Below are 56,073 nucleotides of genomic sequence, written 5' to 3'. Positions count from 1 at the left end.
GCAGGGCGTGGGTCCGGGGCGGTGTTGGGCACCCGGGCAATGCCAGCATCCTGGGGCAGAGTCACCGTGGGGCAGTAACTGTGGGCGGTGTCACCTGGGACTGTCCCCAGCCACCACAGGGCAGCGGCAGGGACTGGGTAGGGGCAGAGCTGGTTTAGGGGCAGGAACAGGGGCAGGGGCTGTATTAGGGAGAGGGCAATGACGGGGCAGGGGCAGGAGTAGAGACTGAGCAGGGGGAAGAGCAGGAGTAGGGGCAGGGGAGGAGCAGGTACGGGGCTGCGGCAAGGGCTGAATTAGGGAGAGGGCAGTGGAGGGGCTGGGGCAGGAGCAGGGGCTAGAGGAGGAGTTGGGGCAGGGAAGGAACAGGTTTAGAGACAGGAAAAGGAGCAGCGACTGGGTCTGGGACGGGAAGGGACGGGGCAGGGGCAGGAAGTCGGGGGGCCGGACAGAGTCGGGGGGGTGGCGGGTTGGGCTGAGCGCTCCAGCTCGGCTCCGGCTGCCGCCGCCCCTGAGTCAGCCCTGCCGCTCCCCCGCCCTGTCCCAGCCGTCCCTCGGTCCGTCCGTCCGGACACAGGTAAGGACTTCGCCTTCTCTGAGGGGTGTGTTCTGGGAGTGGGTGGCCCGGGACTTGGAGGGGGGAAGCAGGGTCCCCGTGCAGGGGCGCCGATGGGTGTGGTGGCGGCAACATCGGGGCTAGGCGGCTCCCAGTGCGCCATCACTCTGGGGAGCGGAGGGCGTGCACCCACAGACCCTGTCCCCGTGTTCCCCCCGTCTCCAGGAGGTGCCCCCGTGTGCTGCCATCTTCCCGGATGGGTAGCTCTGCGAGGCTGCTGGGAGTTTTCGGTCCCTGGTTCCCAGCCTTGGGAGGCTCCCGGGCTCTGCTGAAACAATCCCAAAGTGCTGTCCCCGCTTGGGCATAAGTGGGGGTCCCCAAGGGGAACTGCTTTCCGATGCCTCTCCCACTCGCTAGTGCAGGGAGAAGCGTGCATAGGGATGGGTGACGGCGGGGATGCTGCATGACTTTGGGTGGGAATATCCCGAGGGGTCCCACGGTCTGTTTCTGAGCCCTGGCTGCTGGTTTTTGGTGCCAGCACCCATAGCATCTCATGGTGTCTCATGGTCATACTGACGACCAGACACTGGCTGGTCACCAGTGTCTGGCTGGTGGTGACTTATGAGCTCGTGCTCCAGGTGTGGTGGTTACTAAGTGGTGCAAATGCAGCCTTAGCATCAGTACTGGGGGGAGAAAAGGGGTCCCAGGCCTCAAAACTTCCACTGTACCTGGGTCGATATCTCCTGGGAACCCATTTCCCCAGGCTGGACTTTTCTGTCCTTCCTCTGAAGTCATAATCATCATAGAATCACAGAATTATTTGGGTTGAAAAGGACCTTAGAGACCGTCTAATTGTAGCTCCGTACCACAGGCAGGGCTGTCACCCACTCGGTCACTGAGCTGGTTCTTCAGCATGTGCCTTGAGGGACACAAGGAAGCAGTGGGTGCCCTGCACTGGGGTTTTCCCCACTGGAGCCACCACCTCTCATCACACAGAGCAGGCTCAGGAGGGGTCAGTTTATTCAGCTCTGGCTCCTGGGGCAGTGTTTTTTGCCCACTTCCTTTCAGCAGGTCTTCCCGGGGTCTGGGTGACACCCATTCTGGGGAGGGATTTGTGCAGCAACCTGGCCAGTGCAGCATTCTCCGGCATGCACTGTGCTGCAGGGATCCCCACCCCACGCAGATGCTGCATGGCTCCCCGGGAATCACTGCAGGGATTCCCCCAGTCCTGCAGGCCGGCAGGGCAGATGGGGCAGCTTAGAGCCGTGGTGCCCCTTGTGCTGGGGGTGTTGGGGAACGCCTGCTGCTGTGGCCCAGACTGGGTGTTCCAGGCTTTCCAGGCCTGGGAGGTTCATGCTGCCCATCCCTAGGAGAGCCGAGAGCTTTGGTGCGTCATGGGGGATGCAGTACAAGGGAGCGGGTGGTTCTGGTGGGAGGCGCACGGTGCTGCACCCAGGGTCTGGGTGAGCTGGCAGGGGCACAGGGATCCCCCATCGTTGAGGGCATGCTCAGCAGTCCCCGCTGCAGACTGTAAGGAAGGAAACTGGGGATGGAGACCCCTGGGGAAAGTGAAGAAGCCACTCAAAATCTCCGTGACCTAATCCATGCTTTCAAGGAGCATTTGCATAGCAGCCTATGGGAGAATGCGAGAGGGAAATCTCTGTCGGAGATTGATTGCCCAAATGCCTTGGGCAGGTCCATGCAGATACCAAAACACTGCCAGACTGCTGGGGTGGGTCGAGTGATGCTTGGGTTTATGGGGTGGTAGCAGGAGGCTCCAGCCCAGCTTGGTGGGTATCAATGTAACCCCCAGCACCTTTCCCTTCTCTTTTTGATGACCCCAGGAGAGGCTGGGCTTGTTTTGGGGCTCTGTACAGCAAGGCTGCAGTGCAGCAGCCACTTCCAGGTGGACTATTCACTCCCAGCCCTGGACAAGGAGTATCATCCTCCATCTTCTTGCCCTGTCCCAGCTCAGTGATGCTCGTACCCACTGCCATGGCCACAGTTTGAAGCTCCCACCTTTCCACACTGCAGGAATAGGTCCATTGTCATCAGGTGAGTAGGAAAGCAGGGTGCTGCTTCCTCTCTGCCTGCCTGCAGGGAGGAAAACCTCCTTCTAACACACAAAATCCCACTTGTCCCCAAGGGGCACTTTTCTGTCAAGGAGGGAATATGGGATTCTCCAGCAGGCTAGTTCCCCCTATTTTGGGGAAAGCTCATTAAGTCTTGGCACACCAAAAATGAGGATCCCATCAGAGCTATGGATGGTTGGTGGGTTCCTAAATGAAACAAGGACTCAGGACTGCAGATATCAAGAGCCTTCCCCTCAAAGCAGTGGAAATTGAGAGCTTTAAATTTTCCACCTTATTTTTTTGAGTTGTGTTTTCACTTTGGTGGACCCCAAACATTGTCCTGTTTGCTGGACAGGCTTTGTGGTGGGACATGTGGAAGAGAAATGATGTTCCCCATTTGGGGGGCCTGTGTTTCCAAGCCCATTTGGTCTGGCAGCAGCCCATCACTGGAGTCTCATGGCATGTCCCCCCCTGCCCTTGCCAAGGCAGTGTTGGTACCTGGTGGGTGCACACAGGGAAAACCCAGCGCTGAGCAGAGGAGGAGAAAGGGTCTGCCTGGCAGGGCAGCCAGCCAGCTTCTGCCAGGAATGGGTTAATCCTGGAACTCCAGCTCTGGTATCCTATTGCTGGCTACTTCGGATAAAAGCTTTTTTGGCTCTGTTTCAAGGGCATCAGGCTGGAGGATGACTCATGCATCCCTGCCACCAAGGAGCAAACCCTCTTGTCGCTACTTTCCCAGCACAAGGTGATGATTTCCTGAAAATCCAAGTGCCCAGATGCCTCTGATCATGCCTTATAGGACTCTGCTCAGCTGGGCTGGGGAAAGCTGCATCTAGGACTTGCTTGTCTTGAGAGAATTGTGGTGATGACATCTCTGGCATGGGTTCAAACGCTTGTGTCCCCAGGATGGGGACCTGCTGTGGGGGGCAAATTGTTTGGAGGATGTTCTTGCTCCATAACTGACTCTCATCCCTTTATTCCGCAGGGAAGGAGCCACCCATCCAGCTGCAGCACCACCCTTCCAACACTGCCAAATGTGCCTCCAGGTTGTTCTGTGCCTGCAGCCCACTCCAGAGGTGAGGAGGCAGGAACAGCCCCACCCCAGGCCTGGTGCTGTTCAGGGGACCCTTGGGGTGATGGTGACATGTTCCCCCCGGCACAGGTCATGCAGGCTGGTGGTCATTCGAGGCTGGACACTGCTGTGAGAATGGGGTCACAACCATGGGTATGGGGACATCACCACTGTGGGCACCACTATGGAGTGGTCCCCTTTTATCCAGGTGATGATCAGTGATGAGGTCCCTGCTGTACAGTCTGCTCTGAAAAGGATAAACATGAGGCCTTTGGGCAATGGCAGTGACTGAGGGCATCCAGGGAACATCTCCTTGTGTGCAGGCAGAAAATGGAGGGCTTGGAAAAAGTTTTGAGGTTTCAGGGTAGAGTCATTTCATAGCAGGCAGCCTAATCCATCTCTGAAGTAACCCTGCTCAGGGTTGGAGCTGGGCCAGAGACCTCCAGAGATGCTCACTCACTCTGTGCCTCTAAACTTTCCTTAAAATACAGAAACAATTCCCTATTTAAAGGCTTTTAAATTGGACTGATAACATGAAGGCAGGGCATGACGACATGAGCCCAGGGTATCTGGGAAATGAAGCCCTTCCCTGGCGCTGTGTGGCTTCATGGGACAGGGAAGCCTGTCCATGGTTGTTTCCTCTGTGACTCAGTTTCCCCATCTGAAAAACAGGTTTTTCTGGGGTTCCCTCAAGAAAATTTTGGGATTTTCCCCAAATCTCCCCTCCAGGGCATGGGGATGGATTTGTGGGGGACTTGAAATTGCCTGTTTTGACTGCATAGCTTGAGTGGCCATGATCCCCAGGGACACACCAATGGCTTACCCTCTGTCCCAGGCCATTCCTTTGGATGTGTAGTGGCACCCAGAGAGGTGGCACTGATGCTGTGCCACACTTGTGTGTATCACACCTCATCAGGGCTTCCCCAGGCTCTACTGGCCATTCATGATCCTCCATCTGAGGTGCAGGGTGCAATCCAAACCCAGATGCCACAGATCCCAGCCTGTACCTTTTCCATCATCTCCCTGGGCTGCAGCCTCCTCCTTCCAAGCATTTCTGAGAGCTGTTGTGCCTGTCCTCATCAGCACTCCCGCCTTGGAGTTTTCTGAGTAGGGCTCACAATATCTGGCAAGACGTTTGTCCCTTGCAAGCACACAGGAGGAGTTTTCCAGCCCTTAGGCAAGGGAGGAGGGGCACAAGAAAGAAAAGAACACAAACCAGAAGAATGAAGGGTGGCACAAAATTTGCTGACCTTACTTTCTGGGGCCTCGGGAGCAGAAGGAAGATGAGTTGGAGAGGGTTGGCGCTTGTGGATGGCTCTGGGAGCGGGACCAGGCTGTGTGTCCTTGGGCTGACCTGTGGTTTGGGGTCTTTGGGGCAGAAACACCTTTCTGAAGGGCATGGGGTGAACATGGCTGTATGTGGTGTCCGTGGTGGGATCTGTTGTGGGGCTTTGACATTGGCACATTGTCATTCCCAGTCCTTCTAGGGATATCTGTGTTTTGGAGAGAGCGTGTTTCGCTCTCTAGATCTCATCCTGTGAACCTGGACTAACCCTCTCCAGTGGACTTAATCCTCCTCCAACAGTGAGGAAGGACCAGGGATTCCACTGTGGGTAATGCACCTCATCCCAGTGGCTGCTCCTCCGGCTTTCCACACCCACCAAGCACCTTTCAGTCTTGAAGAAGCCTCAGCCTGTCATGGCTGGAGAGCATTTTGGAAGTTTTAAGAGCTCACCAGATGTGGTTTTCCACAGAGAGACACCAGCTGCTGCACCTCTCTGCACAGGGCATGTAAGGCATAGCTTGCTGTGACCTGAATGTCTGCTTGTCCCCAGACTGGGTCTCCACTAGCTACCCAAACTCCTGGTGCCTCCTCTGCCCTCGGGAGTGCTGTGATCCCTCTGGGTATGCTGGGTGCTGCTGGGTTTGCCAGAGGAGGGAGGAAAAGGTAGAATGTTGAGCTTCCCCCTGCCTTGCCAACCGATTTGTCCTCTAGGGGATTAGTCCCTTCCCTGGCTTACAGGGGGATTTGGGGCTGCTCCATCTGCTCGAGCCCAGCAGGTGAGTGGGTTCCAGCAAGGAGCAGCCTAAACCCAGCTGCTGTTTGCATTCCCAGGCATCCCAGGGAAAGGGTTGCACCCTTCTTTTGGGCATTTCTGGCTATATTTGTTGGAAAGGAGCAAAAATCCCTGGAGCCAGGCAGGTGAAAGTCATGCTTGTAATGGGGTTTAGACCTGAGACTTTTGCTGGTGGAGGTGGTTAAAACCATGTGAAGTAATGTCAGTGTTTTTTAGCTGCTTTTTAGGCTGGTGAAAAGCCTTGAGGATGCTCCAGGATACTTGTAGAGAGGTGTTTTCTCTGTAAATCCACTTGGCCTTTAGGAAAGCGGGCAGGCAGGTGGGGAGAAGAGCATTTCACTGTGGGATCTGGGGGGGAATGGGGCTGTTTGCTGGCTCACAAGTACTTTTAGATCCAGGTTTTCCTGAGGGGAAAGCTGGGAGGCGATTGGAGTGATACAGGGCTCTCCCTTCTCCTGCTCCATCGCTCCTGTCTTGTTACTAGTGGAAGGTGGTGGGTAGGGAAGAGGCTGGAGGTGAGTCGGGGAAGAGCTTGTGACAAATGGGCTTAGGGAGGCTGGATTTATGGGGACTGGCAGAACTAGGTTTGTTCAAGCGTGGAGAGGCTGCTGGGTGACACCGGGGGCTGAGGCATTGCTGAGTGCCATCATACTCCTGGGATGTGGAGACCACAGGTTACAAGGAGCCTGTGGTCAGATGCCAGCCTAGAGCAGGTATGGTGTGCTGCTAGACCCAGGAATGTGCTCCCTGCCATGCTGCTGCCTTTTCCTGAGGTATGGGGTGACATGGGACCCTGCCAGACCACACCACCCCCGGCTCCCATAAGGCACCAATTTCTCTTTTAAGGTGGCAGAAAAACACAAGCAGGGGAGATTTGGACAGCATGGATGAGCTGCTGACATGTCAACCCCACGGCCTTCGAGCTTACCCACCCCTGTGGAGCCGAGGGGCGACCGCTGTTCTCCTTCCCCTGCTGTGTGGTCAGGAACACCAATGGAGGCCTCCAGGTTTCAGCTCAGAAATCTTTTAACTTTTCCTCATCTCCAAGAATGGACAGTGTCTCCGCTCATTAGGTACCCACCAGGGGGCTGATGTCAGCTCTGCTCATGGCTTTTCGCAGCTCATCTTTGCCCAGGCTCCTGACAGCTCTGCAGCGCTCAGGTTCCATCACGTCACGGGGCTCTGCCTGTGGGGCTGCCCCTCTGCCAGCTGAGTGGCACCTCCCCTCTGACCCCCGTCCCAGGCTCGCTGCCTCCCCCTCCTCATGGGTAAAGTTTGCAAGGATTTTTAGTTAAAAGGCTGGAAAATCGCAGGCACTGGTGACACAGTGTCTGTCTGTGTATGTGTGTGTTTCTGTGTGTGTCTGTGTGTGCTTGAAGCTGGAGTTGGTTTTCCTCACCCAGGCAGCGCATGGGAGGAGAAGGCAGCTCTGAAGGCTGCCCTTTGAGGCTGATGCATCCCGACAGCTTGTTCACTGGGACATCAAAATCATTGCCTCTGTCTGCGTGGAACACCCGAGCAGGCGGGTGATGGGAACACAGGTCAGGGGAGGATCCCTCTCTCCCTGCACAGGGAGCGGCGCCCAGAACCCCAGAGCAAAGCAGATCCCAGCAATGTGGGGGCTGCTGCATCCCCAGGGGAGGGAAGGGAAGTTCCCTCCAGCACAGAGGGGGCTGGCAGCTTGGGGGTCAATGCAGGTGGAGCCATCTCACTGGTATTCCTGTCTTTGGGGTGTAGTATGGATCAGGGTTTGGTGGTATGGTGGGAGAACATCCCATCCCATCCCATCCCGTCCCGTCCCGTCCCATCCCAATCTCCATTCCCATCTCATCTCATTCCATCCCATCCTATCCTGCCCCTTCCCATCCATCTCATCCCATCATATCCTGTCTCATCCCCATACAATCCATCCCATCACAGCCATTCCTATCCCCATTCCATCCCTCCCTCACCATTGCACAGCATGCCTTCCAAAAGACCTTAAATTTTCCCTGGAGGGTCACAGCAAAGCTATAGGACCTCTCCAAGCTCTCCACTCTCTCTTCAGCGCTTGGATCTTACACTTATGCCCCATGGTCCCAAACATCCCAGGGAAGGTTCCTGATGATCACAAAAAGCCAGGGACTCACCAGTGAGGGGAAGCTGAAGTCCTGAGTTTGCAGGAGAGGCAGGGTGGGTGTCACAGCAGGCTTTGGTATTTTTGGGAAAGGGGAGTGGTGTGGAGTAGGGGATGTGGTATTAAGGGTGGTAGGAAAGCAGGGAGTTTTCACAGCCCTGTGGGACCAGGCACGGGAGCTGCTCCCACATGGAAGTACCACCAGCTCACCTTGGAAGCTGGGTATGAGCAAGGAGCCACCCTTGGCTCCTTTCCCTTGGCATTCTGCTGATGGCCCAAGATTTGTCCATATGTTTGTGTTTCCTCCATTCCCATCCCAGACTAAATTTTGAGCCCCCTGGGATGGGGTGGCCGAGGGCTCCAGTGCAGGTGTGGTCATCAAGCTGCAGGTGCTGCCCAGCCCCTGGGTCCCTGTGGCTTCACTGGGATGAGTTAAGGGCAATGAAATCCTGTAATCTCCAGAGGCTGATTTTTGGGATTGATCATATCGGTGGATTGGAATTCCTTGCATCCTCAGGTGCTTTTATCTGGGAGCAGTAGGTGGGGTTTTGCGGGGATTTGGGCTCTCTGCTGTTCAGAAATTACTCCTTCAGCATCCTGAATGATGCTTTTGAACATTCCTGACCAAATTTCCTGATGAGATGTAGTCCTTGAGAGCTAGCAGGCGAGCTGGCCATGCAGGGATGGAGCCGTGCTCTTCACTGCCATGGATCAGCAGGTGGAAAGTTTTTGGTGGGAGAAGCCTACTGCTGCCTCTCCTGGCAATGCATGCTTCATTGGAGAGAGCAACAAGGAAAAAAAATTCAATTGGTTCCTTTGCTTTTACTGTCAGGGCAGCCACAAGGTGCAGGGCCTTTAGCCATGCTGGAGAGAGGATTTGGGAGATGATGGCAAGGGTGATAGTCCCCCAGCAGCCCAAATGTTGCTTATCCATCTCATGATACCTTTTAAGACAATTCCTGAGTGCCTTGGACTGGTCAGTGATGTGCCCAGCAGAATGTTGTGGAAACAGCTTCACTGGAGTTGTCAGATGGTGCTTAAAGCAGACAAGATGTCCTTTGCAGTGCTGAGGTTTCTACCTGGAGGCTGCTTTTGAGTTGCTTGAGGTTCACTCTTACCTGTGCTGGAACTGAGGTTGTCTCAGCCCAGCAAACCAAACCTCCTGTGTGCCTGGAGTGACCTGCACCCTGGTGGCAGAGAACACCTCCTGCGTGTGCACTGGTGCCTGCTGCAGGAGCACAGGGTCATGGCTGGGATCTCATCTGCAGCTTGGTGGGTGGAAGGGGTGAGACATAACAAGGAGCAGAGCTGCCGAAAGATGGACCCATTTTTGATTAAGAAAACTGCTAAAAAATTCCTTAATGCTGTGGTTGCTGGATGCTAAGCCTTGCCTTGGAATAAACCTAGGACCCCGAAGATGTGTACAAGTCTCTTCCCCCATGAATTTATGGGATGCAGGTTGATTTGTGCCCACACTGGCTCTGGGAAGAAGGATTGGGGTTTCCTTGCAACCCCTTGTTTTTCCAGCATCCCTAAATGCTTGCCTGAGCTCCCTTTTCATGGGTATGTAGATGAGACTGGTGCCATGATGGGGATTTTCCCTTCTTGTTAACAATCCTGGAATCAGTGACCAGCAATTGGTACTGATGAGGATAAAACAATTACCAAGGACTCCTCTGATTTGGCCCTGGGCTTCCCTGTTCCCTGTGTTGCCCTTGGCCACGGCAGCAGGGCTGGGAGGATGCTCTGTGGATTCCAGGTGGGGGGGCTGCCTGGGCTCCTCAGGGTGCTGAGATGTGCTGTCTTCCAGATCCTTCCCTGCCTCCTGCACTGCTGACCACCAACTCCACGGGATCCCTGACCTGGCCCTGCGTGTCCTCCAATGGTGAGTCACACTTTGAGGTTTCCATCCTTTCCAGGCTTTTAGTTTTGGCCAGAGCTCATGGGACTGGATGTTGTGATTGCAGCAGTTACTGTGATTTAAAATTTATCTGGCTGGTGTAGGCTCAGTGGAGAGCAGGGAAGTCCTTCAGAGTCCATCCTGGCACCTGTGCTGCTTGCAGGTGACACCAGTTAGGGATGTAGCCACTACCTTGGAGGACATGGAGAGAACTGTTGAGAGAAAAACCATAAATTCTGAGGACAGCTGGTTGCTGAGAGAGGCTGTGTATACTCCAGCCTTGGAGGTTTTCAGCCCCAAAGGGATAAAGCCCTGGGCAACCTGCTCTGACCTTAGTGCTGATGATGTTGTGAGCATCAGCAGGGCTGAAGACTGATCTCAGGAGGTCCCATGGGCTCCCCTTCCACTGACAAGCTCCTTCCCATGGCAGAGAACTGCCGAGGTCACTGGGGATGAGCATGGAGGTTGCTGAGTCACCGGGAGAGAGCAGGTTTTCCTTGTTAACACATAAGGTGCCCCAGCACACCAAGAGCAGCACCAAGTTCAAGCAGGGGATCTGCAGCTCACCCACCCTGCTGCCTGGGGAATATTCTGGGCAGTGGAGAGGTTTTCCAGCCCTCTGGCACTCGGTTTATTAGTGGCTGAGGCTGCTCCATTGATTGTATTGACGGGTAGTGCATGCCCCAGTTAACTTATTGGGAGCAGCAGCAAAAATCCAGCTGGCACTCGGAACCCATGGTGCTGAAATGTGCCGGATCCTTTCCACCACCGCTGTATTTCTGCAGGAAGCAGGCCCCTGGCTCCACAGCTGGGCACAACCACAGGCAGGTGACCACAGAGGAAGTCTGCTGGGCTATGAGCACTGTGAAGTCTCTCTGGCATTCCAGGGATCTCCTCCACAGGATGATTTCCTGTGGTTGGTGGATGCTGAGGATCTGCCCAAACCTGTTTGCAATTAGAAAAAAAAAAAAAAGAAGTTCTGCTTGCCTACCTAAACACAACCTGGAGGTGATGCTCTTGATCATTCTCCCCTGGCCCCCAACCCAGTTTGTGTTTTATTTCTCTCTCAAGTTCACATTAAGCAGCTTTGGTCTTTCCTCTGTGCCATGCTTTAACCTCTGCCGTGTCCTGGTCTGCAGGCTCGTGCCGTGGACTGCTGGGTTCCCCCCCATGCTCAGCATGCCCTTTTCTGGACCTTTCCAGGTATCACTCTGGAGCTCGAGGCCATCCTGTAGGGTAAGGTAAGGTCCTTTCCACATCATCCAATCCCAGAATGGCTCAGATTGGAAGGGGCCTTAAAGCTCGTTTTGTTCCATGGGGACACTTCCACAGGCCCTGTCCAACCTGGCCCAGAACACTTCCAGGGATGGGGCAGCAACAGCTTCTCTGGGCAAATCTTGGGAGGAGGGATCTTTGCAGGTCCCTCAGGCTGTAAAACCACATGCAGGGAGGGTGTTGGGGCCTCTCTCCTGCATCTGTGCAGGTCTCTCAACCCTCCGTCTCCTCCCTCGCTGCCTGCTTTCCGCCACGCTGGCCATTCCATTAAAACCAGTGAAAGAGCTAAGCTGGGAAGTGCAGAGATGGGGTGATTTTCATCAGCCACCCTGCTTTTGTGACTAAAATAGATCTGGAGTATCCCTAGGCCATCGTGCTGTCCCAGGCATTGACTGGCACGAATGGATGGTAGGGCAACATTTCCATTAGTGGAGGGGAGGATGCGTGTCTCCAAGGGAGAAGATAGCTCCATAAAGCAGAAATGTACTGACAGACAAACCCATTTCTCTTTTCTCCCATTCCTCTTATGAGTGTCACTTATCCCTATTTTCTGCCCGGAAAACATCGGGAGAGACTGGCCAGAGCAAACAGCCTGCACCTGCAACACAAGGGTGTGTTTTGGACAGGGGGATGGAGGTTTCCCAGCGGAACCGCACGTGACCCAGTAAGGTGCAGCAAGGATAGAACTTGCCAAAAAAACCTGTGAGGAAGTTTATCCATGGCCTCTGGTGATGTGGTGGGTACTGGTTGTGTCTGGTCTGAGGTTTCCGCCATCACCTGTCCAGCAAGTGTGTTTTATTCTCTGGCTTTAGTGAATACACTTTCCTACAAGATAAGGCTAAATTTTGGTGAACACCACAGCATCTCATAGTTCCCATCTCCCTCTGGTAACGGCTCTGACATAATTTTTCTGCCTTCTCATGCTCTCTGTCCACCATCCCATCTCTTCTCCCAGGTCTGTGTCCCCAGCCTCTCTCCCACATCCACAGGAGGGAGAGGAGCCTGATGCTTGTCTCTGCCCAAGCCCTCCCCAAGGCTGTGTCTTGGACCTCTTGCCCCATGGGATTCCATCGTCGGAACTCAAGGCTGGTCCTGTGTGTGTGGTACTGTGACATTTTTTATAGCAAAACTACATCTGGGAGAGACACCTGGAAGAGCACAAGGTGGGATTGTGGTCATTGTCCTGTGCAGGGTCAGGAGCTGGCCTCGATGATACTTGTGGATCCTTTCCAACTCAGGATATTCTGGGACTTTACATGAAAAAACTGCTGCTCCATCTCCCATCCAGGTGATGGGATGAGTGGTCACTGCTGTTGCTGGAAGATGGAGACTCTATGGGGTTAGCAATGTGCTCAGGTGGGAATGCTAATCTGGAGATGCTGTGGGGTGGGAATTGTCCATTCCAGCAAGGCAAACAGCTGTGACATGAGGCTGCAGGGTGGTGATGGGAACGTGCCCGCCAGTGCCAAACCATTTCCCAGTTTGACCCTTCTGCTCAATCTGAACTTGAAGGTGAATCACCCATTGATCCAAGCTGGGCTGATTAGCACCATGCCCTGCGGAGAGCTCAGCCTCCAGCACCACCTCCCTCTCTCCCCATTTTGTTCCTGCCTCCCCTTCACGCCTTTCCAAAGCCATCAGTCAGAGCATAGCACCCTGGGCTGCTGACCTTGCTGGGGGCTAGGGGTACAACATATAGGTCCCTGTAGAGAGCTGTCCCACCATCTGATGGGCTTCTCCCGGTTGCCACTGCCACCTCTGCACTGTCGGTAAGCCTGGCAAGCGCCTGCCATCAGCTCGGGGGTGTGGGGAGGCATGGGACAAGGCAAAGGGGTTGATGCCCATCGTGCCAGAAGCCACCTTTTTCGTAGGCAGTGACGTTATCTGCCAAGCCATGCACTAGTTCTCCTGAGTTAAGGGCTCTGATGGCGTCACATGGGCAAAATACAATTTGAGGCATCTCTTAATCTTTAGCTAAAATGTCAAATGAACTGGGAAAGTGTATTTGCTTACCTATTGGGAAGCAAAACCTGATTTGAGGTTGGAAACTTAGAACTTGGCTTGGCTAATACGTAAAAAGGTCAGGTTTTGGGAGGAAAGAAGATGATGCGCCTTTGCTTCGCATCTTCTGTGCTTTAGCCACAGATATTTTCCTGCAGCTGAAAATAACAAACCATTTTAATCTAAGTATTGCTTGTTCTGATCTTTTAATCCAGCTTGCTTTCTGTTGGCACAGTGGCCTGAAATGATTTATCCGCCTCCCTCTCTATTATATAATTATTGGGAAGATTACTGGGGAGCTAGCTTTAGCTTTGCTGGGGAAGGAGGAGGGGGCTGAAAGATGGGGTGGGGGTTCATGGAATCACAGAATCATGGAATGCTTTGGGTTGGAAGGGACCTTACAGGTCATCTCATTCCAAACCCTTGTTGTGTGCAGGGACACCTTCCACTATCCCAGGGTGCTCAGATTTCTTTTCTGTGGCCATCAGAAAACATGGGAGGGGCAAGCAATGAGCTGGATGCTTTGGGTTGTGGCCATAGTTTGCATCTGAAAATTTTAGTGTGGGAAGTTTCTCCCTCAGTGTCTATTTATTGGAATTGAGTGTCCCGTGATCTGGCTGGAGCGTGACCCTCCAAGCGAGAGAAGATTTGGGTGAAACCCTGCGCTTTTCGGCACTGTTTGTGGCCTTTTATGGCTGTACATGTGGTTTTGGGAACAGCATGGTGAGACAGTCTGGCCTTGGGAAGAATCTGGAATTAGGGACTGTGCTTCTGATGCTTCCCGTCTCTGTGCAGAGCTGTGGAAGGGGGGCATCTACAAGGAAGAATCAGCATTTGGAACATGGTGGTGATGCCAAGAAGGGCTGGAGGTGGCCATGGCTTCTTCACCAAGCTCAGCTGGTCCTCCCAGGAGCCTTAGGTGCCACCCCGTGATAAAAGGTCTTGATCCCTTGGGTGTTGGGGTGGCTGGGCACAGCTGCTCTGCAGAAGGGCTCTACCAAGGGCAGATGCCCAAGGTAGATTTGGCCTTAGCTTTCAGGTGAACAGGTGTATCCCTGGCATGGAAAGATGGCACAGCCAAGGGTTGGCACAGCCCAGTGGAGACTTGGGTTGCCAGAAAAATGCCTCTTTTGGCTGGTCCGACTGGCTTGAGCTCTGATGGACAAAACATGAGGGTATCTGAGGGCTCCAAAAATTCCTTTTCCCTCTCCAAGACAGAATGTCTGGACACCAAAGGGCTGGTACCTGTCCTGACTACAGAGGGAAGGACAGGAGATGCTTGGCCTGTGGACCACAGCCAGCTGGGATGTGGTGGCTCACAGCTGGGACGAGGGGACACCCCGAGCACCAGTCAAAATCAGAAACTGAGAGCAGTGGCTTGGCTCTCCTTGCTCCACATGGTCTTGGGGATCTTTTTGGGATGCCCAGAATTGTGCTGCATTTTGGGCTGGGTGAGTGTCTGTAGGGGGGACACTAAAACACCTTTTGGGCCTGGCATGGCCAAGGGATGGTGGGAGCGGGCAGTGCCCACCTGGACTGTGCCACGCTCCCTCCACTGCTCTTGGTCCAGCTTCCCAGAAAGCTGTTCCAGCAGCCTCCAAAGGAGGAGATTGTCATCTTTTGCAGTAGTTGTTTGGTGCATCAGCCAGGAGGGCAGAAGAGGATGGGAACAGCTGAGGAGGGATCAAGAGCAACATTGGGGCACGAGATCATCTGGTTTGGGTGATGGAGCAGTTGTAACATATCCGCTTCCTGCAGGGAGCCAGCTGCACTCTGGGATGTGCAAGGCAGGGCTTCAGCCTGCTTCTTCCCACCGTGCTGCTGCCTCGGAGATGGAGGGTTTAACACAGCCCTCCTGTCCCTCCTGGAGGCTCTGGCCCTGTGCTGGGTGGCCAGACACCCTCTAAAACATGCCTAAATTTCCCCCTGCACACAAGCAGTGCACCAGAGCTCATTTGATACTGAGATCCTTTCTCCTTCATGTTGGAAGCGTTGGCTGGTTCGCCCTCATCGCCTCGGGGCATCCAGATTTGCTCAGTGGCCTTAAAAAAAAAAAAAAAAAAAAAAAAAAAAAAAAATTGAAGTGCATGAAATGGCAAGAGCATCAACAGTGGGTGCATCCCCCTTTCCAGCAAACCCAGGGATTTGGGAGAAAATAGGTCACGTGCCCTTCATCCCATGCCACGTGGTGGATCTCCCAGGGCCAATGAGATTGGGAGCCCTTCCGTGCTGAACAGCGGAATAAGAAAAAAAATTACTGGGATTTTTTTTCCCCCTGTAGCATTTTTCATCCTTTCCAAACGTGAAAAGACTGGCCATCTGTCTGGATCCCCCTCCCGCCAAAGCGGCACGAAAGCAGTTCTTTGGGAAAGGTAAGGAGATTTCATAGATTGTCTTGGTGGAAGACCACCTGCCGCGGGCAACTTTTCCCACCGGTGTAAGTCAGGGAAGAGTCCTGGAATGAGCCGGGTCCTGGGCTCTGGTGTGGGTTGGAAGAGCTTTGAATGCTTAGGAGCAGTTTTAAGGGAATCTCTCCTGGAGGAAATTTACATCTGTGGCAGTGTGAGGTGGGATTATGGGGGACATCGGCACACGAGCAATGGGATTCCCTCAGTTAGCAGCTGCTCCCCAAATCTCTCCTGGGAGAAATTTCCAGAATATTTTTGGGATATTATTTTACCAAATATCTTTTTGGTTTTGTTTTTGCAAAAAAAATACCAAAATTTCCAAATATTTTTTGTGAGTTAAATTTGCCAAATCTTGCTGCAACTTTGTTTTGCAAAATCTTAGTTCTCGAAGTGTGTGCTTTAGTTAAATTACTTATTAAATAGTTAAATTAGTTATTTTAATTAAATTCCGTTTTACCCATGCCCGGCAGCCAGTGCCACCATGGGTAGGGAGGCATCCATCTCTTCCTTAACCAGAATATCCAGCTGTTTCTAAATTCCATGATTTGCAGCTCAGGCTTTGGACAGTAAGTTGTGTGTGCTCTTGGGTGGGAATGGCACAAATGGAATTTCCTTCAAGGAGTGGACACTAAAATAACAGAACAGGGATGTGAATCATGTCTTAGTGTGGTAACATAATAAAACCCCCAGCCCTGATTCATTTGATTTTTATCTTCTGTTATTTTGTTTTATTTGGTTTTAGGTATTTCTACTTTTTAGTTCCAGTATATTTCCAAACTTTTAATATTTTTATTTCCATGGAAACTAGAATTCCATTCTATTTCCAGTATTTAAAAAAATATTTCTAATTCCATTCTACATCCATTAATTTTTAATGCTATAAATATTCTTATTATTTAATTCTATCCAATTTTCATTCATTTTCTTTCCCTTTGCTGTGGAAATTTGATTTAGAGAGAGGAATCTCTTTTATTATGATGCTCGCTTTGTTTTCTGTTTGTCCTCAGATACCCATTTTTCTCAAAAAGGGTGTAAAAATTCTTCCTGATACCATCATGTTTCTGCTGCATTTTGCTTGGTTTTATGATCACTTTATTAGTAGAAAAGTGAAATATTAGTGGCAAATGTTGTAGAGTACTTAAAAGCTGAATCAACCCCAAATTATCATCTTCATACTATAAAGGAAAAATATTCTCAGATATGTTTTTCTCATAATTGGAGATTTCTGGGATAATGTGATTTGAATGTGAACCATCTTTAAAAAAATCTGATTTTATTAATTGGAAGTCACGTCCAGCTTAAGAATAAACAAGAAAAAAACAGTAGCTCAAGGACGTTGTGTTTAAGTTTCCATAAAATGATTGACCTTTGTTTTGACAGATGCAAGGACAGATGCTAGTCTGCATTTTGATACAGAAACCCAACCCTGAATTAAAAAAAAAACCAACAGGCATTCTTTCCTAATAGCTGGGGTTTTGCTCTTAATACAGAATTCTAGAATAACTCAGTAATATTTCCAAAGCTCTTAATCTCAGACTTCCCCCTTTCTTTTAGGGATTCGTTTGTATAAATATTTTCAGCATTCTCAGACACAAAAGCAAATTTTTCTTCTTGGGAAATAACTGCAGGAAATGTTCTTTTAATCTTGCTGAATTAAGAGGATGCTTATTCCTTCAAAGAGAAATGGTCATTTTGAAGTGGGGACAAAAGGCTGCTGGGGCAAATCTCTTTATAAGTGCCTCCAACGTTATTTCAGCACTTTCAAAATAGCATTGGAGAAGCTGTGGGAATGTAGCGTGGGATGCGTGGAGAGGAATGCTGTTTGGATTGCTGGCAGATGGAGCATATCCCTCAGTGGTGGCCAGGTCCCTTTGGGGGTGGACCAGGGGCCACAGCGAGCTGCTCACCACCCACCTTGAGGGATACTCCCCTTGTATCCAGGTATACCAGCCCGCCATGCTGCTTTGGTGGTCCCAGGATTGCTTTTCCCAGGGGATCAGTTGCTTTTTCCAGGTCCCCTGTTGAAAAATAGGTGTTTGCTGTGGAGCAGGTGGAGAGGGCACCTTGCTGTCGGCATGGCTCTCCCTGGTGGGGGGGAACATGCCTGGCACACTGGGATGAGCTTGGTCCCGGTGGTGGTGGAGCACTGGGAGCCCTGACTGTGTGCCTTTGGAGAGCAGGAGAAGGTCCCCAGACCTGCAGGATGGCACCTCTGCCCTTGAGCCCCCCAGTCCTGCAGCATGAGGGTGGGTGACAGCCCCTGTGATGGGAGTTTGATGGTTCTCTGCAGCTGCTTTATGGCCAGCTGAGTTGGAAAGGGAATTTGAAAGCTTCCCCAGTCAGTGAGGGCTGTTTCCATCCGCTGAGCTTTTTCCCAGCTTTCTGCTGAACGCATCCATCCTGGTGCTGTGATAGCATGCACACACACATGGATCTGGTTTAATTTATTTATTTAATTTGGGGATTGCTAAGTGAGCTGGCAGCAGGCAGTGGGGGCACCCTACTGCCACCAAACCCCCTCCATTCCATGGATGCAACTTTGGAGCTGGATACCACCCATGGGAGAGGCAGGTTGTGGTATTGGTGATATCGGTGACGCATCCCCCACAGATATTGACAGAGATCCACAGCCCTTCAGGAATGCAATCACTGCAGTGGCTGTGCCCTCACTTCCAGGGCCAGGTTTGGGGACAGGGGCAGTCATGACCCCATCTCTGACAGCCCCAATTCCCAGCAGAGCTAGTTCACCCATTCTCTGGCTGGGGTTTGGCTCAGCATTGAGACCTGAGGTAGGAGAGGACCTACCACAGGGAGAAGGGGAAAGGAGAGGCGGCTCTCCTTGATTGTAATCGGGGTTGAGGTTTAGCTGAAGTGAAAACAGATCGGGAGTGACAGTTTTGGAGCCTGCTGTCAGGGTCTGAGCGCAGCATGCTGGCGATCCACCCCCAAATGCCGAGGGGCCCCATCCTCCTCCTTGCCAGCTGGAGCGGGAAGAGCCAGCACCGTGCAGGATGGGGACAGTGCAGCCCAGCAGAACCACCACACAGCCCTGTCACACATGACCCTGCAGCCCCTTCCTTTGGGCTGGGGACAGTGTCGGGTGGGACACGGCCCTGTGGTGGCTGTCGGTGTGGGATCCCCTGCTCCTGACTCCTCTGGCCCTGCATCAGTGGGGGCTTGGCAAGGGAGAGATGGGGTCAGTCTGCATGCAGACCAAGCCCCTTGGGATGCTGGGTCACTACTCCAGGGAAGGCAGAAACAAGAGTCCCATTTCCCACTGATCAGTCTCCTGTTCCCAAAGAACATCCATGGCCAGGGTGAAAATTATGGATTTGAGATTGCGGACAAAGAGCACTGGATTCAACCGGGATTGATGGGACCAGGGTGTTTGTAACTCCCCCCATCACCCTTGATTGATCCCCACATGTTTTCTGTGGTGCACCTAATCTGTCCCTTACATCCCCAGCATGGCAGCTGGGGGGAGTGGGAAGACCTGTTCCCCCATCCCTGGATCAGGAAGGGCTCGGACCTGCCACAGGTGCTTTGAGAAGTTGGGTGGCATTCATGAGAGTAGCCCCAGCCCCCCATGTTTCTGTCCAGCAGTACCTGGACAGACTGCTCCGGGGCAGCCCATGTGCTCCAAACCTCATCCCTATTTCCAGGGATTAGAGAAATGGAGAGGGGATGAGATGAAGCAGTAGATTGCTTTGCTCTCAGGGTGAAGGGATTTGTGGACTGCCCCCAGATCAGTGGATTGAAAATGAAGGGAAGTAGATTGAAAATGGAGGAAATTATTGGGATGATGCTGCCTGTGGGATTAAAGCCAGGGCAGCCGGCAGGCTCTGGAGGAGGAGGTGAATGAGGGGGGTTGTGGGATGGCTGCTGCTGGGCACTGTGGAGAGATGCTCCTGGTTGCATCCTTATCTGTTTTGGAGGATGCCCTGGAAGGTGGGCACTTTCTGCTTTCCCAGGTCCATGGAGGAGTTCTCCTCTCAGCTGTCCCCCAGCTGCAAGGATGTTGGGAATGTGCCTGGAGCTTTTTGCAGTGCTGTGCCTCTCATTTCCAGAATGCTGGGGAACAAGCTGCTTGTCTCTGGAGGTCCACACACCTCCTTGTGCTCTCTCCTTTGCTAGCATCCAGCATGGATCTGTGGCCATGAGCATCCTTTTTGGGGAGTCTTTTGGGTTCCCCTGAAAAATGACATCTAAAATCTGGCACTTAGGGGGCTGATACTTGACTGTCTCATCCCTTGGGGTATGTTTCCAACTCTGCTGGCTCCTTTGGGGCAAGATATGGATCCTTTGGGGCTGATGCACAACCCTGGCAGAGCATCCCTGGGGCATCTGTGGAGGCATCTCCTGCTGCAAGGTGGCACCTCCTGGCTTCTGTTCCTTGGCCTTTGGCTGGGAGGAAATAACCCTGAATTGTGTGCATTTGGCTTGGTGTCAGGGTTGTAAATGTGGTTGTTTAACAGAGATGAGCTTTATTTGCCAACACGTGAATGTTTGGAAGATTTAAAGAGGGATAACTGGTGGCGTGGCGTGGCTGTGGGGAAGCTCCTTTCTTGGATCTTCTTCAGTGCAGCTTAAGCCCCTCGCTCAAAGCCCTGTGTCCCTCCACCCTCCTGCGCTGCAGAGCCCTGGTTCTTCCAGCCCTTCCCTGTGGGTCTGTGTTTGCTGGCCCCAGGGGTGTGGGGTTGCTCTCTGCTGCCTGGATCTCCTTTGAAGAGCCAGTTCACCATTCCTGGTTTCCTTCTCCTGGTCTTGCAAGTCAGCTTGTCACTCTCAGCCACTATCAGGTGGATGGGGAGCATTTCCTTTGTGCACTTAATTGTACAGAGTTAAGTTGCAAAATTCTGTCTTATTTTCTTCACATTGCCACACTCATTTTGGCTTCTTGCTCTGCTCGCCAAGAGCTTCTCCCACCTGGGTTGTCATCTAGCATTTTAACAGGAGTGTCCCTGATCAATGTTTTGAGGGGTTTTAGAGCATTTCCCAGCCATTTTCCAGTGGTTTCACCCACCCCAGCTCCCTGCACATCCCACAGTTACTCCGCTCGCCAGCAGGCTTGGTCTGGCTGCCCTCTGCAGCACTGCTTGTGGTGCTTCCCAAGTCCCACTGGCAGTCAGGGATGTGGATGTGGAGCGTGGCACTGAAGCAGTCCCTTTCCTGGTCTCTGCAGTGCCGAGCGATGACGTTTGGGATTCTTTTCCCTGGCTCGGCTTCTGCAGCAGAGCCCACCCCACTCTGCAGTGCCGAGCCCCACGGCAGGTCCAGGCTGGGGGGGCAGTGCGGCGCTGCTGGCTCTGCCTCCCTCAGCCCACTGGGGCACCTGGCATCAGCCAAGACCCAGCCAATGCTTGATCCTCTCTGGACCATCAGCAGCTCCCATGGATGCTCCCAGCCTCTCCAAAATAATGGCTTGATCTTGGAGGGGCAGCTGGTATTTCAGGAAAAAACTGTAATTGCTTTTATATATCTTTTAATCTGCTGGCAGACCAAAGGAGAAAGAGTTGATGTTCCTTATCCCAGGAAATGTTATTTCCTTGGCACTCAGGGTCTTGTCAAAGGCTTACAGACATCTGCCAGTGCTTCTGGTCACTGAGTCATGGTGGACCCAGCTGCAATGAGCATTGGCTTTCATCACCTCATAGGGGGAAGTTTCTGATGCACTTACACAGTGTGACATTCACTGAAAATACTATTTTCATTGGCATGTTGTTCCAGAAGTAACTAAAAGAGTGATTTGGAAGTGGCTGAATTATAGCACAATGTTCCCATCCCCTCCCTGCTAACCCCAACCTTCCAAAATCAGCTTTAATTAAACAAATTAAGTGAGGACCCATTATTCTTTGAATAACTCCTAATAATTCTAATAACCTTGTTGAGGTGGTGGTTAAACAGGTTCAAGCCACTGGTTTTGCTCAAGGTCTCACAATCAAAAAGCCCCGAAAACAGCCCAAACAAGGTTTTCTGGCTTTCCTAAAGACATCTGACATCCTCCTGCTACTACATTGCATTTCCCTCACTCTGTGTCTGACCTCTGCTTGCAACACTGCAGCAACTTGTGTGAGCAAATGGGAATTCTGCATCCTGTAGATCTCTGCATATGCATCTCTAAGGTACCTGAATTTCATCTAAACCTGCTATTAACACAAACCTCAAGGTTTTGTCTCCCACAAATGTATCAGGGCACAGAGATAGGTACTCTCATCCTGCTGTCCTGTTGCAGTAGGGAAAATTATGTTCCAAACCATCATCCTGGGGAGGCTGGCAGGGAAAGGCTACAGTTTGATCCAGTGATCTTGACACAAAAGATTGCAGTAATGGTTCTGCCATCACAACAAAACGAGCCGTTCTCCCTGGACTGAGCTTGTTTTGGTGGAGGCTAGTGCCTGAGCCCCTAAGTGGGGTTCACCAGATAAAGGAGAAAACCAGGAAATTGGCTAGGAATTTCCTGGAGGAGAGGGCAGGTGTTTGGCTGGGATGTGGCTGTGCCCACTGCAGCATGACTGCGCTGGAGCTCTGCATCATTGTATCAGCACAGACATTCAGAACAAGAGGAAATGACCTCAGGATGTGCCCTGGGAGGTTTAAATTGGATATTAGGAAAAATGTCTTCATGGGAAGGGTGGTCAGGCACTGGCACAGGCTGTCCAGGGCAGTGAAGGAATCCCCATCCCAGGAACTGCTAAAAAGGCACATGGATGTGGCACTTGGGGACAGGGTTTACTTTGACGGTGCTGGGGAAACAGTTGGACTCGCTGTTCATAGAGGTCTTTTCCAACCTAAATGATTCTGTAAGTCTGTGATCTCAGCTGGAGGGGAGCAGGGAAATAGGAGCAGGTGACTGAGGAAGAAGCCTCCAGAGATGCCTGCTGTGGGGGCCGGAGCAGGACATTCATCTCCTGTGCTGCTTTTAATGATTATTGGCAGGGAAGCGGCAGATATATCCTGCTGGCTGATGGACAGCATAGGGCATCTTTTTGGTAAAATGTTTCCACCAAAGCTGGCGAGTGGAGAAGAGGAAAGGTCAACCAAAATGACTACAGCTATGGAAAATGGCAGCAGCTGGAATTGCAGCTTTGTTCCCAAATGGCTTTTGGTGTCACTCATGTAGATGGTGCTACTGCCCTCCCACAGCTTCATCTCCCAACAGCTGAAGCTCGTTGGTGGCTGATGCATTTCCATGTGGTTTAAGGTTTTTCCTCCTTCCAACCCTGTCTTGACCTGGCCAGACTGTGCTGTCATCATAATCCCAAGCTGGCTGCATTGCCGAGCTTCCCAGCCTCTAAAACACCATGCTGGAAATCACCGGATTAGGTCTTAATGGCAAGATCAAGTCAGCGTAATATGAGTTGGGATAAAGCTCCTGCTTATGCAGATGGACAGGCAGCCCTCCTTGAGAAAATGGGCTAGAAAGCCTAAAATGTCAGAAAAACATCCTCTTTCCTGGCCTCTCTGGCTTTTCTCTGCTTTTAACACATCCATCGTTTTCCAAGGGTGAGAAAACCCTGGTCTGAGTTTTGTGAAGATGCCCTCACAGAGGAAAATGCTGTCTTGAGTGTTGGATGTTCTGTCCCAGATGTTAATTCCCAACACTAAATTCTGCCACCCCTATTTGAAATCCTGGCTGTGGATCATTGCAGTGTGCTGGAGGATGCCAAGGGTTTGTGGCTGTCTTTAACATCTGTGCTGGTGGGGTTCCTGGAACACCAGAGAGTCTGAGAAGTATGGTGGATGTTTTCCAGGATGGCATTATCACTGAGCAACCGAGATGCTCCAGGGCGGGTTTTGGGTGTGGTCCTTTGGGGAGGTGGCACAGCAGGGATTGCACAGACCAAGGCCCTGCCCACCCTGCTCTTTACCTGCACAGGTCATCACGGGCTCTTGGTCAACAGGGCTCTGAGGTGTTGGATTTTATCAGCCTGCAATGACCAGGAGAAGCTGTTCCTGCCCCATCCCTGGAAGTGTTCAAGGCCAGGTTGGACTCCAGGGCCTGGAGCAGCCTGGGATAGTGGAAGGTGTCCCTGCCCGTGGCAGAGGGGTGGAACAAGATGAGCATTGAGGTCACTTCCATCCCAAACCATTTTGTGATTCTGTGATATGCCTGTAAGAAAGTGGGATTTTTTGGAGGCCCGGTGATGGGTGTGGGGGGGTGATGGAGACTTTCTCCTTTGCATTGGCTTGGTGGTGCTTGTGAACTTCCCACTCAAATGTTTCAGGGAGGGGGTGAGTTATGCCAGTGGGGCATCTTTGCACAGAGTTCTCCTCTCTGTTTTTGGACAGCTTGAACAAATATTGCTATGCCCCCCTAAAAACAGCTCTAGGAAGCAAAGCTTGTTATCAATGGTGCTCGTGCACCCAGCGAGCCCTAGGAATGCATGGAAGGAGGAAGAGGAGGACAAGGGCTGGCTTCAGCAAGTGCAGAGCCAGCAATGTCCCTCAGCCCCCCTGCAGAGATTTGGGCTCTGCTGAAGCTCAGCTGAGTCTCCTGCCATCAGGGATAGCAGAGGCATGATTCCCTGGATCCCAGCATCTACTTTTTCCAGCTCCTGTGTGGAAGCTAGGCTGGAGAACAATATCCAGCCCAGAGCTCCATTTCCCTCCTCCTGCTCTGCTTTATGTGCCTCCTCCTGTATGGGAGATGATCGTGTTATTAAAGTAATTCAATACACAGTGTTCAGATTTCCCCTGATTGGAAGGGAATTGCTCGAATTTTAGGGATGTGTTGGTATTTGTGAGGTATCAACATGCATAAACACAAGAGTGCCAGCTGAGGGAATTGCTCCAACCTCTAAAAAATTGGAAAAGAGAAAAATTGGAGTGCGTATGTTTGCATGTGGGGAAGAGGAGTCTTCCTGCTGTTCTAGGCTTTAATTTTCCTTCCTATGCCTTGATCACTGATTCCTGAGTTGCTTTTTCAGACATAGGGGGTTCCTGATAGATTAAGGAAATTTCCCAGAATTTAATATATTTGAACCGAGGAAGAACCAGATTGCTCTGAGGACTGCTGATGTCTCCTCCAGGCACTTTTGCAAAGGCAGCTGCAATTAACAGGCCTATTTACTGTGGAATGGGATCATCCTTTGGAAGGACATTTTCCAGCTTTGGGGCACATCTCCCCTTTCTGTGGTGCAAAAACTTTTGGCTGCTCCTCATGCATGGAAGAACGATGCTCCAGTCCTCCACCTGTGGTTGCCCAGGTGTGATGCTTGGCAGAGCCTTGCTTGACTCACTGTGCAGCTTCCCTTTTGGGACCTAGCTTGACACTGTCTCCTAATTCCATGTCTTTGACATCTGTGGAGCTGTACCTGCTTCTCACTGGGCTGGAGCTGGGCTCTGTATCTAGGCTGGACATTGGGCTGCATGTAATGGTGTCCTCAGGGCTTTCAAGTGGGTGGACAAAGGAGCCATTTCAAAGCTGTGGTGAACAAGGCAGAACACGATGGTGAAGAGGAAGGGGCTGAGATTGTTCTCTCTCCAGGCAGGGAATGCTCTGAAATGCTCAAAATAGCATTCCGGGGGATAATTTTACCCAGCCCTTTGTCCATGTAGAATGAGGGCTGTTGGGGGAGGCCTGTGCCCAGAGTAAATGCTTTGGATCTATTGTTGCCATGCCTTCCATTGAGCTCATGAGCCCCCTATAAAACACTTACCTTTCACTAGTATGATTAAGAAAAGGCCAATATAGCTTTCCTGCTCACTGGAGCATGAAGCGTGTTTAATTTAATAATGCTGATAAATCTTAAAGCCAGGAGCATTTGGCTAACACATGACCCACTTTTTCAATCAATTGGAAGCATTTACGTAACGGCCTGATGCAGGGTTCTTCCTGCAAGGGATGTGGAGCTGGGGATGGCAAACACCCTCCCTGCCACAGGACCAGGGGAAATGGCTTTAGACTGAAAGAAGGGAGAATTAGATGAGATTTTAGGAAGAAATTCTACATTGTGAGGGTGGGGAGGCCCTCGCACAGGGTGCCCAGAGAAGCTGGTTCCCTGGAAGTGTCCAAGGGCAGGTTGGACTCCAGGGCTTGGAGCAACCTGGGATAGTGGAAGGTGTCCCTGCCCATAGCAGGGGGTAAAATTAAATGAGCTTTAACGTCCCTTCCAACCCAAACCATCTGGTTCTATGTCAAGCCAAAAGGTGCTTTTAAGGGTGGGGAGAAAGAGAATATTTCCGAGGAAAAAGGTGATGACATTGGAGACTGAGGTAACAGGAATGGGCTGAGAGACTGTAACAGAACAGGCAAGATCAGGAATTTTACAGACTGAGCCTACTGTAAGGTGTACAATGAAGGAAAATAACTAGCTGACTCCTGTGCATGGAAGGCAGTGCCAAAAAGAGTCAATAAGCAGAGAGGTACAGGTGAGCATTTCTAGTGCTCACAATGTGCCAGGAAACAAACTCCTCACCAGAGACATAACAGAATTATAAAATGGTTTGGGTTGGAAGGGACGTTAAAGCTCATTTAATTTTACCCCCTGCTATGGGCAGGGACACCTTCCACTATCCCAGGTTGCTCCAAGCCCTGTCCAACCTGGCCTTGGACACTGTCAGGGATCAGGACCTCACAAACTTTCTGGGCAGCCTGTGCCAGTGAATCTGTTTTGGTGTTCAGCACATTTCATTTCTTATCCTTCTTGTGAGGATTCCATCCTTTTTTTTTCATTTGTAACATGCAGGAGCCTCAAGCCCCATGTTTGCATGTAGGTCATAAGCAGCCTCATTCCCAGTGAGCCAGTGTCCTTTAGCTTCAGGGAATTCTATTCCCCTGCAAACCACGTGGGTTTATCCATTTTGGGTTTCATAATAACCTCTGGGAAGAGGTTTTGCATCAAACCCATATCCCAGCCACCGTCTGTGCATTGCTGCTGTTTATTCATCCTGACTTGCATTAAAGCAGTACTTGAGAACTTGTTTATCTCCTGCTTTTTTTTGCTCACGTAAGTCCCTGTCTGAGCAAAGGGAAATGCCAGATGCTTGTGAGCAGGATGAAAAATATCTCATCTGATACTGACTGAGGGATTAAATAATGTGAGGGAGAATTGCTCTGTATCCCTCAGCATGTAGAAGGATGCTGGCACCTCCCTCTGGGACGGGACTGCTCTCCCCATGCAGTGGGCTGCAGGGACGTGTCATATGCCACGTCCTCATGCAGAGATGCTCCTAAAGAGGCATCAGGCATGAAAAATGAAGGATTTGTTGCCATTCTGTGGTTTTTATTTATTTCCCCCCCTTGACTTCAAAACATCAGTGACCCTCTAGAGGGCAGAGGGTCACTGATGTTTCAGAGGAAAGAGAGAGAATGGAAAAGGAAAACAGCATGGCTTCCTTAGATATTTGTGACATGAGTGACTGGAAGGGGTGTGGTCCGCAGTCTGCCCATCTGGGAATTCTCAGGTCAGGATGTGTGGCAACCAGGATGCCAGTTCTGTCCTTCCCATTCAGTGGTCCTGGAGTCAGATAGACAATTTCTGACCACTGAAAAGGTGCCTTGTGGTTTTCTTTATGCTGGAAATGGTGAACTTTGGTTTGCTAGATAGGTGCTATGGATGCTTTAAAGCCCCACTGCAGCCGCTGGCCCTTGGCCAAGCTGCTCATCTGATGCCCGGGTCCAGAATTGTTTTTTAGCTACTCTGTGGGGGTCTGTCCCACCCCAAGGAACTTATTCTGAGAGCCAACAGTCCCCGCTGTGTCCCCAGGTGATCCTGCCAAGGTGCTGCCTGTGCCAGGCTGCTCTCCCAGCTAGCGCACGTCTCTCGTCCCTGGTAGGAAATGGAGTCCAAGGTCTCCGAAGGCGGTCTCAACGTCACCCTCACCATCCGGCTGCTGATGCACGGCAAGGTAAGGCGTTCCCACAGTGGGGGTGTCCTCACAGGTCCCTGTCCCACCTGCCCAGCCCCACACACAGCTCTGTCCAGCTGTCCCAGCCCAGGAATAGCTGTCCTGCCTGTCGGGAGGGTGTCATGGTGCTCCTACTCCCTCTCATTTCTGCCCCTCAATCCTGTCCCTCTGCTGCAAACAATGTCCACCAGGTCTTCACTTCATCATGGGGTTGGGTTGGATTCTCATTGCGTTTTCTAATGTCAGTTCCTCTGGTTTTGGCTTTTTTTCTGTGTAGGAAGTGGGAAGCATCATCGGGAAGGTAAGGATGCCTTTTAATGTACCTTTGATGCTGTTCCTGCACCTGTGATGTGGCATATGTCATAGTCACCTCTTCCCTGTGATGTCCTGAAAGGTGTTGAGTGCCTGGGCTAGTTGCTGCATTTGTGAGCCAGGAATTAGGAGAAACCCACAGAGGGGTCAAAAGACCATTCCCCTGAAAACCTCACCAACCACCAAACTGTTTTCAGCTGCTTCACTAGGTGATGGCTGGGAGTTTACAGTCATGTTACTCTTGTGTTTTCATCAAATAACTTCATTAAGAGATACTAAGAATGTCACACAGGTACATTTAAATTATATTCTAAGTAATTCTATAGTCCCTGTCTCTGAGGCCAGAGGACTCCATTTACCTTGTCCAGAAAAGCTTCCTGAGTTGCTCTGGTGTTTCCACAATGTTTTGGAAAGTCCTGGCTATACAGGTTTAGGGGGTTTTTTGTGTGGTTTTAAAAGAAAGGTTTATGGTGGCAAAGATTTGCAGCATGAACACATTTTCCCTGTATGCTTGTGCCTTATTTTTCCATCAGCATGTCCAACTCTGGGAATATTCACAGTTGTGAATTTGTATATATATATTTGATGATTTACATGCTCAGCTCTTCCACTGACCATCATGTGGGGAGGCAGGGCCAGGCATTACAGCTCCCATGTTTTTGGCTACACATTGGCATGTATTAGGGAGATGCATTTTTGGTAGGGTTGTTTTAAGGGTAGAAGTTGTGAATTTTCAGTAATGGCTTGGTTTTCTCTCTTGTTTCAGAAAGGAGAGACCGTGAAGAAGATGCGTGAGGAGGTGAGCAGCCTGCTCTGTGGATGATTTGTAGGAGGAAGGGAGTGCAGAGTGTTCAGAACTGCACATTGCCCTGTGTGATATGTGCAGTAATTCCCAGGGTCAGGACAAGCAAGCCAGCTGTCCCCAGAGCTCTTTGGACCAGTTTTTTCCCTTCACACTCAAACTCCTGTCACATTTTCCAGAGTCAAGTATTTAATGAAACATTGAAATTAAGTCACTTGTGAGATGCTTTGAATTTTTCCAGGGTCTTTGTACCTGCAGCTCCCAGGGAGTTGTCAGGACAATGAGTAAAACTCTTCACAGGCAATGACCCCACGAGCTGGTCTTACCTCGATTCCATGGGTTTGCTTTGCGATAAAACATTGAAACCCTTTCTAAGGGTTGGGATAAGGCAGGGCTGAAATCACTGCAGAGGAGGGGTGGGAGTTTGGAAGGTTAGCTGGAATGCTGCGAGGCTGACACAGGTATCAGGCTGAGAGAGGACCCTCCTGATTGCTTGGCTGTGGCTATTCCAGGACTCCTCTTCTCTTTCCAGAGTGGGGCAAGGATCAACATCTCAGAGGGGAACTGCCCTGAGCGGATTGTGACCATCACTGGCCCCACTGATGCCATCTTCAAGGCTTTTGCCATGATTGCCTACAAATTTGAGGAGGTGAGAAATGTGAGCCAGCCCATGGCTGGGAACAGCAGGGTCTGCTTGGGTTTTACTAACTGGGACATGGCCTCAGCATAGAACCTTTCACACATCTCTAACTAGGGTGGGTCTGGAGCACAAGTCTGATGGGGAGCAGCTGGGGGACTCAGCCTGGAGAAAAGGAGGCTCAAGGGGGACCTTCTCACTCTCTACAACTGCTTGTAAGGAGAGTGTAGCCATTTAGGTGTTGGTCTTTTCTCCTAGGTAACAAGTGACAGGACCAGAGGAAATGACCTCTGGTTTGTGTTGGATATTAGGGAAGATTTCTTCACTGGAAAGTCTGTCAGGCCTGGGAACAGGCTGCCCAGGACAGTAGTGGTCACCATCCCTGGAAGTGTTCAGGAGGGAACTTTAGTCACCTGACCACAACATGCGTAGATGTGCCACCTAGGCACTGGACGTGGCTCTGGTCAGGTACCAAGGGCTGATGTGCTGCACTTTTCCTTCCCAAGGACATAACCAACTCCATGAGCAACAGCACCGCTACCAGCAAACCTCCAGTGACACTGCGGCTGGTGGTGCCAGCGAGTCAGTGTGGCTCTCTCATTGGCAAGGGGGGCTCCAAGATCAAGGAAATCCGAGAGGTAAGGCGGATTCCATTTCATTATTGCCCTTCAGTGCAGCTCCTTGGAGCTGATCTGCAGCCAAGGGGGAGCTGCCTTGGGAAAGGGGATCCCTGTGCTGCATCACGGATCACATTGCTTCCCGGAATGGTGTGGCTGATGTAGGAGCAGCATCCCACAGAATGCCATGTGCCGGGCCCTTCGGAGGTGCCTGGTGTCGGGGCTGGAGCTGGCTCTGAGTGAAGGCATTCAGCTGTGGGATTTCTCCTTCCTCTCTCTTTCTGTCTCCAGTCCACAGGTGCTCAGGTCCAAGTGGCGGGGGACATGCTGCCCAACTCCACGGAGCGGGCGGTGACAATCTCAGGGACACCCGATGCAATTATACAGTGTGTCAAACAGATCTGTGTGGTGATGCTGGAGGTACAGTCTGTAACAAAGAGGGTAAAGTACATACGGAAAAAAAATCCCAGCTGGCCCCACCAGAGTGCTGGGAGCTGTAGAGGCTGTCTCTCTCGTCCCCTTCACCACGCGTTGTCGGACCACTCTCATTTCCTGGTACCTCTGCTGGAAATACACCCTGTGTCTTTTCCTCACCATTGTCCGTAGTTTCTAGAGTCCCACACTGGAAGCCTGTCTGGTCGGGTGCCCCAAAGGAGGTGGTTTGTGTCAGAGCAGGGGGTGGCTTCGGGGCAGAGGAGTGCCAGCAAGCTGGGACAGCCTGGCGTCCCAGCAGCACTCAGGGTGCTGTGAGAAGGATATGGGGGCTACAGACAGCTACTGCTCCAGGAACCTGGTCTCTGCCTCACAAGTACCACAACCAGGAGGAGAAAGAGGCCAGAGCATCCCCTGCACTGGGGGAGCTGGGACTGGGAGCACAAGGCTGTGTTCCAGTGAGGCACAGTGGGAATGGTAGTGAGGAAGGCTGGTGGAGAGCAGGGACTATAGGGCACATGGATGTATGTCCAAGGTGCCCTTTTCTGGGATAAATGGTGACAAGCAGAGCTGGAAGATCTCTGCCATGGAGAAATGCTGCTGTACCAGTTGCTGGAGATGACCTCAGGCACGTGCCTCATGTCCACACTTGCCACCTCAGATGGGAGAAGCTCCGGGAGGAAAGCCCCTGGGACACAGGATGGTGACACATTCCACTCCTGGTGCATCCCAGAGACAGACAAAGCAGGGACCAATATAAGGCCCTCTGCCTAGCTGCACAGCCCTTTCACAACAGGAAGGAGTGTGTTTCCCACAGGAGAAGCTTCAGATGTGGATGGCGAGGCTTGGTGAAGGTGATGCAAAACCAGATGGAAGCATCTTCAGCTTGGCAGCAGCACATCTCAGCAGGGATAGCCAGGAGCCACATTACCCATCCCTGTTGGTTGTGATGCTCAGGCAGCTGCACTGCTGCCAGAGGAATTTTGGATGATGAGGTCACAGACTGCAGCACTGATGACATCCGGGTCATCATCAGACTGCAGCAGAGATGAGCCTGAGGTGATGCTTGCCAGGTGTATTAAAACGTTTTTCTCACAAAGCAAGATGTGCTGCTCCTCTGTACAGCTCATCCATGGGAAAGAGAAAAACCCACAAGTCTTCTTGAAGTCTGAAATCTGGAAAGTGCCCTGGCTTTAATGGCTCACAGAGATGTTCCATATCACCTTTCAGTCTTAAACAGATAATCCTGTCTCGTCCCCTCCAAGATTTGTAATGCAATAAAAGAACAAGTGGGTTTGGGATGCTGGAGATATACTTTGATCAGCTTTCCCACAGACAGGTGCTTAACAGCAGGATTTAGATAACGCTGCTTTCCTACAAGTAGATATCCAAAGAATGACAGGAAAAAAATTTTTTTCCATGAGATAGTGTAATTTCTGTTGCCTGTCCTTATATAGCAGTCGCCGAGTTGTTTAATTTTGGGTAGAAAGCAAGAGAAGAGCTGAAATGTCTCCTGATCCCTAGAAACTTCCATGTTTCCTATAGCCTGTAAGTTGTTCAGGAGAAAACCAGAGGAAGAACCTGGGTGAGCCACTCCTGCACATCACACCTGTGGCTCATTCACTGCAGCTCTGCTCAGACCTACCCAGGGGCCCGACAGAGAGCATCAAGAGCACAAAATCATGGAATCACAGAATGTGTGGGTTGGAAAGGACCTTAAAGGCCATCTAATTCCAGCCCTCTGCCATGTGCAGGGACACCTCTCAGCTGACCACAGGTGCCTCGCAGCACCCGCGTCACAGCTCAGATGGTGATGACCGCATCAAGGCCTGAAGATGACCTTGTTCCAGTGGTGAGGAAGATGAGGGCAGCCAAAGAGCTTGAATATGGTGCTGCGTTGCTCAGATGGGCTGTACCTTCCCATCTTGCTGTTTGAGGCTCTCCTCAGGGTGTTCTGAGAAGGGTTCCGGGAGCCTAGAGCAGGCGATGTGGTTTGCGCAGAGCAGAGCAAAGCTGAAGGAGGCAGCGGAGGTCCAGGAGGCCATTTAGGGGCCCATGCCTTGGCAGGTGATCTCCCGTGCCCCAGGTTGTCCTTGTTGCCCATGAAACCCCTCTTCCCCCCGTGTGTTCCTGTCCAGAAACGCGGTGTTGCCTGGTGTGGGTGTTGCCGTGGTGGCCCCGGGGGCCGTGCTCCGTTAGGTGCTTTCTAACACTCTTTTTGCCGCCGTTTCAGGAAAGCTGTTCTAATGTTCTCTCTCCCTCTCCTTATCCCTTTTCCTAGTCCCCACCAAAAGGTGCCACCATTCCCTACCGCCCAAAGCCCGCCTCCACCCCTGTCATTTTTGCAGGTGGTCAGGTAAGAGCCGACCCGCTTGCAGCCTCCACTGCCAACCTCAGCCTTTTACTGCAGCACCAGCCGCTGCCCGTTAGTGCACTCAGGTTTCTTGCCTTCTGACTTGCATGGTGTCATCCCATCTGTTGTGTGCCACAGCAGCTGGACTGAAAGATCTTGGCTTAGCTCCTGTGATGGATGCTGGACAGTGAGCAGAAGGGAACAGCCAGCCTGGGGAGACACAAAGGAAAGGCTGGAATTTACTTCACTAGACCCAAGTTCTGTATTTGTCAGTGGTTGAGAAGGAGAGGATTAGAAAAGCATTGTTGATCGAGAGGATGTCACTGCTCTCTGGCACCTCAATTAGAAATACCATTGTGTAGCTGTAATTGATCCAAGGTAGGAAGGGTTTGTCGCAGCTACTCCTCTGCTCAGGGCAGCCACCATGGGAGAGCCGTATCCCCCTCCCTAGTGCTCAGCTGATTTGGGGTACTGCTTCCCCCTGTGCCAGAGCCTGCACTGTGTCACCCCAGTGACATTGCAGCCTTGCAGACATCACGTGCTATTTCCAGCCCTGAGCTTTGGGGTGGTTTTTCCTTTGTGGGATAACCATCTCATGGGTGAGCTGGAGGTTATTCTGAAAACAAAAATCAGCAGAAACAAGAGCAACTGAGCACATGGCTGTTTCTAAAGAGGGAACTTACACTGTTGCTTTCTCCACCTCATCTCATCACCCTACCTGGTGACCGAGGGCCTGCCTGTAGATGCCACCCTGCTGAGGTGCATGACATCCAGCAGGGGATGTACCTTCCAAGAGCTCCAGCATCCAGGTAGGGCCAGCACCACAAAACCACAGCTTATGCCACCTAGAGCAGTTCCACACAAGTTATTTAATTTCTCTCCAACCATAATAAATAGAAGGACAAAGTAAGAACAGGAGTAAAGCCCAGAGCACAGGCTATTTCAGGCTGAATTGGTCAATCATCGAGATCAGGAGTGTGTCACTCCATCTTAGCAGCCGTCCTGGAAAAGAACTTTGAGTTCAGCTGCCTGGTCTGTTCAAAAGGGAGAGTGAGATGGAGGCAGCAGATCTTCTGCTGTGAATGGCTGGTTTCTTGGACAGAAGTAACATCATGGGAAGAAGAAACTGTCTCTGAAGTGAGAGTTCTTCCCAATGTTGGGAGCCCTTAGGCTCTGCCCAAGGGGTGGCACGGGGCAGGTGGGCTGAGGACAGCTGGTGACAGTGGTGACAGGTGTTTGGGGTGGGATGAGCCTCCAGGAGCTCAGCAGGCTGAGTGATGTAACAACCAACAGCAGCTGCCAAAGAAACCAGCCCTCAAAGGTCAGAGCTGAGTTGCATCTGTCCAAGACACCTTCCTGCCCTTGATTACCTTTTTTGACTCAGTTTTTCTAATCAAAAACCAATGGCCAAATTAAACCACCAGGACAGACAACTTTTCAGCCTCTGTCATGTCCCATGTGCTGGGATGCTGGTGGGCACTGGGACAGCCATTTTCTCTTTTCCTCCTGCATGATTTTGGGGGTTTCCTTCACATAAAGCACTTTGCTCTTTGCAAACAATGCAGCAAATTTGCAGGTGGTTCCAAGGTTTTTTCCTTTCATTTTTCTTGGCAATCTTTACTCTCCCTTTTCGAAGTGTTCTCCATCTCTTTTGCCATTTCTTTCAGAATCATCTGAATAATGTATCAACATGTGAGATATATTTTAGTATCTGGTTAAGTCCTAAATATTGGGCTCTCTAGTGTCTGGCTCTTCACCCACATTGGTGCTTATTTTGAGATTATTTGCAAACAAAAGAGAAAGGATTGCTACAAAGGATGGGAAAAACACACAAACCCCTTTGCCTGGCATATACTTGCATGGATTTATCAATTTCAGCTGGTGAAAGGCATCACAGTGCAGGCAGCCCTCATCTCCATGCCTTTCCAATGCCCCAGCAGAGCACTGGAGTATACAGGGTGGATGTAAAGCATCCACTGGGACTTGTGCACCTGGAAATATGGAGAGGCTCACGGAGCTGGCTTGCTTTTTGGGATCACGCTTGGGCAGTGATGTCAGTGTGCACCTGCTACACAGGTTCTGTTGTCAGAGGGGCACTAAAGATCCCCCACTTTCAAGCCCCATGCAACTGATCCTTATTTTTTGTACAGCAAAGACCAGCCACAGCCTGATATTCCTGCTCCATGCATGCTGGCACCTATAAAGAGCTGTTTCTTTCCTTCTGAAAAAGCCAAACTGAGCCTGAGCCCTTGAAGTCAGATAGCTCAGCATGCTCTAGGTTGAATGGGAGGTGGAACATCTCCCTCCTGCCACAAGGATTTGGTGCCCCAGGGAATTTAATGTGATACAGGGGGTCCCAACGGAGGGATGGAGTTTTCTCCTCATGTCCTGCCAGCCCTGGTAACATCTTTGGTTTTCCTTTACAGGCCTATACAATTCAGGGACAATACGCTATTCCACACCCAGATGTGAGTTTTACCCTAATTTTTCTTATACCATTTTCTGTTACCTGCATGCTACTGTCAATTCACATAATATTAATATTAGCCAATAATATTAATAGCGTATTTTCAAAGTAACTGGCCGTTGTAGTATCTCTAATACCTTAAGTAGCCTTTTAACCTGTTAGCACTAAACTTTATTACTTCTGAGGACTTGGCCTGATGCTAAATTGTTTGCAATATTCAGTGCTATCCCTTTGTTCTGAGAGAAACCTGTGCATTTTGTGCCTCAAAATGATCAAAACAGGGAACAAAACCCCCAAAACCTTCCTTTCTATTTTCCCCTTGTCTTTAAAATGTTGGTAAGCCAAGGGCATATTTAGCTACTGAGTGCCTTGGTGGGGTGGGAAGAAGCTAGAGCTCTGGCTTCTTCCAAGCCTGGGCAGGGATGTGGCTTACTGAAAGGGTGTTTCTTTGGGTGACATAGAAATTGGACAAACCCCTTACCGTGTCTCCCAGAGGGATGGGGAAGGTGTTCATGCTGAATCTCACCTTGCTGAGGGCCCCAGACCAACGTGGTCACCCTGGGTTTGGTGGCTGTCTCGCTGCTGTGGGTGGCAGGGCAGCATGGGGACAGCCCCCACTTTACCTTGGGCTCCTTGGTGCAGAGACAGGAGCTGCCCTGAGCTGCTCTCTCTGAGGCTTGGGCTCATTCCCTGGGCTCCCATGCCTGTGGGGGGTCAGGGAGCACTTTTGTGGGGGGACATGGAGGGATCAACAGCTGGAATGTGTGCACCTGAAATTACCAAGGGAAATAGAAAATCAGTCTGTTTGAAGGATTTCTTTGAGGAAAGCAGTGAAACTCAGCTTCTGAGGTGGTCATGGCTCTTAGAAAAGGCAGGGACTTTCTAAATGTATTTCCAAGGGGATAAAATACCCATCAGGTCCCATTGCAGATGGTCCCTCCTGCTGTGAAGCAGGGGTCTGCAGTGGGGCTGAGGATGTGGCAGTGGGTGGAAAGCCTTCTCCAGTCATCCACCCATGGCAAGGGGTTGATGCAGCTCAGAGTTCCCTTTTCCAGTGAGTGCCTTGGGTACTAAATAATGGAATTACTTTTTCCATAGTTGAGAAGGTGGCAAGGCTGTTTGATACCATGAATGCCTGCCCCATATAGGAACATTTGGGAGCTGTAGGCTGGATTTTCATCCTAGGAGAAAGGGTTTCACTGGAATTAGAGGAATCCAGGCTTTGGCTTGCCATGTGACACCAGTATGTGTGTACTCTGAATAGCCTGCGGTGATGGTGGATAAAAAATATTCCTAATTATGTACTCTTTGCTTTTGCTCCATAAGCAGAATACAACTAAATAACCTGTATAGTTAGGGTAGATCAATGCAGTCTTTATCCACGTTTTTCTTTGCAAGTGGTGCCAACAGCTCAGTGTTTTCCTTGTTCCTATATTCCTCTGATTGTCAGGATTAAAATACAATTGCTGACTGCACTCTACCCCACTCCCAGCAAATTTCCTGAATAAAGCTGTTGGTACAGGAGCTACTCACTCCATCCTTACTCTCAGGTTGTTCTTTCAATGATTGGTCATTTTAAACAATGTTCAGTCTGTTCATAATCCAGTCTAGAATGTGCTTTTAGGGCATTTTAAACACATTTTAGGTGTCTGTGTTTAGTGGCTGCCTTTTGCAGAGCGGGCAGAATTTTGAATGCCCGGCATGTTCTCCTGCCATGATTTTGTCCCTGGAGAAACAGTCCAGGACCGGGGAAGCTTTGGCTCATAAGGGACTTCAGCATTGCCTGGGTGTTTTTGGCTGTTTGGTATCTGATGGATAGCGGGATCATAGAGTCAGAGACTGGGTTGGGTTGGAAGGACCCTTAAAACTCATCTCGCTCCAAACCCCTGCCATGAGCAGGGACACCTTCCACTGTCCCAGGCTGCTCCAAGCCCTGTCCAACCTGGCCTTGGGCACTTCCAGTGATCCAGGGGCAACCACAGCTTCTCTGGACACCCTATGCCAGGGCCTTAGCACCCTCACAGGGAAGGATTTGTTCCCAGAATCCCATCTAACCCTGCCCTCTGTCAATGTGAAGCCATTCACCCCTTGTCCTGTAACTCCGGGCCCTTGTTCAAAGTCCCTCTCCAGCTCTCTTGGACCCCCTTTAGCCCCTTGGAGTATCTCCGTGACCTCCTCTGGACTCGCTCCAACAGATCCATGTCCTTCCTGTGCTGGAGACCCCAGGGCTGGATGCAGTACCTCAGGTACAGTCTCACCAGAGCAGAGGGGGACAATCCCCTCCCTTGACCATGAAAGATGAGCTGGAAGAGGTGGACATAGCAGCTTTTTCTATGACACCTGGATGCAGCCATCTTCTCCTCTCCTAGATTTTATTGCTCTAATTGCAGGGGCTGCATAAGTACCACTATCTGAACTATGTCTGGAAGGTCTACTAGGTCAGTGTTAGAAAAGATTTTGGTCTCCCCCACTTGGCAAAGCAGGACCTCTGTCCCAGGGCATGGCTGGAGCCCACTGGGCAAAGAGATTTCATCTGGAGTCCTGCCAGTGGGACAGGTGTCACGAGGAATTCCAGAAACAGGGTGCAGCTCCAGGATAGTTCTGAAGTTAAAAAACAGTAGATGCTGATGGCCCTGCTCCCTGCAGGAGCAGTAGCATGCCCAGTGTTATCTGGAGACAGCTGTGTTGTGGCAGGAACCCATCATATCACACCTTTGGCTAAAATAAGCCAAAGACAGCCAAAATAGGTACAGAGATGTGCAGACACCTCTTTTTGCCGAGTAGTGAGACCTCTCCCCTGAGGCAGCAGAGGCTGGGTGTCCTTGTGCCTCTCCAGGCAGGACAGGGATCCCTACAGGTAAACTGTCCAGGAATTTTCAGGTGTTTCACTCCTTCCTGCTGCTTCCCTCCAGCCTCCCCCAGTGTGTGCAGGCCCCCACATCAGCTCTTACCAGCATTTCCCCCTCACTGCTGCCAGCCGGACCTCCTCACTCTCCCTCCCCAGCCCTGCTGCAGCAGCAAGGAGGTGTTTGAGTCTTGTTGTCCCCCAAAACATTGAAACTATAACTCCTGCCTCCCCATTGCCAGGGATGATGGGCAAAAGAAGCAGTTTAAATTTGGGGGAAGATACGGTGCTGACAACTCCCAGAGCACCTGTGAAAGTGGGAGGTTGTAAAGAGTCTCCCTCCTGCTCACTGCCAGTCTTCAGCCCAGTTTGGTTTGTTTTATTGTCTTTTCCTGTCTTTTTGGTTTTTTTTTTGTTTTTTTTAATTTGGAGCAGTAAAACTGAGCACAAAATGTATTCCAAAAAAATACCTCTCTATAAAACTTCCTGACCAGGCAGCAAAACCTCCTCGGCACAACAAGGGATACAAGGATCTGAAATACCTACTGGTCATGACTAAAGCCCATAATTCCCCATATTTCTAACAAGCTGGCATTTAGAAATGCAGTTCATCCATCTCCCAGAGGCACTTCCTATTGGAGGCACAGCACAAGAACGTGTGCTGCAGGGACAAGCAGTGACTGTGGCCCTGGTGGCATAAAGAGGGTTCCTGGGTGCTGGCTGTGACACCCACTGGCTGGCCCTGCACTGAGGCAGAGGAGTTGAACTGACACTAAGAATGGGCTTCTTGCTGGTACCGTACTTCAGACCCTGACCAAGCACTTCTGTCAAAGATTTGGGCTTTATTGCACTATACCCAGGCCAAGTCCTTTCTGCTAATGTTTTTGCCATGTCTCACCATGGCTTCCTGGTTTGGTCTTTTTAGTTTTTTGGGGTTTTTTTATTTTTCAGTTTGTTTTCCTTCTCCCCTACCTGCCCTATTATAATTTTGTTCTTACTTTTCAGTGTGACTTGTTGTACTCTATGAAAATAACCTTCTTAGCTCTAATGTCCCTCCTACCCCTCAGCAGTTGACCAAGCTCCACCAGTTGGCTATGCAGCAAACCCCCTTTACTCCCCTTGGACAGACCACCCCCGCTTTCCCTGGTACGTACCCACACACCCTTTCAAGATATCCTTCTCTTACCTGTAGACTCTCTCTCTTTCTAAACTCTTGTTGTTTAATGGAAGTGAGCAGGGCGAGTAAAAAGTGGCAATATCCATAGGGAGAGGTTAAGGAGAGGCTTGATGGATGTTGTGGGGGTTATGGTGCTCAAGGCTAGCTCTCAGCCTGGGCTTTCCCAGCAGAAGCCATGAGCACCATCCCTCCCTCCACGGAGGAGGCAGCATCCTCTGCCCTGTGCTGCTCCAGATTCCGGTGGGACATCTGAGCTCTCCTGGTGGGACATCCACACCTTCCTGGCGGGAGCGGCTCGGGGCCGGCCGGGGGTGCTGCCTCAGGGAGCGGTGCTGAGCCAGGCAGGACGGCACTCCCGCAGTGCAAGGAGGCATGGCTGGAGGGGGCTGCGCTGACAGGAGGACAGCCAGCCCCGGCATGGCCCAAGCCTTGTCCTCAAGGCCGGCATGTTCCCGGTGACCTTGGAAGCAGATAGAGCACAGGGGATGGAGGTACATAAAGTACAGCTTGGAAATTACTTTTCTGACAGTATGTTCATCATATTTTGAGCTTCCTAGATGAAGTGACATTGCTTATCTCCTTGAAGGGAAAAGCATTAAACCTGTTTCTTCTTTGCTCTTCAGGAGAAAAGCTGCCCTTACATTCCTCCGAAGAAGCTCAAAATCTGATGGGCCAGTCATCAGGTAAAACACAAAGCTAGAGGGAAGTAAGCAGGCTTTGGTTGAAATGTATTCTGTAAATAGGACTGTGCTGATGTTGTGCTCCAAGAGGAATCATGGTATTCATGGAGAGGACAGCAGATTGTCTTGGTGGGCAGGGAGAGATCAGGCAGCACCCTTCTCCTTGGTGCAGCATGTCAAAGGAAAAGTGCCTGGGCTTTATTACCTGGCTCTGTGATGTTTGTGTGTAACTGCCATAGAATCACAGAATATCTTGAGTTGGAAGGGACACACAAGGATCATCCGTCCAACCCCTGGCCTTGCACAGACACCCCGACAATCCCACCATGTGCCTGAGAGCATTGGTCAAATGCTCCTTGGGCTCTGGCAGCCTTGCTGCCGTGCCCATTTCCTGAGGAACCTGGTCAGTGCCCCTGCACCCTCTGGAGTAAGAACCTTTTCCTGTTCTCCATCCTGACCCTCCCCTGGCACAGCTTCATGCTGTTCCCTCGAGTTCTATCCCTGGCCACAGAGAGCAGAGATCTCTGCTGCCCCTCAGGTGTAGTGAGGTCCATCTCAATGCTGTCTCTGTACCAGAAAGATACCAGAGTCATCACCCTTATTCCTGCATTTAATTTTACATAAACTTTGCTCAGAAACAACAGAACAATGCCGATGGGAGCAGCCATGACATGCAGTTCTGAGCCATTCAGGGTGAGTTGCAATTTTAGTGGGACAGGACCCTGAGGAGCCGAAGCGTGACTGCAGTCTTGGAGAAATTTTGCTGTCAGATGACCCACATTCATCTGTATGTGAGGAAGAGATTTGTCTATTGTTTCCTACCATTACATAGAGGAGCTGTCTTGAGACCTGTAGGCTCACAGGCAGGATAAGCCAGACCTGGGACACACAGCCATCCCATGCATGCCTCAAAGGTTTGGTGACAGCATCTAATTATGAAAGCAAGCGTAGCCGAGCAAATAGGCCCCACAAGACTGCAGAAATACAGATTTATGACACTGACCTGTGCAGCCATGTTTTCTGCATGCCCCCTTTGCCCTTTGCAGTCACCCAAGGCATTAATCCTGCCCTGATACCCTCGTTACAGCCTCAAGAACTGCTTGTACATATCAGAAAAGGAGGATCTGGAGTGATGAAATAAACAGTCTCCGGGTCATGGAGAAGAATGTGGCCATTCCTCAAAGGCTGTGTGATGCAGGGATGGTGCAGTACCATTCCACCAGGTGTCGCAAGGGCTTTCAGCATCATCCATGTCATCTGAGTGTGGGATGGAGGATGCTGCCTAGGAGTTTGAGGAGCTTGGTTTCTATTCCCTAAGATCCCTGGATGCCTCAGTGCTGCTCAGAGCCCTCAATGGTGCTCTGCTCCCTTCAGAAGACATTTTCTGCCACACCCAGGCTGCTGCTGAGCTGAGCCTTGTAACACATGGCCAAAGGAGAGGGACACCCTCACTAGAGGGATATGTCTGTGATAGGTGCAGTCCACCTTGCCCCAAACTGTGAGGAGGCTCAGTGTACCAGCCAGTCCAGGTGAAGTGTGTGCTGTAAAGTCAGCATTGAGCATTGACTGTGGTATAATACCTGGGCAGGAGATGTTTTGTGCAGGTTTTGGCATTAGTACCCCTGGCAGGGGTGAATGACAGCAGAGCGCTGCCAGCTGGAGGATCTGCATCCTCATTCCCTGCAATTCCTCTCCTCTCTGTGGTCCCAAGTGAAAAATCTGGTGAGGAAGCCTCCTGCAGGCAAATGTCAGCAATGTGTGTCTGGGAAGATGCCTTCAGGAAAGCACAGGAAGTACATTGTCACATAATCATGGAATGGTTTGGGTTGGAAGGGCCCTTACAGCCCATCTTGTTCTACCCCCCTGCCATGGGCAGGGACATCTTCCACTAGACCAGGTTGTTCTAAATCCCATCTACCCTGGCCGTGAACACTTCCAGGGATGGAACAGCCACAGCTTCTCTGGACAACTGGTGCCAGGGCCTCCTCACCCTCACTTCCTAACATCCTAAGATCATGCATGAGCACATCAGAGATAACCAGAGCTCCTCTTCCTCTGTGCTGAGGCCACCCATGGAAATATGTGAAGAATTGGGTGCTGCTGCTATCTTGTTTTGCAGGAGCCCTGCAGTTCCAGTCTCTTTGCGTTTCTTCATTCTGCACCTACTTAACCACCCTCTTTCCATGGATACAGATCTGGCAGTCTCTTCTGCTCTTACAAGCTTTCATCAGTGGTTTATATCATAAGGATAAGGATTTTTTTTTTCCAGTTACTGCAAATTCCTGTCAGGCACCATACAGCTTCTTTCTTGCAGAATTCACACAGGACGTCCCTGCTTTGGCACAGAGATGATTTAATATGGGAAAGCTAGGAGCACTATGGCATGGTGTCCTCTTACTTCTGGAGCTGCACTCACAGGGTATCCTGCTGGCGCCAGCCATTCCCACCATGGAGGAGAGAGCTCTCCCTGACCCAGGGGAGGGTGGGAGGAAGCACGCCCCTGCCTTCGCTCCTCACTGTGTGACTTTGGAGGGAAGCAGGATCTAAATCTCCATAATGTTCATCTTGCTTTATCTTGGGAATCAGAGGGACAGCTGGTCCTGGGTCCAGCTAGGTTGCATGTCTTAGCAGTCTGCCTCAAATTCAGCATGAGAGTCTGTGGGGCTTAACTTGCAGAGGACTTGTACCGCTGGATCCCACAGGGACACTGGTTTTGGGGCACCAAGCTGCTGTCACACACCAGCAGCTCAGAGCTGCTGCATCCAGAGGGGGCTGGAGGGTGCATGGACAGCATTCCTGTGGAGCAGGTGGGTGTCCCAGCTGGCATGCTGCTGTGTGGGAAGGTGTTTACCAACCTCTCTTTGCAACCTCTCTTTGCTGATGCTGGAACCTTGCACCCTTCTCTGCAGCCATTCCCAGTGGAAAGGATGAAGGGTGGGAAGCAAGGCACTCGTGGGATGCAGGGAAGGTGACACCCAGCTCCAGCAGAGTCAAGTAGCAGCTGTCTTCCTCCTCCTTGTCCCAGAGTGTGTGATCCCCTTCTCCTCTCAGCCCGGAGCAGTACGCAGCCTTGGCAGTGTTGTGGGAAAGCAGCGGAGCTCCATCGCGTTGACTCTGCCAGCTCTAACCATGTTCCTTTCAATCTGCCCAGGTTTGGATGCCAGTCCCCCGGCCAGTACTCATGAACTCACCATTCCCAATGATGTAAGTAAATCCAAGTGCTTCCTTGGCCTGTCCGTGTGTGCATGTGTGTATACACAAATATGCTTATATATACATACATATATCTATGTATAATGTGCAGCCATATGGCTTTGTTAAATATATTTAGAGATGCCCTTTCCCCATGTTCCGTCATCCTTGTGTATTCCGTTGGGGATCAGTCTGCAGCACAAAGTGCCCGTTGGGCTTTACTCCATCGGTAGCTTGCCTAGGTACAATCCTTAATGTTCCATTTTCCTTTCCAAGTGAACTCAGTGCTCATGAAACATGCCCAGTTGACAGCATTTAGAAAGGGAGAGAGCTACCATGCCAGCCCTGATTAAACTCTAAATTGCTTAATCAGGCCGTTGCGGGTCTGAGATGATGTTCCAGTTCAAGGGTAGTGATGGGGTGGGGTGGTGGGGAAGAGGAGGTAAGTAAGTGACATTTCTGATGCCACAAAGTACCATATGAGTGTCTGAAGGACAGTGCGTCTCATCTTAGTACTGCTGGCAAGCAGCTGTGGGGTCTGACAGGTGGAAGCTTTGTGTTAACATGGGTGCTGGACCGGGACATTTGCTGGGAGGAGGCTGGAGCCATGCTGGGCTGGAAGGAGGTGGGATGGAGAGCACGACACAGCCACCACCTTGATCCATGAGCCTCACTTACTTCTGGACTGGTTTCTATGGATTAATACCCAATCTGTGCTCACATCAGGATGAGGGCAAGTGGAGGGATGACATCCAATTTCTGTTCCCATCTCCATCACTAACAAGCACCTTCAGCCCATCCTCATCAGGAGTCTCTGGATAGGGCCTGGCAGCTGTTGCTTCTTCTTCCTGCTGTTCACCAGCAGCTGGCAGTGTCCTGGAAGGTCAGCAATCCCAGCTGCAGCTGCCAGGCTCCTCTGCCAAGACTTCTGTCCACCCAAGAGACATGGCAGTGCAAGAGCCTGTGAGCACTTGCTGACTGAAACCCTTGGAGAGGCTTCACCCTGGGCCAAATCACCACGGGAGGGATCTGCAGAGGAGACAGTGGGGGCTGATCCCAGATCTGCTCCACCCAGCAAGGACCCCTCTCCAGGAGGCTGCAGAGACCTCTGCAAGCACTCCTGAGGTTCCAGCAGCCATGTCTGCTGAGCATGGAGGACTGTAGCAGTGAAGGTATCTTCAGAAATACAAAGAGACCCCTTGCAAAAGAACTCACATGGGAGGAAAGGATGCCAGGAGACCTCTGAGAATTCAGGAGCACTTGGAGCATTCACTCACCAGAGACCCAGCTCTCACCAGACCGGGGAGATATTAGATGTTATCACCTGCATCTTGAAAAACTGCTCCTTAGCTCTCCCCATTGTTGTTTCAAAGTCTTTTAAACACCCACTGCCACCCTCTCAGGAAGCAGAGGACAGGTTTGGGTTCCTTTAAGAGTCACCAGGTGTGTTTTAGTGGTGTAGCTTGGAGTTGTGCTACAGTGGAATGAAATTGGATGATACCCACCTTGCTGCTCCTCTGACTGTCAGAAACTTGAACACTGTTCAGCTTGGGTGTAGCTGAGCATCTGCCTAATAGTTTGGCTCCTCGGGTCTCTCCAGCAGTTTTTCACTTGCTGAACCATCTCAGAGTTATTTCTGTGATGTGAAGATCAGGATGGGCTGAACATCCCCCCACAGACCCTGGGACAGTAGATACCCTTCCAGTGTATATTCAGGTCCATATGGGATAAACCACCATGGCAGCCCCATGGTCTGATCAAAGGATCAGGGAGTATTTGGAGGAGTAATCATCTTTATTTATACTGTACAGAAATCCAGCAGCTGCCAAGATGAACATCCCATGTATAAAATGCCCTTGGAAAAGAGCTTAAATGGCCAAAAAGGGCATGCAGAGCGCTTCCTGCCTGTGTTGGTCAAGCTGGATATCCCCATATGTGTTACCAAGCTTTGGAGATTATTTGAAGGAGATGCACAAATGAGCAAAGACCATTGAGAAATTCAAGATACTAAGGATCATTGAGGAAGTTCAAGGGATGAACAGTTGAGGAAATTCAACTCTCCATCTGGCTCTGAATTTTTCAAAAGAGAATGAAAGACATGTTTTTACATAGGGTCTACCTTTTCTGTGGGTGCCACAGCTGTGTGGTGCTCTCTTGTGCCCGCTGGCAAGCCACTGGATTGCACCAAAAGAGCTAGAGGAGGTAGCAGAGGCACTGAGGGTGTCTCAGTGGGATGGAAGAAATGTGGGATGGGGTCACTGCACCAGCTGATGAGAGGACTCCTGGAGTTGGCCTGTCCCCAGTGAAGGCAGCAGGCTTGTTTCCTTTTAGTAATGTGTCCAAACCACCTTTGGGTTTGCTGTGACTGGGAAGGGGATAAGTACTTGCAAAACACTGACCATTCATTAAACCATGAAAATTATTATTACTGAAATGAGCCCTCCTTGAAGCCCTCTGAGGTGCTGGGCATCATGTGCAGATAATGGAGATTCTTCCCCACAAGGAGCAGAGCAGGGCAGGACTCTGGATGTGTCCTTGGAGGACTGCACTCAAGCGCTTGTAGGAATCACCCCAGCCTGTCCCTCTCCTGTTTTCATGAGCATTAAGGTCACTCTTGTCCCAGGTGTGCTCACGTCCTGCTGGTGACTGCCAGAGCTGCTGCTTCTCAGACATTCCCTCCGTGCTTTCTTTCCTAGCTAATAGGCTGCATAATCGGACGCCAAGGGACCAAAATCAATGAAATTCGGCAGATGTCGGGAGCGCAGATCAAAATCGCAAATGCCACAGAAGGGTCATCGGAGCGCCAAATTACCATCACAGGAACCCCTGCAAACATCAGCCTTGCACAGTACCTCATCAACGCCAGGTGAGACACCCTGCCGGCCTACACTGCCTCCCACCACAGCCAATTCCATCCCACCATGGCCAATTCCATCCCACCACGACCGATCCAGTCCCGCCGGCTCACTGGGAGCAACCCACACTCCTGGTGCCATGGGCCAGCAGGGGCTTCCCAAGTCTGGCTGGGATGGACGGTGTCTTGCTAAGACCTCTGAGCAGGGACCAGACATTGCCAGCAGGACATCTGGCCTCAGCTGGCACTTTGGCTGGGGACCAGGAGCCACCATGCTGCTAGCAGAGTGGCCACAGGTTGCTCCAGGCGCCTGCCTCCCCTCCACCCTCACTCAAGGATTTTGCTCGTGGGTGGGCAAAGTTGCCACCATCTTTCCTGTGGATGAGGCAGGAGACAGGGATGGGAATGGTGCTGAGCCACTGACAGGGAGGCATCACTTGGGACCTGCTTGGTGGGATCCCAGCATCGCTTACTGCCTCTTCCATGTGCTTCCAGGCCTCCAAAAGGCTTTCCTCCATTCAGTGAATACAATCAGTCCAATAAACGGAAAGCATGGGAATGGCCTGACTGCTTCCTTTTCATGAAAAGCTTGGCACTGCAGGACTTCACAGGGGCCAAGGGTTCCCAGCACTGCTACCATCTGGGGAGAGATGCAGCCCGTGCCGTGGGAAGGCGTAGCTGCAGAGATGAGCTGGGGACCTGCTCCATGCAGGCAGTGAGCTGTGTCCAGGGTGCTCACTCAGACCTGTTTGCCTGTGTCTATGGACTTGTGGGAAGTGAGTTTAAGGGGATACAGGACCTTTCTGGTATCTTTGCACCCACCTGGCAGAGCCACTCAAAAGGGCCCATCCGCCTGGGCAGGATTGATGCCGTGCCAGCCCGCCACCAGCCCTGGATGCACACAGGAGGGAGGCTGCTGTCAGGGCCTCGAGGATGGGGGGCTGCTGGCAATGATGGACACTTGTTGGGGTGTGGGCTGGGAGCACCGGTGAGGTCTGTATGTGCTTTCTCCTCCTTGCACCCAACCTACTCGAGCCCCAACCCGTAGTAGACCCCTGCCATCCCATCCTGCCCCTCTACCCCGCTGCCTATGCCTGTGGCACCTCTACCCCTGCTCGGGTGAGGGATGGGGCCAGCCCCCCACCCATGGGCATGGCTGAGTGGCTTCCCTGCAGATCCTTGCCAATGCCCCTCCTCCCTCCCTGAGACAGGAGAGAGAAAGAAAAGAAAAAGAAGTGGCTCTTAGTTGCTGGGAAGGGCTGGCTGAGCTGCCCCTATGCAGAGGTGACCTGGTGGGGCGGCACAGCAGGGCTCAGCCTCTCCCATGGTTTCCAAACCAGAGCAAAACAAAGTAGCCCAGGGAGCTAACACGGCTGCCAGTCCCCTGTGGAGGGATGCTGCTGGAAAAGAAGCTGTGCTCTGGGATGACTCCTGCCAGCACCTCTGGTGGGTGACACCCCTGCCAAGGCCTGGCTACAGTGAGGCGAGGGAAAGCCAGCCAGCCATTGTGGTGGCTCTGTGCTCCAGCCCCCCATGCCCTCCTCGGGGGATCGCCAGGCCACCCAGTGATGCTCTGCCCACTCCATCTATGCAGGATCTGGGCAAGAGGAGGAGCGCTGCCCCGCAGGGTCTTCATTTTCTTTTCTGCTCTGGTGATTAAGCACTTGTTTTTTGTCTCCCCCCCACCCCTCTCTCTGCCCCTGTCTATTCTAGGCTGACGTCTGAGGTCACTGGAATGGGCGCACTCTAATTTCCACCCACCATCCTCCACTCCGCACCACCCGACCCTCTCCAGCCACCGGCACTCCACCCAGCCTGTACTGCCTGTACATTTACCGTCTTCCCTTTGCCTCCACAGATACTCTTTTCTTTACTAACGTATATATATATATATATATATATATATAAAAAAACACACGGGTGCATATGCACACACTGAAACGTTTCTTTACAAGCTCTTTTATCTGTGCTCCCGAAGCTGCTCTGAAACTCTTTGGTTATGGTCCTTGTTTTCAGCGTTAGGGTGTTAATTCTTCATCTGCTTCATCTGCTTTTTGGGGACAAGGGGGGGGGGGGGGGGGGAGCATTGTTTTTTTCTCTCACTGGCAAGACTTCAGGAGCTGGCAGGGTCTCTAGTGCCAGTCTAGAATAGCTACCTATACGTTGGAGCTGACGTTGGCGGTACTTTCTGTAGCATATGGACATAATGATGGCACCCAGAGCTGTGCATGTTTCAGACAACTTAATTTTTCTCACCCTCCTTCCTTTGGTGCTCCCCCTTGCTTGTCCTGGCTCACCTTTGCTGCCTCACGCCCCCGCCCTTAGGGTAAGGGCATATTTTCACCCTGTGTTATTTGGGAAGCAGAAGCCAAGTATGGGTTCAGCCTGCAGGCTTCTCTCTTGAAACATGGCATGGTCCAATCAAGCCCATTTTCCTACTAAAGTAAGGGAATCACACACACACAGATACACACAAATGCTCTGGGTTTTTTTAACTAACAAGCACCTAGAAGTGTGAAGAACTCAGCTGTATGGGATTCATACCCCCAGGGGCCTTTGAAAGCACTCTTTTGGCAATACCCCACAAGCAAAACCTCAGGAAGCTCTGTGAGCCAGCTGTGTTTGTCATTGTTTGTGTTCAATAAATGTCTGTTCAGCTCTGGTACTGATGGGCTCTGATTGTTCTTCTCCTGGGTCACCCCAGCATTGCCAGCCCCATCCTTCCCTCTGCATCCTTCCACACCTTTTTAGCTACTTGGAGGGAAGGTGGGGGTTGTATGCAAGAGTTATCAATTTTTTTATTATTATAATTATTATTACTATTATTACTATTATTACTATTTCTCATCAGCATAATAGTTTTTTTTTGTTTTCATTTTTTTAGAGAAATGACCAATGCACTTCCTGAGTGATTCCGTGCTTTCTGTTTTTTGTTTTTATTTTCCAAAGGGAGAGTATTTGGCTTGCATAATCCTTTGGTTTTCCTAAGATTAATTTATAAGTTATGGTGTGACAACCATCATCTCTCACTGCCCCCTTGTCTGGACGGATCTGCCATGTGTGTCTCCCACACCCTTCCCCAAGACCCTCTCTGCCCAGCCCTGCCTTCTGCTTCCAGGCTTTTCTTCTCTCTCCTGCCTCTCCAGCACGGAAGCGTACATTTTTCATCTGTTAATTCCTGACTGTCCCTTTTCCCGGATTGCACATCAGGGGACCATGATGTACTGTGTCCCCAGACAGCTGAAGCAGCCACACAGTACATTTTTGCACTGTACCACATGGGAAATGCATTGTTTTTCGAGGTGAGCCCCAAGACTTCCTGGGCCTTTCCCTCTCTTCGACCCTCAGTACCAGCAGGCACCATTGGCAGTTTCCCACCCTTCTCCTGCCAGGATGCTTGTCCACTTCTCCTTCTGTCTCCAGCACTGCCTGCTCAGCACTCACACAGGCTCTGTCAGGGATCCCAGGCGATGCCACTGCATCACCGGAGCAAAGGATGGGCGGGGGGGTTGTGGGCTCGAGAAGGGAGCTGGTGGGGATGAGAACACAGCCCAGGAGCCCAGAAAGGTGAAGGTGGTGCCGCTGAGCATAACGGTTTGCTCTGCCCAGGTATCCTGAAACCTGTTCATGCTCAGTTGTCTGAAGCATTCCAAGCTTCTGTGGCTGAAAGGTACTCTCAGGTGCTTCCAGATCGTCCATAAGGTGCTTTGCTGCCTGTCTCCAACCCCTTGTCCTGCTCTCCCTGGCACTTAGGGTTCAGCTGTGCATTTTGGGTGGCCCAGCAGCCACACAAGCTCAAGAGCATCCCCTGGTTCCCCATCCAGAGGAGCACAGCTGCTGTGGGGAGTGCTGAGGGGCTCAGGTGTAGTTGGCAGCCTTTGCTGTCACCTCCCCCATGTATTTGTGCTGATGCTGAGGATAGAGGGAGGCAGGCACCAAACAGGGCCTCCTCCAAGTCACCAACTGGCCAGCAAAGCACAGACCCACCTGCCAAGGTGGTGAGTCAGCTATTGGCAAGGGGCACTCCTCATTTTCTCTTGTTCCTCATTCTGCTTTAGAACAGGTGTTTTATCTGTTGGAAGAATGAAATATCTGTGTGTGAGACCCAGTGAAAATCACCACCCCAGTGGCCTGGGGGTGAGGCATGGGAAAAGCTTCCCATCCCACTTCCACCACGCTCTATGGCAGCCTGGGGTGCTGTCCCCTCAGAAGGGGGATGGTGTATGGAGGAAGCCAGCCCATCTTGCCATTCTTAGCTCCTCTGTGGAGCTGTAGGACAAGCTGGAGCATGAGGAGAGCTTCTTCATGAGGAGAAGATGGAGGCACAGCAGAAGCAGAATCACATTGACCAAGATGGAGAAATCCATCTCAGGCCAACAAGGTTGTGGGATTCAGACACCTAGGGAAGGCCAGGGACTGTGACAGCATCCTGGACACGGAAATGGCGTTGCACAGTGCCTGCAGATCACAGCTGCCCTGAATTCCTTTGCTCTGTTTGTGTGCTCCTTGTGCCACTCCCCACCTCCACTGAGAGAGTGCTGCCGAAAATAGAAAATGCCAGGTTGGGTCTGCCAGATGCAGCTGAGCTCAGAGACTGCTGGAGAGGGGGAGCAGACTGCAGCAATACCTCTGCACCCATCCCCACACCAGTGAACCCACGGATAGCACCCCTTCTGGGTACCATCCCCATCCCAGCCCACTGCCAGGCATCCATCACCCAGCCAGGCCGCAGGAAAATCACCCCAGGAATCAGGGGTGAGGCAGAAGAGGCTGGATATGAGTGTTGCTCTGGCATCAGGCAGGTGTCTGAGATGTTGTGTCAAGGCTTGTGCTGCCACAAGGATCTGTGCTCATGGGAGTGCTCCAGGGAATGCTGGATGCAGCCACAGGGGGACAAGGGACAGTCCAAGCAGTAGCAGTCACCTGGGTCACCTCACAGGAGCACTGCACAGTCATAGAATGCTAGAATATCCTCAGCTGGAAGGGATCCACAAGGATCATTGAGTCCAGCTCCTGATACTGCATAGGACAACCTGAAGCATCCGTCCTCCTGGCATTCTCTTTGACTTCACAACTTTTCTTTGGGGGTCACATTGCCACGCTTATTTTGCAAATTTAAAAAGGAAAAAAAAAAAAAAATGATGAAACTATAGTGTTATGTGGTAATCAGCTTATCCATCATCATCTGGACATGTGCTAGCTTTGAAGAAAGAGGTGTTGAAACCACTGCAGCATCTCCTGGGAGCATGTTGATATCAACAAGGATAACAACAAAATTACAAGGAATGTATCAAATTCAGCTTTGATTTCCTTGGGATGACTCAAAAGGAGATTTGCTATTTTCTTTGGAAGGAGCCTCAGTGTTTTACTTTGATTTGTGATAGGTCTTGGGTTTCCATTGTAGATGAACTTAAAATACTGCGATGATGTGTCCACAGCCATGCCACTGGGAAAAATCTCTAATATTGCAGTGAATATTCAGTACAAGGTGAATGTCTCAGTTAATCAATGGAATAGCTTTAGTACATTGCTTTTCTCTCCCAAAACAATGCAATATTATCCAGCCAGAATGATTTAACATTTCTGGAAGCAACCAACTCAGTCAAACTCTTTAGGAATGAGTGATTTAGGGGGATATTTTGACTTTGACTAGAAAGTATTGGTCCAGTGCCTCCTCCAGCCCCTGGAGTGTGCAGGTCTCCATCAGAGAGGGGCCAGTTGAGGTCTGTGCTCAGCCCTCTAGCCTCAGCTAAAGGTCCCCACTTCCCTGGCATATCCTTGTCATGCTCCCAAAATTGTTTGGAATATTGTTCTGTGCATTTTTCCCCCCTAGACTGTATTTGCAGATCTAGTACAGAATAAGGCTGAAATAGACTGTTTCCCCTAAGGGAAAGTGACTTTCACCGGGGAGACTTTAAATTTCATACTCTCTTTGAGCTGATATTCCAGCATTTGTTACTGTATCCATGCTAGTCACTTTTAATTATATTAATTCCCAGTTTATGCTCCATTACCAAGGGTAATCTCCTGCCTCCTGTACGGGCAGAGGGAGAGTTTCTGGGGGATCTCTGTGTGGTGTGGCAGGGATGAATGCTTAATCCCATTTTCTCCTTGGCCTCAGGGATGGAAGGCATCTCCCCCAGCCCTGCCTGGCTGCAGCCCCCCGCTCCGGGGGCTTAGCCAGTCCCCGGCTGTGGGCGCCTCCGGCTGGTCACTAGATGTCCCTATTGCCCAGCTTTTCATGGATGCATCCCCAGCCGCGCCAGGGGATGTGGGCGGCAGTGCGATGTCAGTGCTTCCAGCCGCTGCTCCGAGACGTGCAGAGGACATCCCGCGCTGCTCGAAAGGGAGCAGGCTTTTGTGTGTGTGTCCGTGACACTGGTGAAGGGCAGTGACATCCTGCGAGCGGGTGACTGGCACCGTGCCCCTCGGCAGGAATGGTCCCGTCAGTGCTGGGACCTTCATGGAGTCAGTCCACATGGGCAAGGATGTATGTCGGGCATCTCCTTGGCCATGAGTGGCACAAGCCACCCCCTTATGCTGGCCTGAGCCCCTCTGGCTGGCAGGAGGACAAGGTTTTGCTGGGGAGGTCCAACGGGTCTCCGTGCCTGTGGTCCCCAGGGAGGCATTCCCAAGCTGGCTGCTCTGTGCCTTGGCTGGCAGCAGGAGCCCCTGCAGCTGCCGGAATGACTTGCAGAAAGGTCATGGTCTCCATGCAGTCCCCCTGCTCCCCTGCTGGATGTTACAGGGAGCAGGGACTCTGCTGAGAGGGATATTTTTGCTTTCCCTTCAAAAGGAATGCAGCTGCAGATCCTGATCTGCTGTGCTATGCAGAGAGCCCCAGGCCCCCATCCAAAGGGTAACGTGGCAGTGACTTTTAGGAAGTACTGAATGTACCAGATGTGCAACTCCCTCCACCCAGATGTGCAGCCTTCCTCCCACTCTGCCCTAGTGCCCTTGTCCTGCAAAGAGGAAGATGACACTCTAGATCACTCCTAAAGCATCCCAGAGATCAAATACAGCCATGTTCAAAGCCAGGCTGGCTCTGGATTCCCACACTTGTATTTAGGCAGTTTAACTGCAGCAATGTCTCTTCCCGGTAATGATGATCAAATCCACTCTGTACAAGGGGAAGAAAACCAGCCAGGAGATGGGGATGAGGATGGAGCAGTGGGAGGAGGCTTTGTGCGTGAGCCCCATGCTGAACAGCAGAACTGTGGCTGATTTAGGACACACATGCTGTTTTCAGAAGGAATTGCTTTGATCCCAAAGGGATAGGCAGGGATGTGCATGAGGACTGGAATATTTGAAGCACACTTGGAGTGCTGTGTCCTGGTTGCCTGCAGGCAGTGTTACTGTTTGTCCCTGGAGAAAGCCTGTGTCTGAGAGAATTTGTGTCTGGATCAAATGGGATGAGAGGCACTTGTCTCTGGAGCTTCTCTGGGTTTTCTTGTGTCCAACGGGACTGGGTGGCGCAGAACTCCCCACGGGAGCATGGTCACGTTGAGGATGTGAGATGCTCTGTGCAAACACGGGTGCAGTGGTGATGGGCCAGCAGCCTGCTTGCAGCATGGCCAGGCACACAGAGCACCGAGGGATAGGGCAGCATCACTCTGGAACTGAGGATTGCATGCACAGCTTGGGATCAAACCACAACAGATATCCAACAGGATTTCCCAGTGCAAAGAGGAGCAGGCCATAACATGCTCACCCAAAAGCAGTCAGCGGTGTGGAGGGTTTTTTGGTGGGACGACATTGCAGTGATGTAACCTGACACTGCTGCTGCAGCTGGTGATCTGGTTTTCCCAAGGGATGCTGCTCTGCTGCCAAGCATGTGGCCATGCTCCCAAATATCTTACAGGAGCACTGCAAAGGAACTGCCAGTAAAAAGCCAGTTAAAAATGCAAACCCAGAGAAACTGCCATCTCTCTACTTAAAACAAATTTTCAGTTGCAGACTAAAATTTATTCTTGTTGCAAATAGACCTCCCCTCAACATATTTTGGGCTGAAGTGTGATTTCCAGAGGCAGGGCGGTGCAGTGCAGCACCAGGCAGAGGTTGTAGGGAATGTGTGTCCTTCCCCAGCGCTCCTCTCTCAACTGCCCATCACCCCTAGCACAGCTGTGCCCTTGCTCATCACCCCCAAATCTTGTTGATGGGGTCCAGCAGAACCAGCTCTCCACAGTCACCATCCCTGCAGCCTTGGGCTTGTAGGGCAGAGGACGGGCAGACATCCTCAGCATGGCAATAGCCTCAGTGTGTTCAGATGGCTTCTCTGAAGCTCCCAAAAGGCTGCTCTCAGCTCTCAGTGAGAGCCCATGAGGCAAATGCAGCATGCCAGGCAGCACCTGGGCTCACCTGGCAGCCCAGCTCATGCTGGATGTGTTTGGTATGAGCTCCCATGCAAAAAAAGGGAGATTTGTTGTGGTGCAGCAGAGCTCTGTGTGGGCATGGCTCCTCCAGCTTGGCTTTTTGGGTGTGGGTGATTTCGGCCTCACGCTGGAGAGTTGATCAGGGTTGAAGCAGCCTCATGTTCGTGTAGCCTGAGAGGCCAGGAGGCACCGGTATGGGAGCCCTGGCTGAGCCCTGACCATCTCCCTTGCTTGCCCCCCAGCTCTGCAGACCCTGACCCCCACGGGAGGAACACCTTCACCGCCTGACCTGGTGCCAATGGCTGATGCTTGAACCCCCTCTGAGGATGCTGCCGGCTTCCTGCGAGCTTCTCCCGCTCCTTCGTGGCACCCTTGGGGCCACTGCCCGAACCTCCCACCCACGGCTCTCCAGACCCTGCTCCCTCTGCCTGGGCACAGGGCAGCAGTGGGCTCGGGGGGCTGGGGCTGCAGGTCTCAGGAGGACAGCAGCTTGCAGCCAGCGTGCAGCGGTACCCACTCCGAGCCAGTGCTTCCCACCACTCTTATCTGCGCTTCCTCATCGCCCCTCACGCCCCTGATGCTTTGCGATGTATTTTGTGGCTTATCTGTGTCATTGCAATAAAGCTTTTGTTGCTTGAGGTGCCCTCCATGGTGTGTGGAATGAGGCTGGGGAGCCGAGTTTGGGCAGTGGGGCATCCACAAGGAGAGAGGTGCTGGGGGTGCTCCCGTAGCACAAAAGCCTCAATGCCCCCAGAATGGTTAATGGGGAAACAGCCCATGAAGCAAACCGTGGTTTGGGAAATGGGCCTCAGAGCCCTGGCTCCACTCAGCATCAGGAAATGATCCCACATGGGAGCAGGGCTGCCAGGAGGGAGGAGGAACGGGACAGGGGGAGCACTGCAAAGAGAATCCAGAGCGTTCCTGAAAGGCAGTGACAACTGGGATTCATTATCCATCGGGAGATGTGTTTATAGCAAGTGTGAGTCACTGCCGGGCCCTGGGAGCAGCCCTGCAATCCAGGGGCTGCTAGCGATCCAGATGGTGTACAGGGTCCCCATCAAGCCCCACACAATGGCAGCTTTCAAACACACCCCACCAGCCCACTATGTGCCAGCCCTGCTGGACCTTGGAGCAGCCCTGGTGCTATTTTTGGAGACATTGGGGCATGGTTTTCCTCTGAGATGCTTCCTTTCTACTTGAGAACAGAAGCCAGAGTCCTGCCCCAGCTCTGCATGTTGCCCTGGTGCAGTGAGGGTCTCCATCTCCAGCCCATCCAGCCCTGGGCTTGACACACATCCAGGAGAGGCCAGCACTGCCTGCCCAGACCTCTGCCTTATGTGGAAACAAAGGCAAAAAAGCTATATTAACCTTTTTTCTCCATCTGGAATTATATTTACTGAGTGCACATCACCCCTTCTCCCATTTGGCCCTGCAAAGGGGCCGTGGCAGGCAGACAGGGCAGTTCACCCTTCTCTGCACCCTTGCTCAACCCCAGGGAGCAGCAGCACCAATATCTGTGGAACCTGGAAGTTGTCCTCCCCTTGTTTGTGCCACCTCTGACATGTCCTTGGCTGGGGTGCCCAGCCCTGCTCCCTGACAAGCCAACCACAACATACAGCTCCAGGCCTGGCACCCACTTTTTACTAAAACCCAGGTTTTCTGGGTTTCTCCTGCCCAGGAATTTATTGTATGCTTTCACTTGGAGAAAAGCCTCTGTTGCTGTTCCCATCCCCTTCCCAGAGGAGCAGCGCCATGGAGACCACCCCAAAGCAGGGTGTCACCGACAGGGCAATGCTCTGGGAAACGAGGCTCAGGACTCCTTTTCCCCCTCCTTGCAAGCCCTGGGCCATCCATGAAGCACCTTCTGTGGCCTTTGCTGAGCTGGGAGACTTTCCCAGAGTCAGAGCCAGCCCCAGGTGGGAGCAGCCCTGGGGAAGGAGTCAGTGGAGCTCTGTGTGCAAATCAACCCAAAGGTTATTGTGTCCACCCACCCCAGCACACAGCTTGA

The 56,073-nt window shown here is 51.6% G+C and overlaps 1 protein-coding gene across 33 annotated transcripts; it reads left to right on the top strand.

Moving 5' to 3' along the window:
* The first annotated feature begins 9,701 nt into the window (after positions 1-9,701).
* PCBP3 (poly(rC) binding protein 3) lies at positions 9,702-54,703 on the top strand. Of its 33 annotated transcripts, none has more exons than XM_059868181.1 (15): positions 9,747-9,776; positions 10,931-11,032; positions 27,184-27,325; positions 27,603-27,626; positions 28,404-28,436; positions 28,972-29,088; positions 29,583-29,714; positions 29,985-30,134; positions 32,407-32,481; positions 34,905-34,946; positions 38,861-38,936; positions 39,591-39,650; positions 42,799-42,851; positions 45,536-45,705; positions 54,308-54,703. In XM_059868181.1, exons 3-15 carry the CDS (start codon positions 27,257-27,259, stop codon positions 54,351-54,353), a joined length of 1,047 nt encoding a protein of 348 aa, XP_059724164.1. In that variant the 5' UTR covers positions 9,747-9,776; positions 10,931-11,032; positions 27,184-27,256; the 3' UTR covers positions 54,354-54,703. The 33 variants fall into 33 exon arrangements, with proteins under 33 accessions (XP_059724157.1, XP_059724172.1, XP_059724171.1 ...); XM_059868169.1 differs by having other exon boundaries at positions 38,858-38,936; XM_059868185.1 differs by having other exon boundaries at positions 9,749-9,776; positions 29,985-30,113.
* The last annotated feature ends 1,370 nt before the right edge of the window (positions 54,704-56,073 follow it).

The sequence above is a fragment of the Haemorhous mexicanus genome, chromosome 26 (assembly GCF_027477595.1).
Source record: "Haemorhous mexicanus isolate bHaeMex1 chromosome 26, bHaeMex1.pri, whole genome shotgun sequence".
Classification (NCBI taxonomy): Eukaryota; Metazoa; Chordata; class Aves; order Passeriformes; family Fringillidae; genus Haemorhous; species Haemorhous mexicanus.
This window is presented reverse-complemented; position numbering and strand designations above follow the sequence as displayed.

Coding starts and splice junctions, on each gene's coding strand:
- PCBP3 (XM_059868174.1), top strand. CDS start 27,257: ATGGAGTCCAAGGTCTCCGAAGGCGGTCTCAACGTCACCCTCACCATC. Junction 27,326..27,602: donor GGCTGCTGATGCACGGCAAG/GTAAGGCGTTCC, acceptor TTTTCTGTGTAG/GAAGTGGGAAGCATCATCGG. Junction 29,089..29,582: donor TTGCCTACAAATTTGAGGAG/GTGAGAAATGTG, acceptor TTCCTTCCCAAG/GACATAACCAACTCCATGAG.